The 72,089-nt window shown below is 50.9% G+C and overlaps 1 protein-coding gene across 1 annotated transcript; it reads right to left on the reverse strand.

Annotated features, from left to right (window-relative positions):
• Window positions 1-7,770: 7,770 nt before the first annotated feature.
• Window positions 7,771-57,453, reverse strand: NRN1 (neuritin 1). The gene is made up of 3 exons (XM_085607214.1): window positions 57,243-57,453; window positions 13,039-13,183; window positions 7,771-8,940 (listed from the first exon to the last, which is right to left on the reverse strand). Exons 1-3 carry the CDS (start codon window positions 57,295-57,297, stop codon window positions 8,700-8,702), a joined length of 441 nt encoding a protein of 146 aa, XP_085463340.1. The 5' UTR covers window positions 57,298-57,453; the 3' UTR covers window positions 7,771-8,699.
• Window positions 57,454-72,089: the final 14,636 nt, after the last annotated feature.

A 72,089-nucleotide genomic window follows, 5' to 3' on the forward strand; every position in this document is an offset into this window, starting at 1 on the left:
TCCATATTCTTATGATGTACAACAGGGTGCATTTCATCTCAGATATACAGGCCCAGTGGAATAATGCGCTTTTGCAACCACTGTGTTTTCCGCATAAGTAAGGATTTGCTGCATTTGCTATATATTCTATCATCTGCTGCATAATCTGTAGATTTAAACAAATATATTGTTTTAGGTTCAAATGGAACAAAAGCTAACAAAAACAAAGCCAGTGGTGCTGCCGAACAACAGCAAATGGCCCTGTGCAAAGTTTGACTGGGCACCATTTTGTTGTGTATTCCTATATGTAGGCATTAAACTGTTACCTATGAGGCCCATATAGTGTTAACATGTGTAAGAAAATGACAAAATAATTAAGAAATACCATTACAAAATGTGCTGCATATGCAGTATAAATTACCTTTAGATGCCACATAAACATAATTTAGTGAACCTGACACACAATTTGGTCCTTCCCTACCACACAATTCCAGAGGCCCTGCATATTCAGCATTACAGCAGTTATGCACTAGAAAAAATGACATCACAATGCTCTTGCAATATGATGACATTATAACTATTCTACTATGAGAATATAAATAATAATATTATACTGGATAAGGTACCTCCTGCTATACATTATATGGCTATTGAGAGTCACCGAAGAGTTCCATGTCCATATAGAGGAACAAGGCTGAAGGCTGAGTTCCTTTGTAAGGTTATGGATCTCCAAAGTGGCCTGCAATATCCTTATCATGGATGGCAGGGGATACATTATCCTACAGTATACATTGTCACCTTTCCCACAAACCACTTAAAGCCTTGGTGTGTAGCTTTTTCATATTAAAGAGACAGCATGTTTGCAATCATGAAGATTCAAAATAGAACCTCTAGTGCAAAATTAAACACATCAAAAAAGCTGTTAGCTAGTTGTTGAAAAAAGATATTAGAAAGAGTTGAATAGAAGTCAGTTTAGTTTTTTTTAAAGTGCAGAGACATGCAGAAAGATTCTCACTTTTCTATAATTTCCCAAGGAGTGCAAAAAATAATCATGTTACTATAAATATAAACTTTCTGCTTGGCACTGTAGAGTTATCAAAAAAACAGAGCGGAAGAAAGAAAAGCAATGTTTCTTTTTTGCTGCTCTAAACAGCTGTGCTCCATGACTTGACCTGCATTTCACCTCAGCTGCTGGCTCTGGCAACAGGCAATGTGACCTCAGAACTCCATTCTAATAAGTTATTGCAGTTGAATACTGACATCTGTTTTTATAATTGGCGACTGAGTGTGTCAGAAGTCTTAGATTATAAAGAAATCAGAGACAGCGGTTATAGAGGCATGTATTATAAAGCAATAACATAACCAATCAACTATAATATCTTACTACGGTTGAGTTCTGACTTCACAGAGCCAGTTGCTGAGGGGAAAGGAAGGTCACAGAGCACAATTAAAACTGCGGTTTCAAAATTGAAAATGAAATGTGGCTTTTCCTTCTTCTATCCCTCATTTTTTGTAGATGAGCAGTTATAAGCAGAAAGGAGATATTTATGGCAACTGGTTTATTTATCCATGACGTAGGTAATTATAAAAGACAGAATCTGTCTGCATGTGGCTACACATTCGGAGCTACAGTGTTTTGTTAAATCTCACTTTATTAAACGGACTCTAATATATTTTTGTGACACATACCTCACTGCTTTTTGGTGCATTCAATTTTGCACTAGAGATTCTAATTGTAGTCTCCATGTTTACAAACATACTTTCACTTTCACATGAAAGACCAACACGCTAATGATCTAAGTGTTTTGTGGGAGGGAAGATGGGTGGTCATATAGTATAAGGAATAAAGTACCCCTGTCTTACATTATAAAGATATTGCAAGTCACCAGGGAGTTCCATGGCCTTATAAAGGGCCTCCACCTTCAGCCTTGTTCCTCAAAATGGTCATGGAATTCCTCTCTGGCTTATCTATCCTTATAAAATATGGCATGGGGTACTTTATCCCAAATGTATCATTGCAGCTTTTGAGCACTAGAAAGAAGACATCACCACTCTCTTGCAGTACGATAGCATTAAAACTGTTCTACTCTAAAAATAATAATATTATGCCACTATCAAAATCCTGCAGTAGAAAGAAGATAAGAGAACTCTCCTGGGATAGGCTGGCATCACAGAAGTCCTGTAATATGAAGATGGTATTGCCACTTTCATGCAAATATTTAGCATCACAATTGCCCTACAGCAAAAGATGATATTACCACTCTCCCTCCCTCATTTAGGGCCTTATTATGAGTTTGGCGGGGCGGGGGTGGTATAACCCTGCCCCCACAACGCCAAACCCATGTACAAACCGCCGCCAGATTAGGAGTTTTTTCATGGTCTGGTGGACGGTTCGTTGGTGTTCCCAGGAAAATGCCTATGAAATAGTCACGGCAATGGGAACGTCAAAGTCAGTACCTGCACGGCATGGACAGCTGCAGTCCATGTCGTGTAGGTACTGGTGTGCATGCACACATGGGGGTACATGTTGTGCCCCTCTGTGTGCATCCACATGCGGAATGCACCAGGGGGCCCTGTAGGGCCCCCTTTGTTTCCTCACTGCCATGAAAAGTATGGCAGTGAGGAAACTCGTAATATGCTGCCCCACCAAGCATATTGTGGCCTCAATACTGCTGCACTCGGTTGCAGTGGTCCCAGGGCAGCGCGACCGCCCTGGTCGTGATGGGGCAGTTGGAAGGTCGCCACCACTGCACCCCCGCGAGTCTGGCTGTCCATGGACCGCCAGACTCGTAAGAAAGCCTTAAGGGGCACATGCATCAAGCCTTTTTCCATTCGCAAGCAAAATGTTTCGCACAATCGGTCTGTTTGCGAATGGAAAAAGGCCTTTTCAGATGCATGTACCTTTTGTCATTTGTGATTTAGGGAATCGCAATTTTTTGCGATTACCTAAATTGCAAATACATTTAGGGAATCGCAATTTGCGAATCCATTTTTGCTGATGCATGTAGCCTTTTCTAAATGCGAACTGTCCATTTAGGAAATGCTGATTACCATCAACTTAAAGTTGATGGTAATTTGTGCATGCTTTGAAAAATGCACAAAAATGCATTTTTCAAAGTGCCATGTAAAACACACATGCCCTTAGGGCATGTGTGTGCTTCACATGTGCACACTTACCTTTTTTGAGAGGTGCATTGGGGCCTTGGGCCCCCAGGCACCCTTTGATTTGCATTTGCAATTTACGATTACCAATTTGGTAACTGCAATTTGCGAATGCACTACAATTCATTCCTACGGACCTGTAGGCCCATAGGAATGAATGGAGTCACATTAGCTGATAGCGATTCGCACTTTCCGAATCGCTATTAGCTAATGTTAAGAAATCGCAAATGTTACTGCGATTCCTACTTGCATGGGCATTTGTGATTACCAAATAGCGATTCCTTAAAAATCGATATTTGGTAATCGCAAATGAGGAGTTTGATGCATGTAGCCCTAAGACTATACCCTATTCGCCCTTCAATAAAACGATGTCAACACCACTTTCTGCTGATTGCCCTGCAATGGGAAAATGACAACATTACATTTTCACAATGAGATGGTATCACAACTGCCAGGGCCGGACTGGGAACAGAAACCAGCCCTGGCAAACTGCTCAGCCGGCCCCCCATGAGGCGAGTGCAGCCGAGCAGATTGCGAGGGCCGGTTTCTGCCGATTTTGTTACAGGGGGGCGATATTGGCGACCCCCGATAACAAAAACGGTGCCCCAGGGGGCCCAAAACCAGCCCAACCCTAGCGGCCCACCGGGGATACGCCCGGTGGCCGCTATGGCCAGTCCGGCCTTGACAACTACCCAGCATTGTTTAGAAGACGTCACGACTCTCCTGCAGTTGGAAGGTGACCTCATCACTGTCTTAATTCAAGATGGCATCACAACTTCTCTGCAATAAAATGATTACGTCTTCCAGTGATATCACAAATGTCGTAAAAGAGAACTCTTCAACAATCCCTTGCCAGTACGTAACATGCCCACAGCCCTGCAATAATACGATGGCGGCAATACTCTTGCAGTAAGATGACAACACAACTGTCTTGTAATAGCACCACACATCACCTCTCTTGCAATACGATGACATCACAGAAGCACCTGTTTTTATAAAGGGCTTATCTAGCAATGGTATAGCAGGTGCGGTGACACCGGGTCCCAGTGGCCTCAGGAGTCCATTGAACCTAGATTATTACTGTAATTGTAATTGCATTTGTTTAGCGTTTACTACCCCTGATGAGGCGTTATAGCGCTTTTCGGCGAGTAGTACACTATTCCGGAACCCAAAAAGGATTAAAACGAAAACAGTCCTGGGGACAGGGCTTTAAGTGGGATGAAAAAAACTGGGGGGTCTCTCAAAGGGGCGTGACCAATGTAATTAAGGGCGTGGCTTAAAAACACCGAGGCTACAAATGTGTGCTTAGCATAGTGTGCCGCCCCACTTATAGTGTGCTGTTTCTGTCATTGCATCCAGATATATGATACAAGTAACATTATACCTACAACAAGTCAGGACAATTCGCTTTGTCAATGATTGTTAGTTGCATAAGATAAATAAACAGCAACTATGGCTTGTTATATATAATATTTAAAAAACTTCCGCTTAAAGCCCTGGTGACACCACAACAATGTTGCTGCTCCTGAGTTTTAAAAAGAGAATGGCAATTCGGAGAAAAAATGACTCTCTTTAAAGGATTTCCCTTCCCCTGCAACGCTCACCTGGCGTGACGTCATACCGTAACTTCTCCACAAGTGAAAAGTGAGCAGTGTGAGCAAAAAAACACAGACCGCCTGTGCCAGGACACAAAACAGAGCCCGATAGAGACCCGTTTCGAGGCCTCCCTACAGGACTGCCGGTGCTCAGCATCGGTGAGACCCGGCCCACTTAAAGCCCTGCCTGGGGCCATTTCCTTCCTTTCTTGTAGGTACACGACTCCCTTGGTAGGCCACTGGTTTTTAGGAGCTTGCATCGCCTAAGCACATACGTGTAACTCCGAATTTTTCCACAGGTGCTCAGCTCTGCCTCGGGTCAGAGCAACCGTTCATGGCACGGCTCTTGGTTCGAAAGGATGACCTGGAAAAATCCCAAATGACCAGTTAACAACATATGTTTGCACTGTCTGCGGTGCATGAAGTTGTCTTCGTTCGTCTGCTTATGAAGGGAACATGAGACAGGCAGTGGAAAAGAGGCGTAAAAGTCTAACTGTTTATTAAAATATCAACTATCAAAAATAAAAGCATTAACGATATTAGAAACCCATCAAATCGAACTTCTACCACGAAAGCGGTGTTTTTTGGTTGGGCGGAGCACATGCATTAAAAGAATGAAAGGGCACGTGCAGGGTGCGTAATAAGCTGGACACAAACTTACTTTCGGGGTCGTGCATTCATTGGAGTGAGTAATTGCGGAAGTAGCTTGAAATGTAGAAATTCACATTTTTTGGAAAGATGACAAACTGGACTAATTCGTTTCTTTGATAGGGTGTTTGAAATAGCATGGTGCATATGAATTCTATTTAACCATACCGACTGACAAATTGAAATCTGGCGGCACGTTGTGTTAGTGCTCAATCCCAGCCACGTGCCCGTATAGAAGCACCCATTCTGTGCGTCCAGTGAGCTTCGACGTGCGTCTGACGTCATACTCCTACTAACAAGGATTGGCTATGAGCTCACTGGTAAAGAACGGAAATTTTTTAAACAAACTTACTTACAAAGTTTCCGAATTCCACGCAGCATTAGCATTACTGTTCTCAATGCGTGAACTTGTGCGTGGATGTCTCTGTGCATGTCAGTGTTGGTGTGCGTGTGTTTGTGTGGTAGCTTACCTTTGTGTCTTTGCCGGTGTATCTTCGTGAGTTGGGGGTACCTTTGTATGTATGATTTCGTTTTTGTTTGTCAGAGCAAGAGTGTGTGCGCTTGTGAGCACGTGCTAACGTGGATGCATACCCCTATCACTGCCTATGTATTCTCCTTGCTAAATAGTTCATTATTTCATTGACCCATTTCAGCCGGGTACGTGTTTCCTCAATATTTAAAAGGAACGGGGCTACCTGAAACATACAAAGGAGTATGTCTTAAGTATGCAAGTCGTCGGCCACTACCAGTTCTAATCCAGCCTCCCCTTTACTGCCTTTTTCTGGGTCTCTGTGAGCAGCTAAGTACAGACCGTGCAGTAGATGTTGTGCCCAAAGATAGAACGCACACTGCTTGCCTGATTGGTTTACGCAGCGTAGCTCTGGTATAGAGGGGCAACTGTGCTACTATGGGGGCATTTACGTGAGCATGCAGCGCGGGTGCTTCGTGAACAAACGAGGCACTACATTGCGAACTGCAAGCACGAATACGCCAGCCATTAGAGTAGCCTGTGTGTCATGGCCCCCACTTCAAAGAAGGAAATGTCGCCCCCGCCCCACCCTGCTGTTTGAATGATAATACACAGCAATAACCAGGGTTCAGCGGTCCCCTCAGGCATCTGGTCCCGGTGCCACTGCACCAACGGTAGCTGCGGCGCTGGTGCCGGCACAGCTCAGGCCTGGGTCAAAGCCCCATTTTGCTGTGAACTGGACTCTACCACACGCATGAGACACCCCTCCCACCAGCCACCCGGCAAACGAGCCTCGCCCTGTTTCCCTTTCTCCTGTTTACTTCCCCTCCAAGGCTCCTAGGCCTATAAATAGACTCCGCTCCAGCAACCTCCGCTGCCGGATCAATAAGCCCAGGCGCAGCCGTCCAGGCGGCGGACCGGCCTTATTAATTATGAATGAGCGCATCTGAGCCCGGGCAGCGTTGCAGCCCCTCCCCCTGAGCTCCACCGGGAGTCTGGGATGGAGGGGTCTAGCCCCTGCCCCGTCCCCTGCAAGTAGCTGCACGCCTGCTCTCCGCCAGGCACGGGTCGCCTGACTCTAAGTGCTCTGTCTGCAGCAAGAGCACGTGACCCGTCAGGACACACGTCGGGACGCGCTTAGAGGTTACCTGGCTTTGTAGCAACAGCAGTCGAGGCCCAAGGGCGTGTGGGGGGCAGTGGCAAGCCCAGCCTCTGCCCTGTGTGTGCTTCTCTCTGCCTGCCACATTCTGCAGTCTGTCTGTCTGTCAGCATGGATGCAACGCACACAACTCTCTGTCCACCAGGCACCCTCACTGCCAACCAGCAGGCGATTCTCCACTCACCGTTAACTCGTGGAATCCCTGACCCCTTTTTAGATGGCTTCGCCCAGACGGCGTAGCTAGGGTGCTCTAGGCCCTCGTGCAAGCTGGCAAACGATTCCCCGTTATTGGCTTGAAAGTGGAGAAAACTGCTACAACAGGGGTGCAGATGACCCTCAGACCTCCAGTGGCACTCACTGCACCACTGACAGGAGGAAGGCTAGCTTCACACCAGCATCAGGCCCTGGTAAGCATGTTCCAACCAGCCCACATTGCAAGAGGCCACACTGGGGTCATGGAGGAAGTCATGGTTAAATCATGGCAGACAACTATGTTCAGAAAGCAACCCCTAGCCCGCAGACTACCGATGCAATGGGAGAGTGGCAAACTGACCAGTCTGGCTCTGGGCACAGGCAGGAACTGTGGCACTCACGACTCGCCCCCCCCCCCCCCCCCATTGCTATACTTTCTACTTGGACATACATATTATACCTGTCTGCTTCAGATCAAAGTTCACCTCATGACCAACTAGTTTCCGGCCACACGGCATCCAACAAGCAAAAAGCACAGCGCCTTGCAGAACAAACAACGCAACATCCACTTCAAACAATAATATTTATTTTAATACTTTTTAACTATACTTTGTAGCAAATATCTCTTTTTTGCTTATTTCAGTTAATAAACCTCTGTAAGTACATCTGTTATTCATTTATTTTAAAATCAAGGCTCTGGTTTCATGAAAATCTTGTGTTTTTCTTTTGCCGTAGTTGTTAATACATTTAAAGCCCCCTGTGTGTATGAGTGCGTGAGTGTTTGTTATACGGTTGTAATATTCAGGTTTACTATGTGCAACATCTAAAACAAGAGAATGAAACTAAAAAGGCAGTGAAATCGGAGATATGCCTTGGCAACAGCGGGTAAAGCTACAGTGCAGCCTCCCAAAGCAGCAATGCATCCATTCTGGTGTGCGGCGCTTCCGTTTCCGGGTCAGTTCCTTCTTTCCCCTCTTGAACCTGTTTCCATACTCCATGTACTAGTTGCGGAGGTCCGGCCACACACTACACAAGTCACTGCAGAGGCCTAACGCTGGGAGGCGGGAATTGTGAATTATTCACCGTATGTTTCGCAGGCCAGGAGAACGCGCATCTCGCCGTCTTTCCTCACTTTCTTCTTTTATTGTGGAGAGCCAGCCTTGGTTGTTTTTATTTTTTTTTTATTTTCCTCTCGCTTATTGGTTTTGATAACGATATTCGATGGCTCTCGGCCGTTCCTGAGGGTTTTATTTTCCTTATCTGCGAAAAGGTACCAGGGCTGGGGACTCCTTATACTTGGCTGGACAGAGATCAGTAAAGCTGAGGTCCCGTTTTGGCTGTTGCTGCTTGCTGTTTGGTAACATTTGGCGAATAAAACACAAAATAACGGTGTAAGTCCGTCCCGCCAATCCTGTGGCGCGGGGTGTCGCGGCACCCTCTGCAGGCGCGAGGCCTCGGGATGAGTGATGGGGTCCGCCAGGCAGGACGGCAGGGGCTAGAAGACGAACCAGGTGACCAGGGCAGGGAGGGCGGCCAGCAACAGGGGCAAGAGGGCGGGCATCGGCGCGTGGAGCCCGGAGGGGCCCGAGCCGTTGCTCCCCCCGCAGAGTTCAAAGAGGCTGCCTTGGAAATCGAGGTTTTTGGACTCCCGTTTCAGTTTTTCCCAGATGTCTTTCGCGCCTTCCTGGCAATCCGTAAGGGCCGTGATGGTGCAGGCGTGGAAGTCGTTCCAGTATCTGCAGGGTGAGAGGGGGAAACAAAGAGTAAAGAGGGGTAGGTTGGCATGGCTTGTCAAACTCCTGCGGAGGTACCCATAGGCCACAGCCTAGTTCTCCACCCCACAACCCAACCCAAGACACGCTCCCCTGCATGCAAGTGAGATTCTGGGGCCTTGGTGACGAGCACCAATCACAAAGGACAGCCCAACGCACCACCCTGTAGCCTAGATCAAGGGTGTCCAAAGTAGGCACAGGAGAGCCACGTTCATGCCAGCTTCTCATGACAGCACAGCCTTTATCTAGATATACCCGACAGGTAGGTACCCCGCCCTACTGGCATGTAAGCCCAACCCTGCACGCACTTAGCCATATTAATAGGTAACCTTGTGATCCGAGCCCCTGGCACACACACTAGCATACAGATATAAATGTTCAAAGTCAGACCCACATACAAACAAGCACTCCCCAGCCTGCTGCAGACTACTGTAGAAGGGAAAAACAACACCAACATGCCAGCACAACAGGCCAGCATATTATTGGGCACCCTCAGACATAAACGGCAGGGGAGCCCACTTTGACACAAATCAGATTTTGAAAAGCATTTGAAGGACATCAATCTACACACACTGAGTATGTCCTCACTATTTTACTCGTCACTGATTAGCTTGGAAACTTGCATTCCTTCTGCCCTCCTAGCTCCACGCTGGACACCCTTAATGTAGGAAATATTCAGCCCTGCGCGCCACATGCACAAGCGCACATTTTGCGGAGTAGTCGTCAGGGAGGGGCTGCCGGTGCACCGTGAAAGTAAGGGATCTGACGTGTCTACCAAATAAATGAAGTTTTAAAGAACATTCGCTCTGAATCTATGCAGGTCCGCCAATGACCTTCTCGGGTCGGGGATTTTGTTTTATTGTTTTTGGGGTGCGGGAGGGGAGTATCTATTTTCACATTAATAGGAACCCATCTGTGCATTGAGGGCTCGTGCAAGAAAAAGCCAGCGCCGAACGTGGCAACACAAGAGGGAGCGTGAGGGGGCGGTCGCATTTCATGAGATAAGCGTGGAAAAAAAGAAACACCTGTGATTAAAAGAGAAGAGGGCGATTATCGAGGGAGCCTGGAGCCATGATGCAGCCTAATAACTGCTAGAGAGGGTGAGGGTGCGCGTGCGCGCCCCCGCATCCTTCCGGTTACAAACAGTCTGTTTTTAGCAGGACGTGAAGAGCTTCTTGTTGAAACTCGCTTTGTTTTGTCCCAGTTTCCTATGACAAGACGGGGGCGCGGGTGGGGGTTATCAAAGCGAGGCTCTTGCTGAAAGTATGTTTGGTGAAGTGTTTTTAAAAGAGGGCGGAGCCGCGTGGCAGCCATGAAGCGCCTGTGCTAGACAGGTAGAGGTCGCGTTGACGTATTACCCGCACCCCCCACTCATAGCCGCCCCCACCTCCCGCTATAATTGGCGAGGTCTCTAAGCCGGGCTGCAGGCCCCAGCTTTTGGCAAGTTTGCAATATATAATGAGAGTTTGAGGGGCAGGGGCGGCAGAGAGGGCGTCTCGCCTGCAATATCTCCCTTGTAATGGTGTCTCCCAGAGGGGGGCTAAATCTGCTCTCGTCTGCTGTCCGTAAACCGGCACAGCCGAGTGACAGCTCCGTTAAGGGAGGGGCGCTTGAACTGCCGCGCCGGTGGTCTCACCAGAAGCTCTCTACCGGCTTTGTACAGGGCCCTTTCGGGTGCGAATCCGTGGCACAGATTCGAAAACGAGCCACAAATAACTGCGCCATTAACGCGTCTCAAATGACCCGGGTGCATTTTCAGTTGTGAGTTATGATTGCGATCGACGTGTGCGTGGTGGTGCGGGTTTAAAGGGTCCATTTCTAAAATAATGACTTTGAGGATGTTAATGAGGGTAGGGACACGTGTATGAAATTAGTAGAAAACACATAAAATGATGATTTAATATTTTTTTTCGAAGTAATGTATTAATAATGTGTGTGTAAGGTATTTTAGGGCGTTTAAGGGACAGTAAAGGGTCGGTGAAATAGGGTGAAAACTGTGCATCAGGCATTAATCTGCGGGTATGTCCCCTAGCATGTTTGAATGCATATATTCACCATGCAAGTGACATGGTATGTGAATCAATAAACACATGATTTGGAGTTGGCGAACTAATGAAAATACATTTCCCATGTGAGTTGCTGCAGTTCAAAAGGCAGAGGGGATGTCGCCACGGTAGTACTCAACAAATGTTTTAACATTTTAACTATTATTCGCATTCTACATTTTTTTCCCTTACTTTTGTGGCGTTTATAGATTAACTGAAATGTTCAGGGCAGGGTTGAATTTTATATACTTATATATTCTCTTTTTTATATTGTGTGACATATGTCGAATCAGTAAAATATGTCTGACAATGCCTGCCCTGAGAAATTGCAGGTTTTACTGCTTGACGTGTAGTCTCAAAGCATTTTAAAGTCATAATATGTTTTTTGCCGTGCTGTCGTTTCCTGTGCGGGTTTTGTGAAGCAGCAACACACAAGGGTTACATTCCTGCCGTGGGATACAATATCACCACGTATATCTGTGTGAGGGCGGAAAGAAGCGTCATCATGATACACACGAGGCGCCGCCTCCTGTGGGTCATCGCCCCTCCCACTCACAACAATAGTAATACAAGCATATCACACTCAGTGTATCAGAAAGAATACAGGGTTTATTGTATGTTATTTTTCTTCTTAACTCTTATTCGTAGCAATCATACGTATTTAACCCAACCCGAAAAAAGAGAAAAATTAACGTGGCTCAACCCAGCGTGCACTGTGGTTATAACGTAGACATTACCCTCGTAAATAAGCACACTGGCTTCACGTTTATTTTCCATGGGGTGTGACATGTATTTGTACACCTCGGCATGTGCTGTACTGTTCAGACGGTGGATTATTTTTTATTGCTGACGGAACTCTGGCCTCTAGCTCCGTTTTCTGCAAGTTCACGGTTCCCATTTTTGTGTTATCGTCACTAGAAAGGTAGGAAACGCACGTTTTCTCTCACAGTCTACACACGGAGAAACCGGAGGGACTCTCTGAACCCGGGGTGAGCGCAGAGGCAGGGGTGGACACATTTTATTACCCTCTGAAGGTTGCGCGCGATTAATCAAATGTGTATTTAAATGACGTAGTCTGCGTCTAGTGGAAAGAGACGTCCACAGGGACGGGGCCTTCAGACGTGCCGCCCCAGGCGTGGCTTGTTAAGCTCCCTTACCCCCACCCCTCCGTGCCTGTGCATTAATACGAAGACGCACGAATGCGAGCAGGGGAGCTGTGGCCCGGGGCAGCACACTCCCCTCTCCAGCCCTCATACCGAGGCAGCCGGCAGCACCATCTGGGCTCCGGTGGGGAGGGGCCACGCGGGGGTTGGCCTTTAGAGCTGGTGGAGGGCTGCGCCGACCCTGGCAGGGTGAGTGCTCGCCAGAGAGGCGCCACGCCAGTTGTGTGAGGGCACAAATGCTGGTGCGAGAGAGAGCGAGAAATTGGAAGAAGCGCAGAATTGTCTGTATTGCCAAGGGCAGACGCCAAGAAAGCGCATTTTAGGAAAGAAAGATCATGTGAGTGGTCTGAGCGGGATTTTTGTGTGTGTGCACCAGCGTATGTGTAAGCAGGAAGCGCCGAGGAATGCAAATCGTATGTGAGAGAGTAGTGGGAAAGAAGGGAAGTGGCGTGGCGACTCAGTGGGGATGTTAGTAAAGAAGGAAACAAGGAAGGGAAACATGTAGAAGGAGAAGAATGAAAAGAGGATGGATTAAAAGAAAAAAGAACCCGAAGATAACGAAGGAAGAGTCAGCGGCAAGGGAAGAAAAATGGTATGTTTGTGTAATCTGGAAAACACAAAATGTGATACATCATGCATTTATTGAAATATGACCACTATGTTAATCTTACCCTTGAGCCTGAGCATTACTCTGAAAAAACAACTTAATTCCTGTCAGCATTTAATCGCCACAGCATGCAACAGCACCCCACCTACCGCCCCGCCCACTCTTCCCTTTCAGGCGAGGGTGTACAAGCATGCGCGGGTACAAGAGAGTGGAGGGAGAGCGAGTATAGCTAAATAAGCCTACTTACGAGCAGATGGTCTTGAGGTTCCGGTCATCGTCCAGGTCCTGTGGATAGTTGGCCATTTTGTCGCCCAGTGTGAGCAGGCAGTCCGAGAAGCCCTTGAAGACCGCATCGCATTTGCCCGCTGCCCTCACCGCCTGCACCAGGTACGCTAGGGACAGACAAGCAACACCGTCAGCACCAGCCAAGCTGGACAGCTCCCAGCAGCAGCTCAAGCCAAACACCGCCTGCTCTAGATCACGTGCACCCTAAACCAAACACAGCTGTTCCTGGATCCCCTACAGGCCAATCCAAACACATCCCGCGCTAGTTCACACACAGACCGAACAAAATTCCCCCTACAGTAGATCACACGCAAACCAAACCAGACACATCCTGTGCTAGATCACATGCAGACCAAACCAAACTCATCCTGCACTAGATCACATGCACCCCAAACCAAACTCTTCCTGCGCTAGATCACATGCAGCCCAAACCAAACACACCCTGCACTAGATCACATGCAGACCAAACAAAACACACCGTACGCTGTTTCACATGCAGAGCAAACCAAGCACACCCTGCTCTTTATCACATGCAGACCAAACCAAGTGCATTGTGCATCAGATCACATGCAGACCAAACCAACCACACCCTGCGCTAGATTACATGAAAACCAAACCAAATGCATCCTGCACCAGAGCACATGCAGACCAAACCAAATGTATCATGTGCTAGATCACATGCAGACCAAACTAAACACATCCTGCACTAGTGCACATGCAGACCAAACTGAACACATTGTGCGCTGGATCACATGTAGAGCAAACCAAGCACACCCATCTCTACATCACATGCAGACCAAACCAAGTGCATTGTGCGCTAGATCACATGCAGACCAAACCAACCACATCCTGTGCTAGATCACATGCAGACCAAACTAAACTCCTCCTGCGCTAGATCACATGCAGCCCTAACCAAACACATCCTACACTAGTTCACATGCAGACCAAACTAAACACATTGTGCACTAGATCACATGCAGACCAAACCAACCACATCCTGCGCTAGATCACATGCAAACCAAACGCATCCTGCGCTAGAGCACATGCAGATCAAACCAAATGCATCGTGGGCTAGATCACATGCAAACCAAACCAAATGCATCCTGAGCTAGAGCACATGCAGACCAATCAAACGCATCATGCACTAGAGCACATGCAGACCAAACCAAACGCATCGTGCACTAGATCACATGCAAACCAAACCAAACGCATCCTGCGCTAGAGCACATGCAGACCAAACCAATCGCATCTTGTGCTAGAGCACATGCAGACCAAACCAAATGCATCCAGCACTAGAGCACATGCCGACCAAACCAAATGCATCCTGCGCTAGATCACATGCAAACCAAACCAAACGCGCCCTGCGCTAGATCACATGCAGACCAAACCAAACGCATCCTGTGCTAGATCACATGCAGACCAAACCAAACACATTGCGGGATAGCTCACACGCAGACCGAACCAAACACATCCTGCGCTAGATGACACACAGAGAAAACCGAACACATTGTGTGCTAGATGACATGTAGACCAAAGCAAACACATCCTGCGTTAGATCACATGCTTACCAAACCAAAATCACCCTGCTCTAGATCACACCTAGACCAAACCAAACACACCTTGTGCTAGATCACATGCAAACCAAACACACCCTGCAATTGATCATATAGCAGACTAAACTACACATATTACGTGCTAGATCACATGCTGACCAAACTAAACACACCCTGCTCTAGATCGCATGTGTACCAAATCAATCACATCGTGGGTTAGTCACATACAGGTCAGACCATACGCATCCTTCGCTATACAACACTTAGACCAAACCAAACACATTGTGTGCTAGATCACATGCAGACCAGATCAACCACACCCTGCCCTAGATGACACACAGAGCAAACCAAACACATTGTGTGCTAGATCACTTGCAGACCAAACCAAACACATCCCGTGCTAAATCAAAGCGGACCAAACCAGACACATCCTGCGCCAGATCTCATACTTTGCCAAACCAAATACACCCTGCTCTAGATCACCCACAGACCAAACCAAACACTTTCCATGCTAGATCACATACAGACTAAACCAAACACATTCTGCACTAGATCACATGCAGACCAAACTAAACACACCCTGCTCTAGATCACACGCAGACCAAACCAAACACACCCTGTGCTAGATCGCTTGCAAACCAAACACACCCTGCAATAGATCGCATAGACTAAACTACACATATTCCGTGGTAGATCACATGCAGACCAAACTAAACACACTGTGCGTCGGATCACACACAGACTAAACCAAACGCAGCCTCTTCTGGATCTTGTCCAGGCCAAATCAAAAACATCCTGCCCTACATGACATGCAAACTAAACCAAACACATCCTGTGCTGGATTACATGCATAGCAAACTAAACACAGCCCATGCTAGATCACATGCAAACCAAGCCAAACAGATCCTTCCCTAGACCACATGCAGACCAAACCAAACACATCCTGCACTAGATCACATGCAGACCAAACGAAACACATTGTGTGTCAGATAACATGCAGACCAAACCAAACAGACTCTCCTATTATTTTATGTAGATTTGTAGAGCGCTATATCACCCAAGAGGGTATTTTGGAACTGATCAGGTGTGAGTCTACCCAATCCGAGGGCCTAGGGGGACTACTTGAAAAGTTGGTCCTCAGCTACTCGCTCTTCTGGATCCAGTATAGGACAAACCAAATACATCCTGTTATAGATCACATGCAGAACAAACCAAACAGAGCCTGCTATGCAGCCCAATGAACCTTACTAAACACCACAAACCAAAACATCTTGCCTTTGGCTACATTATTTTCTACCAATAGCCAAAGTCTTACAATATTTCACACATACTACAACACAGCCTGTCTTACAATGTAATACACAGGACTAGGACACAGCATGCCTAATGCCATAGAAGACATTATTACAATACGGCTAGACTTTTTGACCAATGCACCTCAGTACAATACAACTTGCCTTAAAACCCAATACAGATTGACTTAAACTCCATAATCATCCACCAAAACGAAGAATATCATACAGATCTGACATAATACTTCCTGCCTCACTCCAGTTCACACCTACCGCAACATAGCCTGCAATGCAGTACAAATCACAACTTTTAGATCACAGCCTGCTTTACACCCTTAAACGGGCACATGCAATATAGGCAATTCAAATTACTACAACACCTCATTTCTTATAACCAATGCACATAACCACAATATATTCTAATTTATCCCCCATGACCACACCCAAAAAATACAACCTGCCTCGGGCACACTGATTTGTCTTGTAAGCCAATACATATTACTCAAACACAATCTGCTTAAATCCAAACTCATATTACTAACCCTGGGCGTAGTTCGCGTAGTAGTGTTACGCATAGCTACGCGAAGTGCATAGTGCACTGTTCGCACTGATTGCACAGTGCCGGATGCTTGTCCGCACTGTGCAATCATTGCAAACGGCATCTTGTACAGTGCAAGTGGTCGTTTTCTGCCGCTCGAGTAGATCTGTACTCGCGCGGCAGCTTTCTCAACGCGGACTGGTAGTTTCTCATTGCGAGCGGTCGTGAGCATACGCGACCACTCGCAATGAGAAACCTGACCTCACCACGTTGAGAATCTCGCCGGGAGTTTTTTTTTCCACGCTCGCGATCGGCAACTTGATGTTGCTGATCGCGAAAGAGGAAAAAGTCTCGCCGGAATGTTATTTTGCTCTCTCCCGGTCGCCAACTTGATGTTGAGGGCCACGAGCAAGCAAAAAATGCCCGCTACGCATTTTTGCCCTGTGTTACGTGCAATTTGCGTAGTGCGTAGTGGCGCAAACTACGCGCGCATAGCGTAGTCCTACGCCCAGGGTTAATTTCTAGAACACATCCTACCTAATACCATGCCTCACACCCGTAAATATATTACTAGAACACATCCTGCCTAACATTCCAAATCACATTACTGGAACACACGCTGACTTACATCCTAGCACACACTACAAGAGCACATTCTGCCTTACATCTATAAACATATTACTAGAACACATCCTGCCTTACACACCTATACTCAGTACTACAACACACCCTGCCTTAAATCCTAGCACACACTAAAATACATCATGCCTTACATCATGCCTTACATCCCAACTCACATTACAAGAGCACATCCTGCCTTACATCCATAAACACATTACTAGAACACATCCTGCCTTCCACCCCTATACACAGCACTACAACACATCCCGCCTTACATCCTAGCACATACTACTAGAACACAGCTTACCTAACTTTCCCAACTCACATTACTGTAATGCATTGTTGGACAGGCCACATAAAGGGCTTGCTCCCTCCCCGCATGACAGGGCCCGAGCCCCGGCCCTCCAGGTGTTACCCACAGAAGCAACCCGCACCCCGTCTCATACGGGACTCCTGCCCCCGGACATCTCTGTATCATGGGGCCGAACCACTACCGGCTCCCTCGCCCGGCCCGGCCGCCATCTTGGACACTGCACCACGAGGCCGCGTGGCCTCAGCTCGACCCTAACCCTGGGCCTGGCCAGGCCCCGACATCCCGGCACCACCATCCACCCAGGAGGTGAACGGACCACTTGGCAGGTCAATGGGAGAAAGAAGTGTCGATGGCTCTCCCCCGCCAGGTGCCGATCGCCCCCCAGCTCCCCCGGGCGCTGGCTCCACCCCCCTGTTGGGTGTCTGGACTCCCTCATCCCGGACCTCCCGACCTCCAAGTGCGAGGGTCCGGACATCAAAGGGCGCCAGACCTATAACTGGGGCAGCTCCAGAGCAGGAAGGCAGTTGTATCCTGGAGTCGAGAGACACCGTGAAGAACTCATCCTTGATGGACTACTGGCGCTGCCGTAGCCCTGCCTTGCGAACTATCGTCCTGCCTGCTGCCGCTGCCGCAACCTTCTGCATCCTTCATCCTCGTCGGGACCTGCTGGCGCTGCCGCGGACCGTTGTAACTACCACCTTCACCGGGACCTGCTGGCGCCGCCGCGGACCGTCACTACCTACGATCATCTCGGGACCTGCCGGCACTGCCGCGGCCCGTCCATCTAGAACGCCGAGCTCGAGGATTGTGAGCTATCCATCATATCATCGCATCTACCAGATTGCTAACAAGACTGTCCCGCTACCCCCTTTCCCAACCAAGAGACTAGAATCGAGGGGACCCCTGAGTCCTGACCTCCTTGTACCATTCTATCGTACCTAAAGATTGCTTATAAAGAACGTTAAACCTTATCTTCGTGTGGTGTACATCTGTGGGGGGGAAGTTACTCGTCTGTACGATCGCTGGAGACGGCTCTCCCCGGAGACCTCTCCCCTTGTCCTCGGCCGACCCTCCCGGTCCGTCTAACATTGGTGGCCAGCGGCGCGATCCGAATCAACGCGTAATCGTACAGAGAGTAGCTCACCCCACGACGAAACCACAATGACAACCAAAGAGAGCGGATCCACCGAGAAATTCCAGATGGAGAAATTGGAAGAGTACGGCCATCGTGAGTTGAAACAATTCTGCATTGAACTAGGCATTGCTACCACCGGTCTGAGTACCAAAGACGATTTCAAGCACGCCATTGAGTCGTGGGCAGAAACCGGGGCCGCCAGACCCCGGACCAAAACATTGCAGCATCAGAGAGGAACACCACGGCTCCCGAGGAGCGAAGAACGGGTCTCTCGCAGGAAGAGATCCGAGAGAGAGAAAAAAGCAGACTACATGAGTTAGAAATGGCACGGCTCAAAATGGACGGTGAACTAAAATTATCCGAACAAAAACTGAACCTAGAGCATCTGCGGCTCCGAGAAGAACGGGAAGAAAAACAGAGGCAGAGAGAGCTCGAAGAAAAGAGATTAGCGTACGAACACGAGCGCAAACTGGCAGAAATAGACCTACGGAAGCAGAACAAAGAACTGGGGGTGCCCGAGCAACCGCGCACCCCAGGAGCGACAGAAAAGAAAGTCCACATCCCCAAGGATGTCGTTCGAGAGTATTTCCGAGATGACGACATACAACAGTGGTTCAAGGCCTACGAGATCGCTATGACCTCCCACCGGATCGATCGAAGTGACTGGGGAGCCGGTCTATGGGGGAGGTTCGTCAATGAAGGCCGCGATGCCCTGTTACAGCTCCCAGACCATCTGATGACATCCTACGACCACATGAAGGCTGCCCTCCTCACCCGATATGGGTTCACACCCGAAATGTACCGCCAGAGGTTCCGAGACTGCACCCGGATCCCGGGTACAACTTGGGTGGAATATGTAAACTATTTCAGCCGAGCCTTCGAGGGTTGGATCAAGGGAAGCCACGTACGACCTACGAGCAACTTTTTAATCTCATGGTGTGGGAGCACCTCTCTAACAACTGCTTCGTCGAGCTCCGGCAGCACCTCCTCGACAGTAAATTGACTGACCCACGGCAGCTCGCCGCCGAAGCTGACCGGTGGGAAAGCACCCGAGTAGGCCGGAGGGGGCCGCACGAACAGAACCGGAACAACCAAGGTCAGCACCGTCCCCGAGGAAGAGGAGGAGGCCAGGGACGAGGAAGAGACACCGTCCCGGCCGCCCCCGCTGCCAGCACCCCGCCCCCGGCCAGCCGGGGCAACCCCCCGATGCGCCCGGGGTTCCGAGCCAATGTCACGTGTCACCGATGCCAGCGAGTCGGCCACTACGCCAATGACCCGAACTGTCCACAGAACCAAACTCCGAGACCCCGCCAGGTAGCTGCCGCCGCCCTGGGGGGAGAACAAATCTCCGAAGAACAGGAAGAATGCGAACAAGAACAACAAGAGTGGGAACCGGCCGCCATGATTCTAGCGTGCCTAGGGGGAAGAGACATGGTCCCGCGGGCTCCCCTACCCGCCAACACCAGAAAATATAGTCAGTGGGTGAACATTAATGGACACAGGGCCGAAGCACTACGTGACACGGGGGCCAGTGTGACGGCCGTCCGCTGTCACCTGGTGACCCCAGAACAGATCCTGCCGAACATTCTCTGCCCCGTCCGTTCAGCCGACAATTCGGAGAGTCTATGTCGGATGGCCTGCGTCCCCTTCGAATGGGGAGGAGTCTCCGGCATGTTGAAGGTGACGGTCCGAGATGATGCCCCCGTGGACTGTCTCATGGGGAATGATCTTGAGAGTTCCCCGTGGACAGACGTAGAAAGAAGAGAGCACCTGGGGATGTTGGGCCTCCCGGACTGGGCGTGCGTAACCACCCGGTCCATGGCCGCCCATGCCATCCCCCGACCAGAAGAACCAGAATGGCCAGCACCTCCTCCCCCGATCGCTCCAGTAGAGGACACCGACCATACGGACCCCCCAGAGCAAACCCCCGAAGGGCTCGCTCAGCCCCAGGACCTTCCCGACCTGGCTCAGTGGCGTCAAGAAGGGGGGCCCACCCAGGAACAGTTCCGTCAAGAGCAGAAGACCTGTCCCTCCCTCGAGGGACTCCGCCAGCAAGCCCTCGCCCAGAGCGCAGGGGACACCACCGGAGCCCATTGGATCTATTGGGACAACGACCTGTTGTACAGTGAACAGAGAATCGCGGAGTTAGGGGCCAGTCGAGTGCTGGTGGTGCCCCTCCGTTTTAGAGACTTCTTGTTAAATTTGGCCCACGATGTCCCTCTGGCTGGACACCTGGGCCAGGACAAAACCTACAGTCGCCTGGTGACCCACTTTTTCTGGCCAAAGATGAGAAACTACGTCCTCAACCACTGCCGGTCCTGCCCCACGTGCCAGGCCAGCGGGAAGAGCGGCCGCAAACTTAAAGCCCCTCTGCAACCCTTCCCAGTTGTCACCACCCCGTTCGAGAGGGTGGGAATAGACATTGTGGGGCCCCTGGACCCCCGTACAGCACAAGGACATCGGTTCATCCTGGTACTGGTGGACCACGCCACCCGCTACCCCGAGGCTGTTCCCCTGCGAACTGTAACAGCCCCGGTGGTCAGCCGGGCCTTAATGGGGATCTTCTCCCGGGTGGGCTTCCCCCGAGAAGTCGTCAGCGACAGAGGCACAAACTTTATTTCAAAATATATGAAGTCCCTCTGGCAACAGTGCGGGGTCACCTACCGATTCATGACCCCCTATCACCCTCAAGGAAACGGACTAGTCGAGCGGTTCAACCGCACACTCAAGGGAATGATTGGGGGGTTGGAAGAGCCCCTCCGTCGCCAGTGGGGTGTGCTACTTCCGTGCCTCCTCTTCGCATATCGAGAAGTCCCCCAGAAGTCCCTCGGCTTCAGCCCTTTCGAACTCTTGTACGGACACCCTGTGCGAGGGCCCCTCAGCCTAGTCAAAGAAGGTTGGGAGATGGCCCACCTAAAGACCCCTCCAGACGTCTTCAAGTACCTCCTGACCCTACGCAATCAGACCAGGCGATTCAGAGAAATGGCGAAAGCGAACCATGAGGCCAGTCAGGAGGACATGAGAAAATGGTACGATCAAAATGCCTCCTCCATCGAATTCGAACCTGGCCAGCAAGTGTGGGTGATGTCCCCCACCGAACCATGTGCCTTGCAGGACAAGTGGACGGGGCCCTTCAAAGTGGTCGAGCGCAAGAGCCCCGTCACCTATCTCATCGATATGGAATCTCCACGGAACCCCCTCCGGGTCCTCCACGCCAACAGACTCAAACCCCACTTTGTGCGCTCGGAGCTCAGCCTCCTGATGGCTACAGACAGTGGAGCGGAAGAAGACTCCGAGCCTCTCCCTGATCTCCTAAAGACTCGTGAGAAAGATGGTTCCGTGGACGGGGTCCGACTCTCAGATGCCCTCACCCCGGAACAGCGCCAAGGCTGCCGGGACCTCCTGCTGCAGTTTGCGACCCTGTTTTCCCTCACCCCAGGGGTCACCCCCTGGTGCTTGCACGACGTGGACACTGGGGACAGTCCCCCTATCGGACATCGGCCGTACCGCGTACCAGATCGGGTACGGGCCTGCATCCAAGAGGAGGTGTCAAAGATGCTCACGCTCGGGGTCATCGAGCCCTCGGACAGCCCCTGGGCCAGCCCGGTCGTGCTGGTCCCCAAAGCTGTTGCCCCCGGCACCACTCCTGAGCTCCGATTCTGCGTCGACTATCGGGGCTTGAATGCTGTCACCAGAACCGACGCTCATCCCATCCCCCGAGCGGATGAACTGATCGACCGCATGGGGGCTGCCCGCTACCTCAGCATCTTCGACCTGACAGCGGGCTACTGGCAGATCGGTCTCACACCCCGGGCTCAAGAACGATCCGCCTTTTCCACCCCCGATGGCCACTACCACTTCAAAGTCATGCCATTCGGCATGAAGAATGCCCCAGCTACTTTTCAGCGACTGGTGAACCAGGTCTTGGCGGGACTCGAGGAGTTCAGCGCCGCCTACCTGGACGATATCGCTGTGTACAGACGCCACTGGTCCGACCACCTCCACCACCTCCGAGAGGTCCTGCAGGCCCTCCAACAGGCCGGCCTCACAATCAAGGCCAGCAAGTGCCAAATTGGTCAGGGGTCCGTGACCTATCTCGGACACCAGGTGGGAAGCGGTCTGGTGGCCCCTCTACAACTCAAGATCGCTGCCATCCAGTCCTGGCAGCCTCCAGTCACGCAGACCGAGGTCCGAGCCTTCTTGGGGCTCACCGGCTACTACCGGCGGTTCGTGAGGGACTATGGCAGCATTGTGGGGCCCCTCACGGAACTCACATCCAAAAACCACCCGAAGAAGGTCAACTGGACCCCAGACTGTCAAGCGGCCTTCGAGAAGCTGAAGGCCGCCATGTGCACTGCCCCTGTGCTCCAGGCCCCTGACTACAGTCGGGAATTCATCGTACAAACAGATGCCTCCGACCATGGCATCGGGCGGTCCTCTCCCAGTTGAACTCTGAGGGACTTGACCAACCAGTGGCCTTCATCAGCAGACGCCTCCCGGCCCGAGAACAGCGCTGGAGCACCATCGAGAGGGAGGCCTTCGCAGTGGTGTGGGCCCTCAAAAAGCTCCGGCCCTATCTCTTCGGTACCCACTTCCGGGTGCAAACAGATCATCGGCCCCTGCAGTGGCTAATGCAGATGCGGGGGGAAAAACCCAAACTATTGCGTTGGTCCATCTCCCTGCAGGGGATGGACTTCACTGTGGAACATCGACCTGGCCAAGACCACGCCAACGCGGATGGCCTGTCATGCTTTTTCCGCCTCGACGAGGAGAGTCCCCAAGAGGATGGGTGACTCTCCCCGCCTTCAGCTGGGGGGGACGCATGTTGGACAGGCCACATAAAGGGCTTGCTCCCTCCCCGCATGACAGGGCCCGAGCCCCGGCCCTCCAGGTGTTACCCACAGAAGCAACCCGCACCCCGTCTCATACGGGACTCCTGCCCCCGGACATCTCTGTATCATGGGGCCGAATCACTACCGGCTCCCTCGCCCGGCCCGGCCGCCATCTTGGACACTGCACCACGAGGCCGCGTGGCCTCAGCTCGACCCTAACCCTGGGCCTGGCCAGGCCCCGACATCCCGGCACCACCATCCACCCAGGAGGTGAACGGACCACTTGGCAGGTCAATGGGAGAAAGAAGTGTCGATGGCTCTCCCCCGCCAGGTGCCGATCGCCCCCCAGCTCCCCCGGGCGCTGGCTCCACCCCCCTGCTGGGTGTCTGGACTCCCTCATCCCGGACCTCCCGACCTCCAAGTGCGAGGGTCCGGACATCAAAGGGCGCCAGACCTATAACTGGGGCAGCTCCAGAGCAGGAAGGCAGTTGTATCCTGGAGTCGAGAGACACCGTGAAGAACTCATCCTTGACGGACTACTGGCGCTGCCGTAGCCCTGCCTTGCGAACTATCGTCCTGCCTGCTGGCGCTGCCGCAACCTTCTGCATCCTTCATCCTCGTCGGGACCTGCTGGCGCTGCCGCGGACCGTTGTAACTACCACCTTCACCGGGACCTGCTGGCGCCGCCGCGGACCGTCACTACCTACGATCATCTCGGGACCTGCCGGCGCTGCCGCGGCCCGTCCATCTAGAACGCCGAGCTCGAGGATTGTGAGCTATCCATCATATCATCGCATCTACCAGATTGGTAACAAGACTGTCCCGCTACCCCCTTTCCCAACCAAGAGACTAGAATCGAGGGGACCCCTGAGTCCTGACCTCCTTGTACCATTCTATCGTACCTAAAGATTGCTTATAAAGAACGTTAAACCTTATCTTCGTGTGGTGTACATCTGTGGGGGGGAAGTTACTCGTCTGTACGATCGCTGGAGACGGCTCTCCCCGGAGACCTCTCCCCTTGTCCTCGGCCGACCCTCCCGGTCCGTCTAACATACATCCTGCCTTACATCCATATACACATCCTGCCTTACACCTCTATATACATTACTAGAACACATACTGTCTTTCACACTTATATACATTAATACAACACATTCTGCCTTATCTCCTAACATTTATTATTGTAGAACACATTTTCCCTAACATCACTATAAACTAGACCCCCCAGGATTATGCGGCCTGGGATGGCAAATTTTGAGGCAAGAAATATGACATTTTGCGATCCCACACTGCAAAATTTGTGGTATTTTTGTGGCAGGCAAAACATGTGCTTATCACAAAAATACAGCCTGGTCATTGCTGGAGACTCTGACCAGTCACTTTTTGTGGCCTGGCAGAGTGCCCAACAGCAACATACTTCAGACAAAATGGTGGCTGCTGCCAAAAAGTGCATATCAAAATTTGAAAACTTTATGGCCAGGTATTGCAGAGTCCCCCTCCCCCAGGCCGATGTCTCTTCCCCAGCTTGTGCACAGGGCTGCAGGGAGCAAATGGAGTGTCAGGTATATTGGTTACTCAAGAATGGGAGCGCAATGGAGGTGAGGAGAGGGGGGCCATGAGTGTCCTGAGATTGTTGGGGTGCTTATCACAGGGTGGGATAGGAGGCATGGAGGGTGGGACCTGAGGGTGGGGGCATTTTAGAGCAGAGGAAGTGGCATTAGAGACAAAGTTACTAACTTTGCAACTGAGGGGAGTGGCCAAGCCGCCGACCGTAATGGCTACGCAGGCTTAAAGCTCCGCCGCGGACCCTTGTGAACATGTCCTCCCTGGTGGCTTTGATAGATCAGCTCCGTGCTACAGGAAGGGACAGAGGTGCAGCCGGCATGGAAATCGATCCTGAATGCGGGTGCTGTGCGGATCAGCACCGTCGAGACTGAAGCAGGCGTGGCGCGGCCTACCCTCTAGCTGGAAGCCGGGGACTCGAGTGAGCGGGACCGGTCTGTGACGCATCACGGTCGACGGAGACTGTGCTGCGCCCTGGCTGGGGGACGCTGACGGGGTGAGTGACTGTGGCGGGGGCGCACAGTAGACCCATCCACCTGCTTAAGCGGTCCCGCCGACGTTCCCCGGAGGTCCCATGGCGATAGGGTCCTCGGGTGAGCCTGGGGATCAGTCATCGGGCCGCGAGCTGCGGGATTCGTGAGGTGGCCCCCTTGCATCCATACCCTCTGCTGATCCGGCACAGTGCCCCCCCTAACCCCGGTGTGGCTTATGGCGGCAGATCCACGGAAAGACATGGGACTTGGATGCTCCCAAAACGAGGTATGATCCTCTGTGGTGACTGAGGGCTGGCACCTTGGTGTACCGGGTGTGCGGAGAGCTGGCCTTTAGCTGCCGAGACAGCGGGACACACGCGCTGGGAGCAAATTGAGGTATACTACAGTGGCACAAAGTGGGAGCCACCAGTTCCAAGGAACCCACAAGAATTACGTGTCTGCATAACAACTGCGGCGCCACAACAGAACTCGTGGACGGCTACTGCACGTGGGATTATCCTGTGACCTAAGGCTACCTGAGCTGGGTGCGTTGTCGCTGCAGAGTGCCCCTGAGACAAATTAGCATCAGGAGACTGATCACTAGGAAGTATTGGATGGTGGCATGGGTCGTAAGGTCCCTAAGCAAACTACCCTGTCCTTTAAAACTCCTGGAACTAGCACGACCGCGCAGCGGGTCGACATGACGAAAAGCGGGGTGTCACACACAACGGAGGTGGCCAGCCCGGATGCCATGTTGCTGGAACTTCGGGCAGGCTTTAGGGCGCTAGACACTGGCTTTGACGCCCTAGATAAGAGATTGCAGTCCATGGGGGCTAGACTTGATCAGCATGGTGGGTGCTTAAACATGGCTGAGGGCAGGATTTCTGACCTAGAAGATGGTGCCGCCCAGACAACCAAAAAGTTGGACAGAATAGAGAAGCTTCTTAAAGCAGTTGCCATGAAAACGAAGATTGGCAGGCTAGAGGGCGGCGTAACAACAGCCGTATAGCGGGGGTGCCCGAATCCACCAACACGGGGCTGCAAGACCGGTTCGTGGAAACGCTCCTCACTGATCTTTTTTGTAGCGAATCCTTCACCACCACATTCGTGGTGGAATGAGCACATTCTACCTTGGGGCAGCGTCCGAATCCGGGCAGCCCACCAAGACCAATCATAGCCCGTCTGCTCAACTTCAGGGACAGGGACACTGCTCTACGTATGGCACGAGAAAAGGGGCAACAGGACTGGCAGGGTTCATCGATCTCCTTGCATCTGGACTTCACTGCGATGGTGCAGGAAGCGTGCCGCAAGTACGCAGGGGGGAAAGTACAACTCTGGAAATTGGGACTTCGGTATGGGATGCTATACCCCGCAAGGTTAAAAGTTGATGTGGATGGCCGATCGCAGATTTTTTACTCCCCCCATTATGGCCAGGAGTTTTTCCAAAAATACTCTAAGTCCGACAGACAGTGCGGATCACCTTCTCCACAGGAGTCGCAGAATATACTAAATTCTATTAATATGTTAGTGAATGTGGGAGTGTTCATGGGGCAGACCACGTCCCCCCTCTTGTTTTTGCTTAGTTGCATTGGACTGCCACCTGGGACAAATCATATATACATAGTCAGGCACTAGTGTGCCAAGAATTTGGGGAAGCGACATAGCGTTGTCACACCCGAGTGCTTATGCATCTGTTTGATTTGATGCAATCTCATAATGGTTCTATCTCACCACTTTGCTTGAATTTGTTTTCAACTATTGTTGCATGGGGATGGGTTTTCCCCCTGAAGTTGGGTAACGGGGTGGGAGGGGGTACATGGGAGGTTTGGGCAGAAGTACATAACATGGTTTATTCACAATTGCAATTGTAGTATAGACATAGGCAATTGGGTCTTGTCAGGCAGGGTATGGTTTATGGCTAACAGGGTGCAGACAGAAGGCAATGTTGCAATAATGTTTTGGACTGTTAGGGGTCTAAATAATGCTCGTAAACGTAAATAGGTGATAAACTATTTGCAATGCCACCAGGTGGACATTGCTTTCATACTAGAAACACATTTAGAATCAGCTGTTAAGACGTCTATGGTGTCAAACTGGGGGGCGCACAGGTATTTCGCTGGATATAGCTCGTGGAGTTGCAATATTGATCCATAAGAGGGTACCATTTCGGGAGGTTGAAGTATGCCGGGATCCTGGTGGAAGTTTCCTGTTGGTTGAGGGATGTATGCTTGAGCACTCTGTATTGTTTGCTAATATATATGCACCAAATGTTGATAACCCCGGCTTCTTTGACACTGTTCATACAACCATAGAACGTATGGGAGCAGACCATATATATTTGGGGGGGACTTTAATCTATTGCTAGACCCGGTGCGAGATAGCACAGCACATACGATAGACACCAAGCCCAAGGCAAGGCGCTCATTATTAGACACCATGGGCAGGTTTGGATTGGTGGATGCCTGGGAATTTCACTGTATGGACCAAGATGGTTACACTCACTATTCTGCACCCCACCATACAAGGACACGCTTATATTATTTGTTTCTTTCAGAAGGGGTGGCACTGTGGATAGACATTGTTAGCCATCTCTTGTGGAAGCTGTCTGACCATGCTCTAGTTATGGTCAAGCTGAAAGTCCCCAAGGCTTGGGGGGGGGGGGGTAGAGCGTCCATGGAGGTTCCCTGATATGGCACTATGAGAGACCGTCTTTGCGGTTGAGCTAGAAGAAGGCTGTCACAGAATACTTTTCCCTGAATGAGGGATTAGTGGAGTCCAAGGCCACATTATGGGAGGCCTTTAAGGTGTACATAAGAGGTGTATGCATATCCAAAAGCTCTGGGGTACTTAGAGATCTGCGACAAACTCTAGCAAAGATAGAAGGGCAGCTCATGGAATTAGATCGTATCGAGGCGACTAAGGTTGGTCCTCCCGACTTGCAGCGACGTGCAACTCTTTTGTCTGACTTCCGGGAGGCAGCGGAGCGTGAAGCTCACTACCTCGGAAAATATGCAGTTGCCAGACTGTAAGGGGAGGGCGGGAGGCCGAGCAGAACATTAGCTAGAATAATGCAACAGTCTTGCAGACCAACTTACAAAGCGGAATTAGTAGATCGGGGGTACTCGTATAACTGGTAATTTGGGTATCCTTCAGGAGGTGCTTACATACTATACAACATTGTATAAGTCTCGGGTCTCTGGGTGCTATGCGGACTATAGTGAATATCTGGATGAGATAGCGCTGGTGTGGATGGAGAAGGCGCATCAGGAGTTCCTGACTGAGCCTTTCTCAGAGGATGAAGTGAGTGAGGCTATTGATGCGTTGGATGCTCAAAGGCGTCCGGGCGTGATGGATTCACGGTGTACTTCTATAAGAAATATATTCTATAATTGTTCCCCATCTCATTGACATGTATCAAGATGCAGTGGAGGCGGAGGTGCTCCCGCCAACTCTGTGGGAGGCGGTAATAACATTGCTGCCAAAGCCTGAAAAGATATTAGCCAAACTACTGTTATTATTGGTGAGAGATTGTTTTCACCGGCACAATCAGGCTTCATTCCTCCTAAGTCTACAACGCTCAATTTGTGTACATTGTTTGCCACACTGGATAGAATAGCAGCACCGGCCCCTGCAGTCGCCGTGCTGCTTGATGTGGAAAAGGCCTTCGATTCGTTGGAATGGCCATTTTTGTATACTACTTTGGGATGACTTGAGGTGCCAGAGCAATTCCTGGCAGTGGTTACATTATTGTACACACTACCCACAGCTCGCATCCGCCTCAACGGGACACTGACCGAGGAGTTTAGGCTCACGCGGTGTGCGCGACAGGGGTGGCCACTTTCCCCATTGTTGTTCGTGATTGCACTCGACCCGTTGGTACGGCATTTGCAGGACAAGGGTAGCCATTGTGGGCTGCAATTTAATACAGGACCCCTACTCCATACACTCTATGCTGACGATATTATCTTATATGTGAGGCACCCGGATGATAACTTGACACCGCTTCTTCGTGAAGTGATTAGGCTTGGCGCCTTGTCAGGATTGCATTTCAACTGGAAAAAATCGGAGGTCTTTCCCCTAACAGTAGTGCCTTGCGACAGATCAGTGGAGTATCCACTGACCTTGTGTGATGAGTCAGTGAAATACCATGGGGTTCATCTTCACAGGGAGAAGGATCGCATTTTGCAGTTGAATTATGGTCCGGTTATGGAAAAATGAGGGCTCTCTTTGCTCTTCTCGATGGCTGATAGAATAGCCATAATAAAGATGGTAGTCCTTCCGCAATTCTTGTACCTTTTCCAAAACATTCCTATTCCACTGTATAATCGTTTTTTTTAGAACTTCGTACATTTTTGATAAGGGTGGTGTGGGGGAGAAGGCAACCCCACATCGGCTGGGACACGCTAATGCCCCCATATGAGAAGGGTGAGTTTAGGGTCCCGAACTTCCGGGTTTATTATTGTGCAGCACAGGCTAGTTTTGCCTGTCACTGGTACCATATTGAATTGATGTCAGGATCCCATACCACTGACCGGAAGCAGACTTGGCGCTGCCAGCGCCTCTTAATACCCTATTGCCGGTTGGGTTTCCACGAGACCCGCACAAATTTCAAACATTATCCACGACTAGTGGGCATGGCATAAGCTGAAAACATTGATGGGACTCCGTGTGCTATACTCACAAGCATTGCCATTAGCAGGGAATAGCTGGATCCCTATATTTCAGGAAGGTTTAGTGAAGCGTACACTGGCCAAGTTTCACTGAGTGACGTTTGGCGAGCTTTTCCCCAAGGGCCAAGTTTTTTCACGCATGGAAGATCCCTGTTTCCGTGATGCTACAGTAATGGACCATTTTGTGTTGCTCAGAATACAGAGGGCACTACGAGCTAATATGCTCTTTTATGCCCTAGAACCACCAGAGTTCTCAATATTGACAGGGGTTATTAAAGATGGGAGTAGCAGCCATCTCATGGCAAAAATGTATAAGGCAGTAATAAAGCAGTGAAATCTATACTTCCTGGTCGGGATGCAGGTGTGAGGGCGGCATGGGAGCGTGACCTTGGACACCCAATCACGGATGAGCAGTGGGGCCGGTGCTGCACTCAAATACATCGTGTTTCCCCCAACCATCGCCACAAGTTGTTACATTTTAAATTTTTGTGGAGGGCGTATATGACACCCAGTAAAATGCATTGTATAGATCCCTCTTGTCTCAACGTATGTTTGAGATGTGGTTCCCCAGATGCCGATTTCGTGCATATTACATAGACGTGCACCAAGATAAAGAACAATTGGCAGACAGCCTTTGTAAAATATCCTGTATGGTCAAGATTGAGGTCACACCTTTTATGGCCTTACCTGGGTATGTATATAGCCTCCCTAAATGACGTTTTGTCGCTATTGCACTCCTTATTGCTAAGCGAGAATTTGCCATTAACTGGGGTAGTAAGCGTGTTGCCACATTACAAGACTTGTTACCGAGCATGACATACTGTAACACCACTAGTGATACATACGCTCAACTGCAACCACCGGCTGCCAGACCACTAGATAATCGATAATTGGCAATCGTTCCAAAACTACCTATTGATGATGACAGAGGTGGCTGATACGGCAACACAACCCCAACACAACAGCCCAGGGGCATATTAGATGGGGAAACACCACGTATTGTTATGTACCCGCGATATTAGTAGATGTCTGCCTTTATATATCATGTCAGGGCATATATTGAATAGTAACTATGCACCCTGTTAAGCCTGGCTGTCGTAAAAGTATACCTGGAATATGCTCCATTGTTATTCATTTCTACTGCAATCGTGATATGCTTTTGTACTGTATTGCCATGTACGAGACATTACTAGATCTTTGTTATCCTAGTTTGTATTATCAATAAAAATCCACACACAAAAAAAAAAACTTTGCAACTGGGGATCCAGACTTGAGTCCTCTCATTGGCTCAACATCCTATGATTCTGGGCAAATTAGGAAACCTCACCAACTCCCAAATACTACTTATTTAATGTAACTGGAGTTCATGTAAAGCTCTATATAGTAATATAGAGCAAAAAAACACAACAGGCAATGGTTACGGGGCAGCAGGTCCGAGGAAACAAAGGGCGGGGGCCTGTCAGCACAGGAGGAGCGCCCTGTACATTTTAAAGGCAAGCAGCAGAGATACTTAACACCTCTGCCGCCTGCTAACTTGTTGTTCACTCTCATTTTATTGGCTCAGCCAGAGCATAGCCAATAAAAGGAGGATCAGCCTCAATTTATTTAGAGTGCCAATTTTTGTGGGGCAATTTTGTAAAAATCGCAGGATTTTTATAAAAGTGCTGATTTTGCCATTTTTTTGCTACTCGCTAAATTGCAATATTCTGGGGGGTCTGATAAACATTACTAGAACATATCATGACGTAAATCCCAGCACAAATCACTAGAATACATCCAGCCATGTATCGCTCTACACGTTACTAGAACATTACTAGAACACATCCTGCCTTACATCTCTATATGATCTATATCCCTATACACATTACTAGACCACATCCTGCCTTACCTCCACAAAGACATTACTAGAAAACATCCTACCTTACACGCCTACACACATTAGTAGAACATATCCTGCCATACATTCATATACAGATGACTAGAATATATCCTGCCTTACATCCATATACACATTACTAGAACATATCCTACCTTACACCTCTATACACATTACTAGAACACATCCTGCCTTACATCCATATACACATTACTAGAACATCTACCTTACACCTCATACACATTACTAGAACACATCCTACCTTACACCCCTATGCACATTACTGGAACACATCCTACCTTACATCCATGAACACATCCTGCCTTACACGTCTATACACATTACTAGAACACATCCTGCCTTACATCCCTATATATCTTATTTGAACTCTCGTGCCTTATAATCCAGCACACATTACTAGAATACATCTGCTAAAACCCCAGCTCACGTTGCTAGAACACACACAACCATACATCCCAGTTCACATTACTAAAAATCAGAGGTCTTCAAACTGTGGGGCAGGCCTTCCTGGGGGGGCCTTTAGTGGTCCCATGGGGGAGGGGGGTGGGGAGTGCCAGACACTGGTCAAGAGCATAACTATGCTAATAAAAAGACAGAGCTGAGATAAGCCACTCTGTAATGTGCAATCACTAACATATTATGTCACTCATAGCCAAGTGTCAGAGGGGGAGGGCCTCCAAATAATCCTTAACCACCATCTCATTTCAGATAAAGAACCACATTAGAATAGTTTTACACTTTAGAAAGACCAGACTGCCCATAGCATGTTGGCAGCCATGTACTTGACTACATTTTTTAAAAGGATAACGGAGCAGAACTGCAGTGTTCAAATACAGTTAAGAGGGTTTAAACATTGCCAATTTTCTAGAATTATTGTAAAAATAGATTTTCACACCAGGAGGCCCGATTACGTTTTTTACATGAGGGGAGAGGCATTGAAAGGTTTGAAGACTACTGCTATAAACCATCATGCCTTGCATCCCGGCACACATTACTAGAACACGTCCTGCTGTATATCCTGGCACAAATGACTCGGACACACCCTGCCTTACATTCCATCTCACACTACTAGAACACACCCTGCCTTACATTCCAACTCACACTACTAGAACACACCCTGCCTTACATTCCAACTCACACTACTAGAACACACCCTGCCTTAAATTCCAACGCACATTACTAGAACACACCCTGCCTGACATTCCAACTCACACTACTAGAACACACCCTGCCTTAAATTCCAACGCACATTACTAGAGCACACCCTGCATTACATTCCAACTCACACTTCTAGAACACATCCTGCCTTACATCCTAGCACACATTACTAGAACACATCCTACCCTACATCTCTATCCACATTACAAGAACTCATCTTGCCTTACATCCCTATACACACCCTGCCTTACATTCCAAATCACACTACTAGAACACACCCTGCCTTAAATTCCAACTCACACTACTAGAACACACCCTGCCTGACAGTCCAACACACACTACTAGAACACACCCTGCCTGACAGTCCAACGCACATTACTAGAACACACCCTGCCTGACATTCCAACTCACATTACTAGAACACACCCTGCCTTACATTCCAACTCACATTACTAGAACACACCCTGCCTTAAATTCCAACGCACATTACTAGAACACACCTTGCCTTACATTCCAACTCACACTACTAGAAAGCACCCTGCCTTACAGTCCAACTCACATTACTAGAACACACCCTGCCTTACATTCCAACTCACATTACTAGAACACACCCTGCCTTAAATTCCAACGCACATTACTAGAACACACCCTGCCTGACATTCCAACTCACACTTCTAGAACACATCCTGCCTTACATCCTAGCACACATTACTAGAACACATCCAACCCTACATCTCTATCCACATTACAAGAACTCATCTTGCCTTACATCTCTATGCACACCCTGCCTTACATCCCCATGCACATTACTAGAACACTTCCTGTCTTCATCACAGAACGTATTACTAGATCACAAAAAAGGACCAAGTAAATGAATTTAAAGTATAACAACAATTGAAAGACTGAGTTTATTTAATGCATCTTTAATCTACATATACTACCTTCCTTATGCATATATATATCTTCCATGTACTTATGTATCTATATATTTATTACTTTTCTTCTAATTCAGCTTATTCAATGCACTACACTATTTCTCACCCTATACCGCTCTCAATATATCCTCTACCTCAACTCTCTGACTCATCTCAAACCTCATTCTACTACTCTTTCCAATGCACTACCCTATTTCTCACCCTATACCTCCATCAATATATCCTCTACGTCCAATCTCATTCATCCCATGCCACCACTATGATCCCCAAACTAACCCTTTCTAGACTCTTCCCTCCTCTAGCCCTCCTTGCATCATCTCAAACCTCTTTTACTATTAAGATCTCCCAAACAAGCCTTTCTAGACCCTTCCCTCTAAGTCTTCCCCCTCCATCTCCCTCTTACTCATACCAAGACTTCTCCTACTCCTATGAGCTCCAAAATCCAAATAACAAGCTAACATATTCACCACTCAATTTAATTTCATATTTCACTATACTAATTCACCACTTACCCTTTATGGATTCCGGATTAGCATGCTACTTGCCGAAAGAGTGCTTCAACACCTCATCAGGGGTAGCAAGCGCTATATAAATGCAAACCTTTTCCGTTTTCTATCCCTCCACTATCCTTCTCAATCCAAATAACTGACTAACATATCCACCACTCATATTACTTTCATATTTCACTGTACTATTTCACCACTAATCCTTTATGGGTTCAGAAGTAGTGTGCTACTCACCAAAAAAGTGCTTTGATGCCTTGTCAGGGGAAGTAAGTGCTATATAAAGGCAATTACAATACAATACAGTACATCCTGCATTAGACTCACTCGCCCACAGCATGTCTGATAGACATGCTGATCCCACACAAGTGCCTCATACCAATTCACTTCTACAACACGGCAACCCAGCCTGCACATTTAAACTCACCTTTTACAACACAGCCTGCATTCAAATCAATGATCAAGCACTGAACTACAGCATGCCTCCTGCACATAGAGTTCCCAAAGCCTTCCTTGTACACCAAAGCAAGCACACTGAACCGCAACATGCCATGTACCCACAGAAACCCCACACAACAGTTTGCGCATTCCTGTTGCAATCCTACTGGAGGACAGCTTGACACAATTCCCATCCATTACAATTCAGATTGGCATTGTACTACACAAAGATCCCAGAACAAACATGATGCTTGGTACACATACAGATGCCCCCATAGCACAACGCACCTCACTCAATTCACCTCTGCTATAGCACAGCTTGCTTTACAGCCCGATAACATATACCACAATGCAGCCTGTTTCAAACACATATGCCCCTAGAACATCTGCAGTATATACACATAGACATGACATAATACATTCCGTCTAACCTCAATTCAGGTAGAATTGTGACACAGGTTGTCGAAGCACATTTACTTCAGTACAGCCTGCACAATACCTCAAATCACATCTGTCACAACCCAGCTGGTCTTGTAAACCCGGATTGAAGCACATCCTACTTTACACGCCATGCAGATACAACATAAAAACGATACTTATGCATTTGTATTAGCACTATTACATTACCACTCTTTTAAAATGCATTACATTTTTATGGCATTTTTGTTTTCATCGTTATCAATAAATATTGTTATTATTAGCGATGATGATAATAATAATAATAGCAGTAATAATGGAGCAATAATAATTAAAATAAACAGGTTAGACAATAATTACTTTATAAAATCCACTATATGGCGTTCTTGTGTGATCTGTGCCCACTGTTTATCTTCCCCATATTCACCTAATTAATCAAGCTTGATAATGTATATGTATTTCGTTTGCACTATTCGTTTTCCATGATAGTATATTTGAAGCTGGGCGGTGACGTGTTCCCCGGGGAGTCACAGTGGGCTGCTCGGAGCCTGCTTTCTCTCCCAAGTGCACGCGGGTTCAATGAAGACCGCACGTGCATGCTGCAGCCTTAAAGTGGGTTTTGGAGAAAGCCGTCATGGAATAAACTGAGTCCGCACCAGCTCGCTAATTGCCACGTATATTTTTTTTTTTAAAGGTCGACGTAGTCTTATTTTTGCACAGATGGTACGTCTGGTGGGCGCACGAGAGCTGGCCGGCGTACCGTTTGGAGGGGGGGGCGGGGGGTAGGGGTTTACAATTGTCTCCTTTGGCTGCGTTAAGATTCACCACCCAGTGCGTCTTCCTCCGTACAGGAGGACACCATGTTGTAGCGGAAATACTCTGACGTCAGCCACAAACACGGACTCCTGGGGCAAGAAGCAGGGGAGGGGCTTGGAGCGTTTCATTCGCAATCACCGACGCCGTGCCTGTCAGTGAAGACGCGGAGACTTGAGCCCTAACCTGACCGGGAACCAACCGAACCCTGCCTTTCAGGCCAAAGTCTCCTATGCGGGAGACAACAAACCGCAGCGGCTGCCGAATCACAGGTGTCCTGTCATCTTATGCAGGAGCCGCCACGCTGCAAGAAATACCAAAACAAATACCTAAGCAACTCAGGGCAAGAAGAGGTGTCAGATTACAGCCGAGATCAAGCAGCCGATAACAGACTATTCCATACAAGAGGCAGTAAAACCATCCGAGGCGAAACACACCAGTCTTTCCTGTTCAAAAGGTCGGACTGCAGCACAGATCAAACCACAGATCCCAACCCTTCCCGTGCAAGAGGCAGCAAACAGCAGTAGAGGCCAAGCACAAATATCAGCCATCCCATGCAACAAACAGCAGAGATCAAAATACACATACCAGGCTATCCTGTGAAAGAGACAGCAAACAGCAGCAGAGTTCAAAATACACATACCAAAGCCAACCTGTGCAATGGACAGAAAACAGCAGCAGAGTTCAACACACAGAGACCAAGCTATCCTGTGCAATGGACTGCAAACAGCAGCAGGGTTCAAAACACAAAGACCAAGCCATCCTGTGCAATGGACAGTAAACAGCAGCATAGTTAAAGAAAGAAAAAACAGATCTTATACCATCCTTTGCAAAAGGTAGCAAAAACACCAGAAGCTTAAACTCAGATCCCAAGTTATTCTGTACAAGAGGTGTCAGGCTACAGCAGAGATAAAAACACAAAGCACATGTGCAGGCGGTAGAAAACAACAGCAGAGATGCCAGGCTATCCTATGCAAGAGACAAAAAAACAGCAGAAGCCCACACACACATACAATACTATACTCTACAAGAGACACATCAGACTACAGCAGAGATCAAAGCACATATAACAGGTTATCCTATGCAAAATGTATCAGACTTGTGCAGAGATCAAAACACAGATATCAGTCGATTTTACGCAGGAAGCAGCAAACTAAACTAGAGGCCAAAACACCTGACACCAGGCTACACTGTTCAAGATGTGTGAAACTATTGCAGATTCCAGACCCCAGACGATAAGCTAGACTGTCAAAACACTGACACCAAGAGAGCTCACCAGAGATCAAAACACAGAAAACAAGACATGTTAAAATATAGGAAAAGAACAAAAACAGGCACCAGATTGTCTTATGCAGTAGGCGCCAAACCACAGCAAAAGTAAAAACACAGGCACCAGAGTGTCATATGTAGGAAGCAGCAAGTCGCATACTAAATCTACACAGATACGGGGATAACGTATTTAGCAGGCGCTAGCTACAGCATGGAGACAAGCACCGCCTTCGAAGAAGGCAGCAACCTACAGCAGATGATAAAAAAACACAGACAATAGAATGCCCATTCGTGGCATCAAACTACAACATATTCTGAAACACAGGTGCCTGGCTACAGCCGGAAAGAGCAGCAAAATCAATGATAAATGCCACAACATAGACAAAAGTCTACCCCACGTACAAGGAAGTAAAACAAACGCCCAAAACAATCTCCTGCATCTCCCATTCAAGAGTTCCCAAACTGCAGCGCGAGCCCCACCACAGACAACGGACAACCCCTCACAGGAGTCAACATAATACACTAGGAAGCCCGTGTCTCACCACAGACAACGGACAACCCCTCACAGGAGTCAACATAATACACTAGGAAGCCCGTGTCTCACCACAGACAACGGACAACCCCTCACAGGAGTCAGCATAATACACTAGGAAGCCCGTGTCTCACCACAGACAACGGACAACCCCTCACAGGAGTCAGCATAATACACTAGGAAGCCCGTGTCTCACCACAGACAACGGACAACCCCTCACAGGAGTCAGCATAATACACTAGGAAGCCCGTGTCTCACCACAGACAACGGACAACCCCTCACAGGAGTCAACATAATACACTAGGAAGCCCGTGTCTCACCACAGACAACGGACAACCCCTCACAGGAGTCAGCATAATACACTAGGAAGCCCGTGTCTCACCACAGACAACGGACAACCCCTCACAGGAGTCAACATAATACACTAGGAAGCAAAACGCAGGCACCTCCAAATGAAATAAGCAGAACGTTGTCAGTTTCAATGCTAATTGTAACTGAAACACAGATCCAAAATCCAAAATAAAAACAGCATCTGTGTGCACGCACTAATTCCGCATCATAAAACAAATAGCCTGTTCACAATTCCCTTTGACTGATTGTTCTTCCATGAGCCATTACGAAAATATTTAATAATCCAAAATGATAGGGAAAAAACACATTTCTGACTGAAATCGTGCAGCAATTTTAAAGCAGTGGATTTTGCAAATAAATGAACGGCAAGCGGCCCTCCTAACTGTTGTTCAAAAAGTAGGAAAAAAAAGATAAACCCGGCCTTCTACCACAGGTCTCTTTACTAGCACAGGCCGCGTGCTACAGCCCGATACCGAGCCACGGAGGTCTGTTACAGCGGTCGGTGCCGGCCACCAATGACGCCGCAGCAATTGTGCACACTTGGGGGACACCAGGAGGCCATTCAAATTTAGACTATTTGTATAGTCTTTGATGAGTTTTATTCCACTATTTCTGTAACGGTTATTATTATGTTACGGTGGTGCGCTCGCTTATAGCCTGGTCGCGTTTCAACCAAAAATAAGGCATTGAGTTTGCCAATAAAGGCGGCAGGACTCTCCATACAGAACAATGTCTTGATCCTTTTGCGGAAAATGCGATTTTACGTTGGAATCCCCACAAATCCTTGCAGTGGCTGCCGGCTGGTTTGTAAAAACAACTGGTCCGGTGTCCGTGCTCGGGTCTGGGCGGAAATGTGTTGTTTTGCCCCCAGAGTACCATGCTGCTTCCCACTGTGCCGGTCAAGCACCGAATCCGCACTGCAATGAACGGAACCCGTCCTCCGGTTCACTATCAAAGGCAACAAAAATCCGCATTGTGTTGGTTTTATGTTTCTGGATTGTTGCTTTGGTTATTGATTGGAATTTATTTGCGGCGTGATCTGTCGTCGTGTGATTGTGTTTGCAAACGCCCTTGAACTGTAGGCGCTACGGCGTGTTAAAATAAATAAACGCAGGCAACTGGGGTGGGATTTTGGCATTTAGAAAAAAACACCGTGGGAGAGTGTGTATTTTTTTTTTTTTATTGAATAATAATGAAACGGTCCATTTCTGGAATGTAATGCGCGTTCTTGGAAGTAATTCTTTGTCAGGCTTGGTAATGACTTGGTTAAACAACTGAACAGAACATGGACCTCGACATTTCAGAGAGGAAGTTACCGGACAGGCTGGAGCTATTCCGCAAACCGGGAACGAACGGCGACGAAGAGCCCTGCCGCCGAGGTGCGCGTTTGTGCTGGGAATGAACGTTTCAAGTTGCGTTTTCCGCAGACTGCGCGCAGTGCAAGCGCTGTGCTCGGTGAGGCTTCCACGTTCCGCCCCTTCACGCCGAGCCCCGCCCCCTGCCAGCCCTCCGAGGGGCTAGTGGGGCCCTGGTGGTGACTGGCGTGTGTCTTCATCAGTTCTGGGGGAGTCACCGTACAAGCAGTGACTGACAGCTCGTGATGGGCGGGAGAGAGGCGTATTCAGGGCACGCGCAGCGCTGCTCCCTGGTGCGTGTGGGTGTGTGTGGGAGGGGGCAGTGCACGGCCCTTGATTTCCCCTCCCCAGTCCGCACTGAGATACTACCTTGTATGGCGGGAACTACTGTAGCGCCCCTTTCTGTAGAACCCCCACTCTATGGCATAAGGCAAAATGATGCCCCCCAGCTGCAGAATGTGACGGAGGTGGGAGGGGCTCTGAGTCTGTCATAGCTCACAGATATTTATGGCCATGGAAAGCTAGGGCCCCAATGAAGGGTTAAGTTCCCCTGAAGAAGGGGGAGGGCTTGTGCCGCAGACGCTGCAGGGGCCACTTCACGATCCTGGCCCGGGGCCCCAACTCTCCAAGTTTCACTAGGGATGGGCGGAGAGCTGGGGCGAGGAGGCACTGTGGGAAGGAAAAGAGGTGGGGGCAGGCGCTTTGCTTCCTGGTGAGCAGGAATACATCCAGTCCAGACTGCAATCATCAATCCATTCACCCATCGCAAAGTGCTAGGGCTGAATGTCGCCCCCACCACCAAACCACAGGGGAAAGCACACGTCGGAGAGGGCCATTCCACAGGGTAAATTCGTGTGATGCATTTCAGGGCTCCGTCTGCCGAATAAAGGGGGTCTGTCTCGACTCGTCTAAAACACGAACAAGTAAGGCAGGGCTCAGCTGAGACTCTCGAATATCGTGCATGCTGGTGGTCCCGAAACACATGGACTATGGAGGAAGGAAACGCAATCCCTCTAAAATATGCTTTTCCTTTGTAGTCAAGGGCACATGACGTCTTGTGTGAGCTGTGGTAGAAATTAATACATTTTGGAGTGTGCAGCAGACAATGAGTAGCCGGAAAATATCCCCACTTAAATCTCCCAGTGTCGGACTGGCCTATAGGCAGGGCCACTGGAATTATGCGGCAGTAGAAGGCCAAAGTATGTGGCAGGGCTGAGTAGATTATACAGCAACAAAGGGCAATTTATGCGGAATAATGCAGCACATTTAGTGATAGTACAACTTCAATATTTTTTCACTTTTACACTTGGTAACACTGTATGGGCAGTGGTTGCACCTCAGTAGCACCAGTATAAAACCCAAATGTAGCAATCAGCAACAGACATTTTACTAGTCAACCTTTGTAAAGGGCCTCCACATGTCGCTGGGTGTTAGTACATTTGATTCACGTAGAAACCTTTTTTTTTGCTTTTGTATAATCAGCAGATTATGCAGGAGATGATGGATTATGTGGTAAATTCGGTGAAAAAATACAGCAACCTCATAATCACATAATCCCAGTGGCCTTGTCTACAGGACAATCAGATAGTGTCTGATGGGCTGGCATGCCAGGTCAGTGTGAGGGCCGTGTTTCCTGCTGTCTGTGAGACTGTTTTAGGGTCTTCTGGGACAGTTTGTACTGTTGATTTAGCAGATAATAGAACAAACATTGGCTGAATCAAGCTCATATATATACACAGTCTTCCATACCTTGCCAAACACCTACACAGTCTGTCCTTACAAGTTCAAACTGCCTCGAATTGCAAACATGGTTCACTTTTTTTGCTTTCTAATTCACTAATGGGGCAACTTCTATTTTGGTCCCCGGGGCCTACTTCGACTTCCCATTTCGACCCTGTTACCTCTCATCACATGGAACAAGCACCCTCTTTAAAACAGTATCATTCAGGGTGAATGAGCAGACATTTACTATTTCATCCATTCACCCTGTCATCAATTCATTCATCCTGCTGAACATTCCTCTAACTTTCCATCCATCCTTGAAAAAGTTCCTGTGTCCTTCCATTCCTCCTTTCATCCATCCTTCTCCAACTGTTCAGTCTTTCACCCGTCTTTCATTCGCCCTTTCACCTGTAGACCCTCAAACTCTTCCATACATCTTATCACTCGTTCATCAATCAATCCTTCCATTATTTCACCCGTCCATCCTACCTTTCACCCTTCTTGCCTTTCATTTTCTTTCCACTTTCCCTCCACCTGTTCTTTCACCTTTCTATCTACCAATAGTTTCTCTGCCTTATTCCCTGGGGTTTTCCCTTATTATTTCTCTTTCACTGTGCATGAAGCCAAGGCCATCAGCCCTCTTCCATTCCTTCACTGCCTTCCCCGACATTCTATTTGTTAGCATTATCTCCGAAGACATGCAGGCAGAAGAGGCCTATCACCAGGGCCATATTAACAGCATTATAGGCCACCGGGCAAAACAGTGCACTGGGCCCTGCCTACACAACCACTCACAGGAACAAAAATGTTTAACGGAGAATTCGTGTAAAACTCTGGTCTGCATGGGGCCCCTATGCTCATGGGGTCGCTGGGCAACTGCCCAGCACGCCTCTGTGTTAAAGACAGCACTGCCCATAAAAAACTAATAAGGTTTAAGTAGGACACAGTTCACCAGCCCATCAGGCCCAGCGGCAATCCTCGCTTAAGCTGCTAGAGTAGAGGCCTCCCTATGCCACTGGCCGCAGCAGACGGTGCTGGGTGATTGTGGCAGAGAAGCGCGTGTGTGAGGGAAAAAAGTTGCAGGGTGTGAAGGAGAAAATGGTGCAGGGTGAATGTGAGGAAGCAGAGGGTGCAGGGTGAGTGTCAAGGGTAGATGGGCAGAAGCAGATGGTGCACGGTGAGTCAAACTGGTAGGTGGGAGTCCTGGTGCTGAAAGAGAAGGGCCAGCCTGGAAGCAGATGGTGCATGGTGAGTGTGCAGAAGCAGGCGGTGAGTGTGCAGAAGCAGGCGGTGAGTGTGCAGAAGCAGGTGGTACATGGTGAGTGTGTGAAGCAGATGGAGCAGGCCGAGTGTGTGGAAGCAGATGGTGCTTGGTGAGTGTGCATGAGCAGATGGAGCAGGGTGAGTGTGCGGAAGCAGATGGAGCAGGCTGAGTGTGCTGAAGCAGATGGTGCTTGGTGAGTGTGCAGAAGCAGATGGTGCATGGTGAGTGTGCATGAGCAGATGGAGCAGGGTGAGTGTGCAGAAGAAGGTGGAGCATGCTGAGTGTGCGGAAGCATGTGGAGCAGGCTGAGTTTGCAGAAGAAGGTGGAGCATGCTGAGTGTGCAGAAGCAGATGGTGCTTGGTGAGTGTGCACAAGCAGCTGGAGCAGGCTGAGTGTGCAGAAGCAGGTGGAGCATGCTGAGTGTGCGGAAGCATGTGGAGCAGGCTGAGTGTGTGGAAGCAGGTGGAGCAGGCTGAGTGTGCGGAAGCAGGTGGAGCAGGCTGAGTGTGCGGAAGCAGGTGGAGCAGGCTGAGTGTGAGGAAGCAGGTGGAGCAGGCTGAGTGTGCGGAAGCAGGTGGAGCAGGCTGAGTGTGAGGAAGCAGGTGGAGCAGGCTGAGTGTGAGGAAGCAGATGGAGTAGGCTGAGTGTGCGGAAGCAGATGGTGCTTGGTGAGTGTGCAGAAGCAGATGGTGCATGGTGAGTGTGCATGAGCAGATGGAGCAGGGTGAGTGTGCGGAAGCAGATGGTGCTTGGTGAGTGTGCAGAAGCAGATGGTGCATGGTGAGTGTGCATGAGCAGATGGAGCAGGGTGAGTGTGCAGAAGAAGGTGGAGCATGCTGAGTGTGCGGAAGCATGTGGAGCAGGCTGAGTTTGCAGAAGAAGGTGGAGCATGCTGAGTGTGCAGAAGCAGATGGTGCTTGGTGAGTGTGCACAAGCAGCTGGAGCAGGCTGAGTGTGCAGAAGCAGGTGGAGCATGCTGAGTGTGCGGAAGCATGTGGAGCAGGCTGAGTGTGTGGAAGCAGGTGGAGCAGGCTGAGTGTGCGGAAGCAGGTGGAGCAGGCTGAGTGTGCGGAAGCAGGTGGAGCAGGCTGAGTGTGAGGAAGCAGGTGGAGCAGGCTGAGTGTGCGGAAGCAGGTGGAGCAGGCTGAGTGTGAGGAAGCAGGTGGAGCAGGCTGAGTGTGAGGAAGCAGGTGGAGCATGCTGAGTGTGCAGAAGCAGGTGGAGCAGGCTGAGTTTGCGGAAGCAGGTGGAGCAGGCTGAGTGTGCGGAAGCAGGTGGAGCAGGCTGAGTGTGCAGAAGCAGGTGGAGCAGGCTGAGTGTGCAGAAGCAGGTGGCGCAGGCTGAGTGTGCAGAAGCAGATGGTGCTTGGTGAGTGTGCAGAAGCAGGTGGAGCAGGCTGAGTATGAGGAAGCAGGTGGAGCATGCCGAGTGTGCAGAAGCAGATGATGCTTGGTGAGTGTGCACAAGCAGGTGGAGCAGGCTGAGTGTGAGGAAGCAGGTGGAGCATGCCGAGTGCAGAAGCAGTTGGTGCTTCGTGAGTGTGTGAAGCAGATGGTGCTTGGTGAGCGTGTGAAGCAGATGGTGCTTGGTGAGTGTGTGAAGCAGACAGTGCAAGGTGAGTGTGTGAAGCAGATGGTGCATGGTGAGTGTGCATGAGCAGATGGAGCAGGGTGAGTGTGCGGAAGCAGATGGTGCTTGGTGAGTGTGCAGAAGCAGATGGTGCTTGGTGAGTGTGCAGAAGCAGGTGGGGCAGGCTGAGTGTGCAGAAGCAGGTGGAGCAGGCTGAGTGTGCGGAAGCAGGTGGAGTAGGCTGAGTGTGAGGAAGCAGGTGGAGCATGCTGAGTGTGTAGAAGCAGTTGGTGCTTGGTGAGTGTGTGAAGCAGATGGTGCTTGGTGAGCGTGTGAAGCAGATGGTGCTTGGCGAGTGTGGGAAGCAGGTGGAGCATGCTGAGTGTGTTAAGCAAATGGTGCATGGTGAGTGTGCATGAGCAGATGGAGCATGCTGAGTGTGTTAAGCAAATGGTGCATGGTGAGTGTGCATGAGCAGATGGAGCAGGGTGAGTGTGCGGAAGCAGTTGGTGCTTGGTGAGTGTGTGAAGCAGATGGTGCATGGCGAGTGTGTGAAGCAGATGGTGCATGGTGAGTGTGCATGAGCAGATGGTGCCTGGTGAGGGTGCGGAAGCAGATGGTGCTTGGTGAGTGTGCATGAGCAGATGGTGCATGTTGAGTGTGCAAGAGCAGATGGTGCAGGCTGAATGTGCGGAAGCAGATGGTGTATGGTGAGTGTGCAGAAGCAGATGGTGCATGGTGAGTGTGCAGAAGCAGACAGAGCAGAGTGAGTGTGAGGAAGCAGATGGTGCATGGTGAGTTTGTAGAAGCCAATGGTGCATGGTGAGTGTGTGGAAGCAGATGGTGCATAGTGAGAGTGCGGAAGCAGATGGTGCATGGTGAGTGTGTGAAGCAGATGGAGCAGGGTGATTGAGTGAAGCAGATGGTGCATGGTGAGTGTGCAGAAGCAGAGGGTGCATGGTGAGTGTGCAGAAGCAGATGGTGCATAGTGAGAGTGCGGAAGCAGATGGTGCATAGTGAGAGTGCGGAAGCAGATGGTGCATGGAGAGTGTGTGAAGCGGATGGAGCAGGGTGATTGTGTGAAGCAGATGGTGCATGGTGAGTGTACGGAAGCAGATGGTGCATGGTGAGTGTACGGAAGCAGATGGTGCATGGTGAGTGTACGGAAGCAGATGGTGCATGCTGAGCGTGTGAAGCGGATGGTGCATGGTGAGTGTGTGAAGCAGATGGTGCATGGTGAGTGTGCAGAAGCAGAGTGCGCATGGTAAGTGTGCAGAAGCAGATGGCGCATGGTGTGTGTGCATGAGCAGACGAGCAGGGTGAGTGTCAGGGGACAGAAGGTGCAGGCAATTGTAGGGAACAGACAGTGGTGGCTGCAGTAGCAGACTGTGCAGGGTGAGAGCGGGGAGCAAACATTGCAGGGTAACTGCAGTGCTAAATTTGTTCTCGTCAGGAGACTGCTGCAGCTTGCACAGCCCATTGGCCCTGACATTGCTGTAAATGACAGTACGAACACAACTACACACAATCACACTCCGTAAGTGTGACAGTTCAGAATATTCAAGGCCCCCAAAGCTATACCCATAGCTTGGACGGTGGTATTGGTAATTTCTAATGTACATTGTAATAATAAACAACTGTAGTTCTGCTCATCTGTAAATTAGACAAACAGTGCCACAATGTGGCAGATTGTCATAAGCATCGCCTCAAATTAAGCACTGAGGGTGAGTATAAGGAGCAGATGTGCTGGGTGAGTGTCAGAAGCAAACGGTGCAGGGTGAGTGCGTGGGAGATGAAGGTGCATGTGAGTGCGTGGGCGAAGAAGGTGCAGTGTGAGTGCGTAGGTGCACACGGTGGCGGGTGAGTGCAGGGTAGGTGCATGGGAGCAAATGGTGCTGGGTCAGTGCATGGGAGCAGACGGTACAGGATGAGTTTGTGGGAGCATACATTGCAGGATGAGCAGCGGCGACACCTCCACAATGGCGGAGGAGCAGCGCCCCACTGGCTCAGAGCCTGCAGCTGAAAAATAAAACAATATTTTATTATTGTTTTCTTTTTCAGCTGCTGGCTGAGCCAGTGTCTGCATAGTGGAGCTTGGCCATAGGAGGGGGGAGGAAGAGTGGTAGGTGCACTTTTAAGTGTGCATGTCAGTTTTGCCAGCCGTCTTAGGCCAGCCAAACTGACATGCGCACTTAGTTTTCTTCCACCCAGGTATATTGCACATCCGGTGTGGAGTAACAGCACAGACTCCAGGTGCCTGAGCGAGCGTTAAAGCAGCCCGCTCAGGCCAATCCCTACGCTGCTCTCATTCTTGAGAGCAGCGCTTTGATCGGATGGGAAGTCCATGATGTTGCCCACGGGTCTGCTGAGACCATGAACTGGAGGCATAGGAGCACGAAGTGGCCGGCAGCACGTGGTAAGTCGTTTTTTATTAAAACCCCTGCCGTGCACGCCCCCTCCACCACTCTTTATTTGTGTCGGCCGCCACTGAGGGTGAGTGCGGGGGAGTATTCAGTGCACGGTGAGAACATAGGAGCAGATGGTGCACGGTAAGTGCGCAGAAGCAGACAGTGCATGATGAGTGCAGGGGAGCAGAGGATGAAGGGTGAGTGTGCGGCAGCAGAGGGTGTAGGGTGACTGTCAGAAGCAGATGTCGTGGGGTGAGTGCACATGAGCAGATGATGCAGGGTGACTCTCAGAAGCAGATGTTTCAGAGTGAGTGTCAGAAACAGACGATTCAGGGCAAGTGCATGGGCATACATTGCAGGGCAAGTGCATGGGAGCAGACACTTCAGGGTGAGTGCATGGGAGCAGACAATTTAGGGCGAGTGCATGGGAGCAGACAATTCAGGGCGAGTGCACGGGAGTTGACAATTCAGGGCGAGTGCATGGGAGCAGACAATTTAGGGCGAGTGCACAGGATCCGATGGTGAAGGGTGAGTTTCAGGAGCAGACTATGCAGGGTGAGTGTGTGGGATCTGATGATGAAGGGTGAGTGTCAGGAGCAGACTATGCAGGGTGAGTGTGTGGATCCAACGATGAAGGGTGAGTGTCAGGAGCAGACTATGCAGGGTGAGTGAGTGGGATTCGAAGATGAAGGGTAAGTGTCAGGAGCAGACGATGCAGGGTGAGTGAGCAGGAGCAGACGGTACAGGGTGAATAAGATCTGACGATGAAAGGTGCGTGCCAGGAGCAGATGATGCAGAGTGAGTGGGCGCATATAGTACAGGGTGAGCACACAAGAACAGACAGCGCCAGGTCAGTGCACGGGAGCAGATGGTGCAGGGTGAGTGCGTGAAAGCATTTGGTGCAGGGTAATTGCAGGGAGCATACACTGCAGAATGAGTATGTGAGAGCAGACGGTGCAGGGTGAGTGTGCGGGAGCAGACAGTGAGGGTCAGTGGGCTGGAGCATTCGGTGCATGGTGAATATATGGGAGCATACGTTGCAGGGTGAGTGTGTGGGAGCAGAAGGAGCCAGGTGAGAGCATGGGAGCTGATGGTGCAAGGTGAGTGTCAGGATCAGACAGTGCATGGTGAGTACCCAGGAGCATACGGTGCAGGGTAGGGGCATGGGACCAGATGTTGCAGGGTGAGGGTAAGGAGCAGACAGTGCATGGTGAGTGCACAGGGGCAGTGGGTGAGCACACGGATAGTTGGTGCAGGGTGAGTGCATGGGAGCATACGTTGCAGGATGAGTGTGGGGGGGCATTCGGTTCAGAGTGAGAATGTGGGAGCAGACGGTGAAGTGTGAGTGCCAGGAGCAGACGTTGCAGGGTGAGTGCATGGAACGAGACGGTGCATGGCGAGAGCCAGGACCAGACAATGCAGGGGTGAGTGAGCAGCAGCAGACGGTACAGGGTGAGTGTGCAAGAGGAGAAGGTGCGTGTGAGTGCATGGGAGCTGACGGTGCAGGGTGAGAGCCAGGACTAGATGGTGCAGGGTGAGAGCCAGGACTAGACGGTGCAGAGGTGAGAGAGCAGGAGCAGGCGGTGCAGGGTGACTGGATGAGAGGTGACTTTGCAGTGTGAGTGGGCGGGAGCATATGGTGTCTGGCGAGTCCCTGGGACTAGACAGTGCAGGGTGAGCGCACAGGGGCAGATGGTGTAGGATGAGTTCTCAGGAGCAGATGGTGTATGGTGAGTGTGTGGGAGCAGACGATGCATGGTGAGTGCGTGGGAGCAGACGATGCATGGTGAGTGCGTGGGAGCAGACGATGCATGGTGAGTTTGTGGGAGCAGACGGTGAATGGTGAGTGCGTGGGAGCAGACGGTGCAGAGTGAGTGCGCAGGAGCAGACGGTGCAGGGTGTGTCGGGTGCCGACTGTGCTGCAGGGGAACATGGTGGAGAGTGAGTGCATAGAGCAGGTGGCACAGGATAAGTTCTCAGGAGCAGACCGTGCAGGGTGAGTGCATGGGAGCATATGGTACAGATTAACTGTGTGGAAGCAGTCGTGCAGGTTTTCAGGACCACACAGTGCAGGGTGTCAGGAGCAGACTTGCAGGGTGTCAGGAGCAGACGGTGCCTGGTGTCAAGAGCAGACGGTGCATGGTGTCAGGAGCAGATGGTGCATGGTGTCAGGAACACGTGGTGCAGGGTGTCAGGAGCAGGCGGTGCAGGGTGTCAGGAGCAGGCGTGCAGGGTGTCAGGAGCAGTCGGTGCAGGGTGTCAGGAGCAGACCTTCAGGGTATCAGGAGAAGATGTGCAGGTTGAGTGTCAGGAGCAGTCGATACAGGATGTCAGAAACAGGCGGTGCAGGGTGTCAGGAGCACGAGGTGCAGGGTGTTATGAGCAGTCAGTCCAGGGTGTCCGGAGCAGATAGATCAGTGTTTCAGGTGAGTAGGATGCATGGTGTCAGGAGCAGACGGTGCAGGGTGTCAGGAGCAGGAGGTGCAGGGTGTCAGGAGCAGGCGGTGCAGGGTGTCAGGAGCAGTCGGTGCAGGGTATCAGGAGCAGACGGTGCAGGGTATCAGGAGCAGACGGTGCAGGGTATCAGGAGCAGACGGTGCAGGGTGTCAGGAGCAGACGGTGCAGGATGTCAGGAACAGGCGGTGCAGGGTGTCAGGAGCAGGCGGTGCAGGGTATCAGGAGCAGACGGTGCAGGGTATCAGGAGCAGACGGTGCAGGGTATCAGGAGCAGACGGTCCAGGGTGTCAGGAGCAGACGGTGCAGGATGTCAGGAACAGGCGGTGCAGGGTGTCAGGAGCAGGCGGTGCAGGGTGTCAGGAGCAGTCCTTGCAGGATGTCCGGAGCAGACGGTGCAGTGTTTCAGATGATTAGGATCCAGGGTGTCAGGAGCAGATGGTGCAGGGTGTCAGGAGCAGTCATTCAGGGCGTCAGGAGCAGACGGTGCAGGGTGTCAGTAGCAGTCATTGCAGGCTGTCAGGAGCAGACGGTGCAGGGTGTCAGGAGCAGTCATTCAGGGCGTCAGGAGCAGACGGTGCAGGGTGTCAGTAGCAGTCATTGCAGGCTGTCAGGAGCAGACGGTGCAGGGTGTCAGGAGCAGATGGTGCAGGGTGTCAGGAGCAGACGGTGCAGGGTGTGAGGAGCAGACGGTGCAGGGTGTCAGCAGTTGCTGCAGGGTGTCAGGAGCAGAACGGTGCAGGGTGTCAGGAGCAGACGTTGCAGGGTGTCAGGAGCAGACGGTGCATGGTGTCAGGAGCAGACGGTGCAGGGTGTCAGAAGCAGACAGTGCAGGGTGTCAGCAGTCCTTGCAGGGTGTCAGGAGCAGACGGTGCAGGGTGTCAGGAGCAGACGGTGCAGGGTGTCAGGAGCAGACGGTGCAGGGTGTCAGGCGGTGCAGGGTGTCAGGAGCAGACGGTGCAGGGTGTCAGGAGCAGACGGTGCAGGGTGTCAGCAGTCGGTGCAGGGTGTCAGGAGCAGACAGTGCAGGGTGTCAGGAGCAGTCGTTGCAGGGTGTCAGGGGCAGACAGTGCAGGGTGTCAGGGGCAGACAGTGCAGGGTGTCAGGAGCAGTCGTTGCAGGATGTCAGGAGCAGTTGTTGCAGGGTGTCAGGAGCAGACGGTGCAGGATGTCAGGAGCAGACGGTGCAGGGTGTCAGGAGCAGACGGTGCAGGGTGTCAGGGGCAGACAGTGCAGGGTGTCAGGAGCAGTCGTTGCAGGGTGTCAGGAGCAGCTATTGCAGGGTGTCAGGAGCAGACGGTGCAGGGTGTCAGGAGCAGACTGTGCAGGGTGTCAGGAGCATACAGTACAGGGTGTCAGGAGCAGACTGTGCAGGGTGTCAGGAGCAGACGGTGCAGGGTTTGTCAGGAGTAGACGATGCAGGGTGAGTGTTAGGTGTAGGTGGTGCAGGGTGTCAGGAGCAGACGGTGCAGGATGGCAGGAGCAGACATGCAGGGTGTCAGGAGCGGACGGTGCAGGGTGGCAGGAGCAGACGATGTAGGGTGTCAGGAGCAGACGGTGCAGGGTGTCAGGAGCAGACGATGCAGGGTGTCAGGAGCAGATTGTGCAGGGTGTCAGGAGCAGACGATGCAGGGTGTCAAGAGCAGATGGTGCAGGGTGTCAGGAGCAGACAGTGCAGGGTATGAGGAACAGACGGTGAGGGTGACTGTCAGGTGTAGGTGGTGCAGGGTGTCAGGAGCAGACGGTGCAGGGTGTCAGGCGCAGACGGTGCAGGGTGTGAGGAGCAGACGGTGCAGGGTGTCAGCAGTTGCTGCAGGGTGTCAGGAGCAGAACGGTGCAGGGTGTCAGGAGCAGACGTTGCAGGGTGTCAGGAGCAGACGGTGCAGGGTGTCAGGAGCAGATGGTGCAGGGTGTCAGAAGCAGACAGTGCAGGGTGTCAGCAGTCCTTGCAGGGTGTCAGGAGCAGTCGGTGCAGGGTGTCAGGAGCAGTCAGTGCAGGGTGTCAGGAGCAGACGGTGCAGGGTGTCAGGAGCAGGCGGTGCAGGGTGTCAGGAGCAGATGGTGCAGGGTGTCAGGAGCAGATGGTGCAGGGTGTCAGCAGTCCTTGCAGGGTGTCAGGAGCAGTCGGTGCAGGGTGTCAGGAGCAGTCAGTGCAGGGTGTCAGGAGCAGACGGTGCAGGGTGTCAGGAGCAGGCGGTGCAGGGTGTCAGGAGCAGATGGTGCAGGGTGTCAGGAGCAGATGGTGCAGGGTGTCAGCAGTCGGTGCAGGGTGTCAGGAGCAGACAGTGCAGGGTGTCAGGAGCAGTCGTTGCAGGGTGTCAGGGGCAGACAGTGCAGGGTGTCAGGGGCAGACAGTGCAGGGTGTCAGGAGCAGTCGTTGCAGGATGTCAGGAGCAGTTGTTGCAGGGTGTCAGGAGCAGACGGTGCAGGATGTCAGGAGCAGACGGTGCAGGGTGTCAGGAGCAGACGGTGCAGGGTGTCAGGGGCAGACAGTGCAGGGTGTCAGGAGCAGTCGTTGCAGGGTGTCAGGAGCAGCTATTGCAGGGTGTCAGGAGCAGACGGTGCAGGGTGTCAGGAGCAGACTGTTCAGGGTGTCAGGAGCATACAGTACAGGGTGTCAGGAGCAGACTGTGCAGGGTGTCAGGAGCAGACGGTGCAGGGTTTGTCAGGAGTAGACGATGCAGGGTGAGTGTTAGGTGTAGGTGGTGCAGGGTGTCAGGAGCAGACGGTGCAGGGTGGCAGGAGCAGACATGCAGGGTGTCAGGAGCGGACGGTGCAGGGTGGCAGGAGCAGACGATGCAGGGTGTCAGGAGCAGACGGTGCAGGGTGTCAGGAGCAGACGATGCAGGGTGTCAGGAGCAGATTGTGCAGGGTGTCAGGAGCAGACGATGCAGGGTGTCAAGAGCAGATGGTGCAGGGTGTCAGGAGCAGACAGTGCAGGGTATGAGGAACAGACGGTGAGGGTGACTGTCAGGTGTAGGTGGTGCAGGGTGTCAGGAGCAGACGGTGCAGGGTGGCAGGAGCAGACATGCAGGGTGTCAGGAGCAGACGGTGCAGGGTGGCAGGAGCAGACGATGCAGGGTGTCAGGAGCAGACGTTGCAGGGTGTCAGGAGCAGACGATGCAGGGTGTCAGGAGCAGATTGTGCAGGGTGTCAGGAGCAGACGATGCAGGGTGTCAAGAGCAGATGGTGCAGGGTGTCAGGAGCAGACAGTGCAGGGTATGAGGAACAGACAGTGAGGGTGACTGTCAGGTGTAGGTGGTGCAGGGTGTCAGGAGCAGACGGTGCAGGGTGTCAGGAGCAGATGTGCAGGGTATGAGGAACAGGCGGTGCAGGGTGTCAGCAGTCTGTGCAGGGTGTCAGCAGTCGGTGCAGGGTGTGAGGAGCAGACGGTGCAGGGTGAGTGTCAAGAGTAGGTGGTGCAGGGTGTGAGGAGCTGTCTGTGCACGTTGAGTGAGCGCAGCCGGGGGTGAGTGAGCGCACCCCTGCTGCTGGAAGAGCCGGGTCGGCCTGGTTTGTTCCTGTCTCCCGGTTGGCTGGGTTCAGACTCGGTCAATCGATTCGGATGTAACAAAAAAGGAAAACATTCCCGTTCCCGCCAGGCCTCTGGCGTTACTGGAGCAGAACCGAGCCCGGCCGTTTATCTCATCGACGGCGCTGCGGATGACGGGAATTAGGGGGAATTAACGACGACGGAGCTGTCAGCGGGGCTTGTCTCCGCCACGGTCAGATGCGGCGAGATGGGACCCGCGGGGCTGCGCGATCCGGCGGTCGGAGGAGTGGGGTGCGGCTAGGCATCAACACAGGGGAAGGCACTGGCCCGACTGCCTTATAATCTACCCAAGTATAAGATGCAGGTGGTAGTCACACATCAATTCACCCACGAGGCCACCTATCCGGCCGCGTTCAATAACCCATTCATTCAAGGGCTGCGGGGGAGGGTTTCCAAGCAGTACCCCAAAACTAAACTCCGGGCTCAGTGGACTAAAGATATGTGCTCGATGGTTGACTCGATGGGTTCGAATACGGGCAGGGCTACCCGCCTTTCATCTTCTTGGCGTCGAAAGCGCGAGTCTTCCGGACCTAACAATAACCATCAGTTAACAAGTGCCTTGAAACCCTAGGGCTGAAATGTGTTAGTAGTACAAATATACACGTCATGTTATGTTATAGTGTAACCCAGGTGTAGGCGCTGCGTGGGGGCGCCTGTGCACCCCCAACCCTGTAGTGTGCGCGGTGGGCACAAGATCACACAAGAGGGTCCCTTTAATCCGTCCAGCTGGAAGAGAAGACCCCGAATGTGGATTCATGACATAATGCAGAAAGGAATAGAGAAGCGAGTGCGGTGGGGGTGAGAGGAGTGGGCGGAGACAGCGACGAGAGAAGGGTGGGAGGGGCTTTGGGAGGGACGCACTTGGCGCGTAGTGGAGGGAAGGGGAAAGGCTGGGGGAGCGAGGGACCGAGAGGGGAGGAAGGAAGATTTCAGAGAGGCTTGTGGGGCGAGAGGTAGGGGCAAATAGAGGTGGACTATAGAGAAAAGGAGCCAAACAGGGGAAGACTGGAGACATGAGAAGGAGAGAGGGGCGAGAAAAGCAAGATGTCTCGGCGGAGAGAGATATGGATGGAGAAAGCGAGTGTGCGAGGTAGAAAGGGAAGGAGAATTAGAACACAGATAGATATGTAGATGGACAATTATACAGACAGACAAATAGATAGATAGATAGATAGATAGATAGATAGATAGATAGATAGATAGATAGATAGATAGATAGATAGATTAACAAAAGGACAACAGAATGAAGCGTATTCCAGTTACTCTGAGGTAATCTGCGCACCCCTATTGCTGCCTTGCCCCCTTCCATAACCCTTAGGGGCCACGGTCTGTGCGTGCATTAGGGTGGCTTTTCCACATAAACCATTGCAGAAACAATTTAGAAAGGCCACGAAAAGCAGCACAAACGCGCAGAACCTCTCTTCAGACACTGAGTGTACACAACCGAAGACAAGAGGCCGCGTTAGAACGGAAACTAAACCCCCGGATAGAAAAAGGGAGCAGGGGCGAAATGTGGCATCGACAGCGAGCCCACTGTAGATAGGCGCAGGCAGTCACTGTTCATCTATCCTCCCGCGTTTTCCTAACCTCGCGGCTTCCTCGACAGCATGGCTGTCCTTGAGTGTGTTTATACCGTCTGTTTATTCCAAACTGCCCCTCAAACCAACGCGAAAACATATTAAAAGAAAGTCCAGAACCAAACATCCCCACCAGCACCGCTGCCAGGAACAGATGCAGCCTGACGGCTCCAAACATGCACAGCAGGGTCGGGAAATAACCAGACGACGAATCCATGTCGAGCTTCGAAGCAGAAATTAATACAATTTAAAAAACGGAATTGTCCGTGTTGTGCGCCTTGGTACCACTGGCGAAGGCGCTAGTTAACCACTTCCTCGGCACTGGTTGCAGGGTGACCCGTCTGCTGGGTCCAACTGAAGAACGGTGTCAGAAAAGATGGGGGACTCCCTGCCCGGCCGCGACCACTCCATCAAAGACACAGCTCTGCAGACGGCCGCTGATAACGCTTCCCTGGTCGCCTCAGCGCACAACTATCCGTGCTTCGCGACGCTTTTTATCACCAGAAGTCAATCTCCGTCCTTTAATATTTGCGGGTGATTTCAAAATACAATTCTGAAGAATGATTGGGATGTATATATATCTATATATATCAGGAAAAACTTCCAGCCTCCGATTGTGCCGTCTTCCTGTGTTGCTAGTCTTTGACTGTAAGGGCAGGGCAGTATCCGGGACAAAGTATTATATCTATCTATCTATCTATCTATCTATCTATCTATCTATCTATCTATCTATCTCTCTCTATATATATAATATATATATATATATATATATATATATAATTAAGTCACAAAAAAAACCAGAACGAATACGGAATACTACTACTAGGAATAATTTATTTTGTGATAGAAATATGGTAGGCTGTATACCTAATTTCCCACAAATTAAGTGAGTTTCTTCAATTAAAGTGGATTTAAACCCCACCACCCATCCTCCTGAATAGAGTTTAAAGCGAAGGAGGCAGAAGAAAAAATGAACTAAAACAAATAAACCTAGAAGCAAAGAGAGAAAATGGCCATGTCTTGGTAGACGTAAATATGTATTTTTAGAAACGTTTTCTGTGTAGATGGAGCGCTCTATTTTCTGCAGGGGAGAGACCACCGTCCTCTGATACACTTGTTCACCTGATTTTTTTTAAATTAAATACGGGCTCTTCATATTCTGTGTCGGTGGGGGGGGGGGGACTCTGAGTGACCTTGACACCGGTCATACTCCAAGGATACACGCCCCCTCCCCGGGGTTTCTTCCTAATCGTATCCAAGAAACTGGAGGGTGTGAACTTGTCATTAAAAAACGATTTTTCACGATATTAGGCAGAGAGGTGCCAACAGGCAGTGGCGGACGGCAGGAGCCGGAGGAGACGATGCCGCAGTCAGCGGGCCTGTGGGTACCCAAGCCCACCTCCCCTCAGGGATACCACGGCTCTCGCCCCCCCCCCCCCCCGAGTCAGAAGCAAAAAAATACTGGGGGAATGTGGGGTGAACTGCAGCACGGGGCTCTGGCGTGAACAGTGAACGGGGAAAACAACGGGGGCTCCCTTCAGACAGCAGTGGGTGCTGTAAAATATGCCTCTTAACTAAACACGAGAGGGGTCTCCCTGTTGGACGGACCCTGCGGAGGGAACGGGTGGGAGGAGGGGGGCGGGCTGGTGGCACCCCCTTTACACACAACCGTAGCTCAGAAATGAGGTCAGAGCGAGCTCTGCAGTCCTTCCTTGGCGCCTCCTGGCACAAACTAAAACGGAGGTAGAGATGTTTTGCCAGAGAGGCACGCGAAGCAGTCAGCACGAAACAGGGAGCCGAGAGTCACCCGCAAAATATATCCCATGTAGATTCACAGTCGAAGAAACGGACGAGACGCACGCGATTCGCAAAAACAAGATCCTCAAAAACGAAGCATCGGATATCGGCCTTTGTAAAAAAAAAAATATAACAAAGTAATTTGATTAAAAAAGATGGTGCAATCTTCACAATGGGTGCGAGTCTCAAAAATGACGCTCCTGCTATCCTTCTCAAACAACCATTATGATCTATATGTATATGTATATATACATATATATATATATATATATTTATTTTTTTTGTTTGTTTTTTTCCCTCAAGGAGAGAAATGTCCTTTCATTTTTTGCTTTGTCGAACTGTCTTTTTAAAAGGGTTTGTTGCACTGCCTTCTTAACAGTTACGCCGTTGACTCCTGCTTTTAAACCAAAATGAATAAGTGACAAAATATCTTTGAATATATATATCTCACGCTCTTTAAACTCCGTTAAATTCATATAGTGCCTACGTCCCCACCCAAAAACTCGCAATACATTATTCGCTAACCAGCCCTTCCATTCACTTTGCAACGGAACGTTACTGTTCTGTATTACAACATTTCGGTTCGAAATGTCCAAAGGCTTTTACATTTAATAAATAATCAAATGGTTGCACATGCTCAGGGGTTCGATAATCCTGAGACGGCACTCGGAAACAGGAAGGAAAATACACTGTGTCCAGTGCTCAGACCCAGGATGGAATTTCGCACGACTCTCTCTTCTGTGCCACAAGCCACGGTACTACGTGCCTCGAGCATCCTGTAGCGCCCTCCATCCACTTCGAGCGCTTCCCTGCATCCCAATCGCACCGCCAGGCACGCAGATTGCATATTCATCACTTATGCATTAAATATGACCCAGACTGGACAAATATGAATGGGAGAAAAAAAAATCACACGGCAATACTGTACTACTATTATCCCCCTCCCCCACACGCAAAACTACACACTCAAACAACTATTTAAACAAATAGTATTTCATATAATAAACACCTTATTAGCAAGCTGCAATTAAACCAGGGCGACCTCTGAAAGACGCTCTTTTTCCTTCCTTCTTTGAAAGGTACCTTGTAATAGTGTTTTTCGAGTCATCGGCCCCGCAGTGTGGCCGGCGCCGCGCGCACCTGACGCCCCGCGGGACACTTACCTAGCTGCACCGCGAGGATCAGTGAGACGTATCTGCCGTTGCACTTAAGTCCCATCCTACAGTGCGTACAACCATTGGAGAGTGCCGAGCTTAAAGAGTTGGCTGAAAGAGCGTGGGGGGACGGGAGAGAGTCGGCATCGCCGAGCAGTGGCGGCGGCCGCGGGGTTGGTGCAGCCGGGGAGCCCGAGCGCTAAAGGAAGGAATAGGAGAGCGGGGGAGAGGGGTAGAGGACAGAGAGCGCCCGGGCGGTGCTGCGCGTGGCCGTGGGAGTGGCCTGGGGAGCCCCGCCCACCAGCAGCACTGGCTGACCCGAGGGGTGGGCGGAGGGAGGAGAGGGGGTGTGTTGGTGTGTGTAATGGGGGTGGCGAGTGTGGAGTGGAGGAAGGTGCTACTGTGAGGTGGGGAGAGGGGATCTTACTATCACATATGGGACAGCCGAGGAAGGATCGGGGTGGGGGGATGACTGGGAGGCAGGAGGAGAGAGTAAATTCCCCTTGCAAGGGAGGTACCTATTGTTAAGTAGGAGAAGGGAACTATACTATCATGGGAGGAGTCTACCATGGAGAGCGACAGGAGGACCCCTTTTCTGGGGGGTGGGGGGCCCTGGGAGCCCCGATACCGGGAGAGCATAAGGGAGGTCCTACCTGCTGAAGGAGGGCAGGGCACCAGTGCCGCAGGAAGGGAGCCCCCTTGAGCTCAAGGGCTCCAGGGGAGGACCCCAATTCAGAGGAGGAGAAGGGAGCCCCCACCCCAGAGGATGCAAGGGGAGGACCCACTGGTGGGAAGGAAAGGAGGACCTCACTGGAGAGGAGGGGGGCAGGGGAGGTCCCCACTGAAGGGGAAGGAGAGGGGAGGGCCCCTCTGCTGCAAGAGACATCCGCTGATGTGCGGCCTGTAATGGAGTGTGGCCATTTAGAGTCATCACAAGACACGATCATTCAGATCTGGTTGGAGCGGGGCCTCCTCCTCACAGGAGCACCCCAGGGGGCGGGGAGCTCAGTGCTCCTCCGCATCACACCCCGAGAAAGCCCTTCTCCACTTCAAACTGCGGCAGAGGCGACAAGAGGGAACCTGGCATCCGAAACTTCACTCATTCCCCTTCCCCACACTGCACCGTCCACTCTCGATTGCACACCCCTCCCCAAACCAGCCCCTACTGGGCCCAGAATAAGACAGTTCTGTTAACCCGTGCATATTTCTTACCGATTCGAAAATTTTACACTCCTTACCCTCCCTTTTTTCATTTATGTAGAGAAAATATGGCAATTAAAAAAAAATTGTGCAAATCGAATTCTGCCTTTTACCTGTGCCAGTACTTCAACGGCGCTATCTTCGGATATTTATGATATAAGTTACTAGTAATAATCGATAGTGTCTGAGGACATTTTTGTACTCAAGTGTGCGATCCATGTCTCCAGTTACCTGCTTGGAAGCAAACGTACGGTATTGAGTGGCATTGTTTTTGTCCCTGCTCCCTTTCTCTAGCTCTTTTGTCGTACACACTGTCCCTCTCTCAAAGTCGCACCACACAGACTCACACAGAAACACCCACACTCTCTCTCTCTCTCTCACAAACACACTCCTTCACACAAACATTCACTCTACCTCGCTCTCTCAGACACACAATAACACACTCGCACACACGCTCCATCTATCCGTCGCACCTCAGAGACACACACACAAACATCCACACTTCCTTTCTCATACACACACACAACCTCCTTCACACACGTTCACTTTGCCTTGCTCTCTCTCACAGGCAAACAAACACCTATAGCCAGGCGGTTGACGATGGTCCTTGGGAAAGCCCCCCCCCCCCCCCCCCAAAGCCTCCCCCCGCCTTGGCACCCAAGTTAGTAACCATGATCAGAAAATTCGAGTTCTTTGGGCCAGAGGTCGAAATAACCCCGGCCGTAATTATTAATACAATAACAGAAAAAACGCAATTCTTCATTTTTATATGACCGGGAACCCTTTTAATTTTGCTGACCGAACTCTGCTGTCCTTAACAGAGTCACTAATACACAGGAGTTACCCAACCATAGCTGAGAGTGCTCCTGTGCATCCATCACAAAACATCTTCCCCCCAATGAGATCATGACTGGTTCTGAGACCCTTCCACTTAGAACCCCTTGTCCAATATCCAATGAACATGGATGGGTCCCTGCTTTGGGAGGGCCCCACCCGACCACCTCCCATACCATGAAGGCCTGTGCAGGGGGGCCATCTGCACACTAGGATACCAACCTTGGGCACACCCTCAACTCACCTTCCTGAGTTAGGCGAACCTCTGCAATCACACACCTCACACACGTGTTCCCTCTCTCTTACTCACACCTCAACGAGACACAAACAGCTACACTGCCTCACCCTCACACACACACACAATTTCACACACATACATACTCTGCATCGCTATCTCACATGCACAAAAACACAAAAACACTGTCACACTCACACACACATGCCCCTTCTCACAGAACCTCCCAGAGAGACACACACAAAACACCCACACTGCCTCTCCCTCACACACACACACACAGTTTCACCCTCGTCTACAGACTTCCGGACCCTGAGCCCAGTTCAGCGACTCCATCGCCGACTTCATCAGCACGCACGCCCTGACCTCCACCGACTACATCCTCTTCAGAGACCTGAACTTTCATCTTGAGAACAACAACAACAGCAACTCCACCACCCTGATCGATAACCTCACCAACCTCGGACTGAAGCAACTCGTCACAACGCCTACCCACTCTGCCGGCCACACGCTCGACCCTGTCTTCTCCTCAAGCTCCCACGTCTCCTTCAGCCACACCACCAAATTCCCCTGGACCGACCACCGCTGCATCCACTTCACCTTCCAGAAACCCACCACACACCACCGCACCCAGCAGATCCCTCGCTGCTGCTGGAGCAAAATCACCGAAGACCAACTACATGCAAACCTCGCTCTCAGCTCACCCACCGAACCCTCCAACACGACAACGCTGCCCACAGCCTCAGACGCTGGATCGACGACTGCACCAACACCCTCGCCCACTGAAGAAACCCTCCTACAGAGACACCGGCAAAAGGGCCAGCTGGTTCACCCCAGAACTCCTAGCCTCCAAGCGAGCCTGCCGGAAACTAAAGAAGAAATGGCACAGTGAGCAGACTCCGGACAGCCACGCAGCCCACAAGGACACCATCCGCAACCACCATCACCTCATTAGGACTGCCAAGAGGACCTTCTTCAAAGACCGCCTCGACAATAACGCACACAATAGCATGGAGCTCTTCAACATCGTGAAGGAACTTTCCAACCCAAGCTCCAACACGAACGACATCCCGTCGTCGCAAGCCCTGTGCGACTCCCTCGCCACTTTTTTCCACTGCAGGATAGCAGACATCCACGACAGCTTCAACACCCAGACAGCCCCAACATACATCAACACAACAGGCTCTCCTCACACCATCGACCACGACCCCCTGCTAGCCTGGGCCAACGTGAGCCTCGATGACACCATCAAGACCATGAGCACAATCCACTCCGGCTCCCCGTCTGACCCACTCCCGCACCACATCTTCAACAAAGCCAGCAGCTCCATCGCACCCCATCTGCGCAATGTCATCAATCTCTCCCTCGAGACCGCGACCTTCCCAGAGAGCTGGACACACACCGAGATCAACGCCCTACTAAAAAAAAAACAAGGCGGACCATAGAGACCTCCAGAACTTCCAGCCCATCTCTCTGCTTCCGTTCACGGCCAAGGTCATCGAGAAGATCGTCAACAGATAGCTAACCCAAAACCTTGAAGAAAACAGAATCCTGGACCCTTCCCAGTCAGGGTTCCACAGGAACCACAGCACAGAGACTGCCCTCATGGCCGCCACCGACATCAGGACCCTGCTGGACAATGGTGAGACCGCGGCCCTCATCCTCTTGGACTTCTCCACCACCTTCGACACCGTCTGCCACAGCACACTACAAGCACGCCTCCATGCCGTAGGGATCCAAGACAAGGCTCTGGAATGGACCACCTCCTTCCTCTCCGGCAGAACCTAGAGTGTCCGCCTCCCCCCATTCCGATCCGAAGCCTCTGAGATCATCTGCGGCTTACCCCAGGGATCTTCCCTCAGCCTGATATTGTTCAACATCTACATGGCCCCGCTCGCACACGTCGCCCGACCTCAACATAATCTCCTACGCCGACGACACTCAACTGATCCTCTCCCACACCAAGGACCCCATCACCGCCAAATCCAACGTTCACGAAGAAATGAAGGCCGCCGCCGACTGGATGATCAGCCAACTGAAGCTGAACACGGACAAGACGGAGGTCCTCATCCTCAGCTCCAACCCTTCAGCCTGGGACAACTCCTGGTGGCCGACGGCACTGGGGGCAGCCACGACACCCACACATGCAACCTGGGAATCATCCTCGACTCAACGCTCTCCATGACCAAGCAAATCAACGCTGTCTCCTCCTCCTGCTTCAACACCCTCCGCATGCTCCGCAAGATCTACAGGTGGATCCCGACAGACACAAGAAGAACAGTAACCCAGGCCCTCGTCAGCAGCAGACTTGACTACGGAATCGCCCTCTATGCGGGAGCCCCGACCAAGCTCATCAATCGTCTGCAATGCATCCAAAACGCCTCTGCACGACTGATCCTTGACGTAGCACGCCACAGCCACATCACCCCCACCTGAGAAACCTGCACTGGCTCCCCGTCAACAAGAGGATATCCTTCAAGCTCCCCATCCACGCACACAAGGCACTCCACAAGACCGGCCCAGCCTACCTCAACAGACGACTTTCCTTCTACATCCCCAACCGCCAGCTCCACTCTGCCGACCTCGCACTCGCCACCGTCCCTCGCATCCGTAAAACAACAACCGGCGAAATATCCTTCTCCCACCTCGCCGCCAAGACCTGGAACAGCCTCCCACTGAGTCTACGACAGACCCAAGACCTGCTGACCTTCAGGAGGCTACTCAAGACCTGGCAGTTTGACCAGTATTGGCCCCCCCCTCCCAACGCCTTGAGACCCTCGCGGGTATGTAGTGCGCTCTACAAATGATTGATTGATTGATTGACTCACGCATACTTTGCATCGCTATCTCATATGCACACAAAAACACAAATGCACTCTCACACATGCCCCTTCTCTCATAGTAAAACACAAAACACCGACACTGCCTCTCTCTCATGCACACACTCATTCACTCTTCCTCGTCTTCTCTCGATCACACACACTCATTCACGCTCCACACACACACTCATTTACGCTCCACACACACACTCATTCACGCTCCCTTTTAAAGTCTCGTTTACACACTCACAAAACAAACACACTCGCGCACACCTACTCCTTTTTTCCTAGTAGCATTTCACGGACAAACACCCACAGTGCCTCTCGAACTCCTTCATGCCCACACCTGATCTGTCTTGCTCTCTCTCACACCTGCAAGCACCTTCCCACATATACCCCCTTTCGCTCTGTCTCCCTCTCACCCTCACACACGCTGACATCTGAACTTAACTTCTTGCCCTCACACCCAAACGCCCATACCCACGCACTCTCGTGTACTCTCTCACTTCGTTCACTTCCTATTTGATATTTCAGCAATGCTTTTCACCTTGCAAATTAGGGAAATAAAGCCAACACACTTGCATTCCCTGCCCTGTTAAATGGTAGCGGCACCTTCAGTTGATAACCTTCAAGTATTGCCCGGCGGTAATCGCCTCTTATACCATTCGATAATTAACCAACAAAAGGGGCAGGCGCCGGAGACTGGAAGGCAGGAAACAAAGTTTTATTCCGTCGGAGCAGAACACGTCAGATCGGACAGCAAGGTATCGTCTCGAGGTGCTCTAACCACATCTCTGAGGCCTGGCCTCTTATACACAGGTTTATTGCTTTATTACATGTGATACATTCTTGTTGAGACTTTGATGTACGGAAAGACATCCTTGGAATCCCCACTTCAAGCTTGTTCCCACACATATCTACAGTAGAAGTCCCCACCCCTCCCATAGTAGGAGATGGCTATCACACAGCTGGACATTCCGCCAATTCCTGGGGGTGTGTGCGACTGGTCGGGTCTCAGGGGGTGGGGTGTGGATCTACTGTAATCCCTTTGATGTGGGGTGTCTCCCTTATAGTAGGGGCAATAAACTGCATCCGCAGGGCTAGGTGATGGCCTGGGATCGGTTCGGACAATCGGGCGCAGAGGAAGGGGGTTATCAAAAGGATGTATGACAATGTATGGGATGAAAGGAGGTGTTGGTCAGGCGCGGGATGTGGTTCCATGGCAGGGTCACGCAGAAGGAGAGGGTTTATGGCCCATATATGAGAGAGCGGGGGTGGCCGGCGCGCACGGGGGGGGGGTGTTCGCACGCAGCGCCAGAGGGACACGCTGGCGATCGGCAATGAGCGGGGAGAGGGGCCATGGTGTCTAAAATGGCCGCCGCGTGTTTCTGCGTGTGGCGCTGGAGAGAGACAAGATGGCGCAGATAATGTTCAGTAACAAACTAAATTTCCACAGTCCTCCCTTTTAACATATCTCGCCAGCTTGTTTAGTTCGGATCTATCCCCATAATACCACGTACTTCTACCTCGTAAAGAGCTTTCATATGTTCTGCTTCAAAGTTCAGAGTCTTAGGGCAGATGCAGTTCGTGAAAAGTGAACATAAAGGTGGCAAGCACTGAATCCCCAGGCAACATCCACATAGAATCACAATCGGCATTAGGATAAACGTAAACAACCTCCACCCCCAACTTTTAATAGTGTCCCAAAACCAACTCCCAAGCGACCATCCTTCTTGCTCCTGATGAACCTCAGCGGAAAGTCTGTGGAGGTGTTCAATCGCCTTGTAGACTGAGGGTGAGTTATCCGGTACGTAGGTGCAACAGCTGGACCCAATGATGCGGCATGCTCCTCCACGATCAGCCAGAACCACATCTAGAACGAGGCGGTTCTGGAGAGCCACCAGGCGGACGGCCTGAAGCTCGGCGGTGTTGTTGGTGAGGATGCCAGCCGTAATGTTCATTGTTGTTTCAACTGCCTGGGTTAAGTGCCGGATGGCACGGCTGTTCGCCATTGGACCCCAAAGTGGGACAAGTCCTTTTACTGCATCTATGAACTGGGCTCCGGTGGAGTCGGCTTGCACAATGTCCTTGGCACGTTTCTGCCGGTGGTGGTTTGCTGGAGCCACATATGTTGGAGGAAGGATAAAAGCGATGTAACAGGTGCCTCCCCAGCCTTTCGGAAGCCAGGTGTAGGCCTTAGTACCACAGACGAAGTACATATTTGGGGAGGTAACAAAGGAGGGTGGGTCGACTGAGTCCAATGTTCGGGTGATGAGACAGGAACTGCGGCCCACCGGCTGTGTTCCCAGACCTTCGAGACACACAAGACCTGTGATGTTGATGACGGACAGAGCCACTGTTAGGGTGGCGGCCGTTCGTTTCCGGAGGTAAGAGAAGGTGGGTCTGGCTGGGTTGTTGAACACCTGCATTTCAACTCGTTCTTTGGCAGGGATGTCCATATGAAAGGAAGTGTTTGATCTTAGAGGACAGAAGGGAGCAGAAGTTTTTCCAGTTTTGTTCAGCCAGAACCCATGGTAGAAGTGCGACACAGTTTTGCTGGAAGTGGCATTGTCCTTGTAGCTTTCTTGCAGGAGGATTAGCCAAGCGAGGCAGGAGCCATGGACAGAGAAAGGTGAGGGGATGAAAGGGATAGAGTGTCCAGTGGCATGCGGTAGCAATCCACAGATCCAGCAATTAGTGGCATTGGCGGCAAGATTGTGTTGGTGGAGCAACTGCACGAAAGAGTTATTCCAGAACTCCTTACGCCTTTCTCGCAGCTGGGGAGAAAGCGAGATCAAATGGTGTTCTTTCATGGTGGTAGGTTGAACAGTGGTCAGCAATGTCTTATGAGCGGGTAAGCTCTCTTCCATGATCCAGAAGGTGGCCATGAGGAGAAGGCAAAAGAGAAGGGTAATAAAAAGCGCGATAGTCTTTGAGCTGTGCATCTTGTCAGTCTTTGGGTTTAGATAGTGGATCTTCGGACGTCCGGTTGCTTCCATCACCTTCACGTCGGGCGCTTCCATCATCTTCAAGGGACTCGGTAGCGGGCATAACCACTGGCTTTGTTTAGTTTCTCTCCTGGAAGCCTTTTGAGGTGATTAGGCTACCGATCTGGGATCTCAACTTAGTTCGTGGTCTGCTTAGCCGAAGTTCCCTCCTTTCGTCGCAGGTTGTACCCTTCTTTGGATGGCACAGTGGGGTCGGGATATTTCGTTAACTCAAGTGTCTCTGTATTCTGGTAGCAGCTCAGGGATGGTCGGTCTTTGTCCGGGGGTCCTCCTTGGCCGGTGATGTTGTCGGTTGTCGTCAGGGTCGGTGATACCTTCTTACAGTGATGTGCGTGCAGCCAGTTGCGCTTCCCCTCCACTCGAAGAGCTGTTCGGGTGGTGATCAAGACTTGCAGGGGGCCCGTCCACCGGGGCTCCAGACTCCTTGCACGCTGGAAATTACGCACTAGGACGTAATCTCCGGGTCGGATATCGTGTCCGGGACCCCTGGAAGCGTCGGGAATGGCTTGCAGCACCTGCTGATGGATAACAGACAATGTTTTAGTTAGGTTGTACAAATAGTCAGACATGAGGACGTTCGGGACGTCGCGAATGGATGTCGGTTTCGGTGCAGTCCAGAGGTTCATGGGCCGCCCGAAGACGACCTCGTAGGGGGTTAAGTGGTGTTTGGTGGGAGTGGAACGCATTGATAGCAATGCTAGCGGGAGGGCGTCTGGCCACTTCAATCCTGTGGTGGCAACTATTTTGGCTATTTTGAGCTTTAATGTGGCGTTATGTCGCTCAACCAAGCCTGCAGATTGGGGGTGGAAAACCGCATGGAACTTTTGATTTACACCCAACCCTTTTAAGATGAGTTGGATAACTTCGGCTACGAAGTGGGGGCCGTTGTCGCTCCATAAAATTCGACAAAGACCGTAACGGGGGAAGAATTCCTTCAGTAGTACCTTTGCGGTAGTCATAGCAGTGTTATCGCGGGTTGGGTAGGCTTCCACCCATTTGCTGAAGGCGCACACAAGGACAAGTACGTACTTCAGGCTCTGGCATCTTTCTAACTGGATGTAGTCCATCTGTAGGACCTCAAAGGGATGGTTAGGAACCCCAAACCCTCCCCGGGGTACAGCAGTTCCTTTACCAGGGTTGTGTTGGAGGCATACCAGGCATTGTTGGACCAGACGTTTGGCTGAGTCTGGGATCTTATCGTTGTGCCAGACTTTGGAGATGAGCTCGATCATGGGGGCAGACCCTATGTGCGCGGGGGAGTGTGTCATGATCAGCATGGGAATCAGGAATGAGTCAGGTAGCAACCATTTGTTCGTGTCTTTAGTCTGCCAGCAGCCTTCATCGTCTTTCAATCCTACCCGTGCCCATTCAGTCAATTCGTGTGGTGTGCTGGCTAATTGGATGTCCCTAATCGTTTCCCTGGCATCCTTCCATCTCTCAGTTTGTGACCTGGTCACGTACATACGTGTCATGGACCTATTCTCGGCTGTGGTTCGGGCAGTAATGTCAGCCAGAGCATTTCCCTGTCCTATAACGTCTGTCACCTTCTTGTGTGCCTAGCATTTGATCACAGCCAGCCGTGCGGGGAGGAGGACTGCTTCGGTCAGGGCAGAGACTAGATCTCCATGTAGGATGGGTGTGCCATGGGAAGTCAGGAATCCCCTCTCCTTCCATAGGAGTCCAAAGTGGTGAACCACCCCGAAGGCGTACTGACTGTCGGTGTAAATGTTTGCGGTTGTCCCTGCTGCTAGGATGCACGCTCGTGTGAGAGCAATCAGCTCAGCCGCCTGTGCGGATCGCTGGGTGATGCGGGCTGTTTCAACAACTGTTCGGGCCGTGGTGACTGCATAGGCAGCTGAGGTGGTGCCGTCGGGGAGCTTGATGCATGAGCCATCCACCCACAGTTCTCCGTCAGGGTCCGGGAAGGCAGTGTCTCGGAGGTCAACCCTGCTCTTGGTCTGTTCATCGGTGAGGGTCACGCAGTCATGTATAGGGGACGCATTGGGGTCAGTGTCAGGGAGAGGCAGCAGAGTGGCAGGATTCAGGGTGGTGCATCGCTTCAGCGTGATATGGGGTGCAAGCAGAGTCAGCTCGTAACCAGTCAGTCGTGCGCTAGTCAGGTGTTGAGTCTTGGTCTGGTTCAGGAGGGTGTCAACTGCATGGGGTACTAGCACGGTGAGGGGGTTTGAAAGCACGATCCCCTCACTTTGTCGGATAGAGACAGCAGTGGCGGCTACTGCTCGAAGGCAGGCGGGCAAGGCTCTGGCTACAGGGTCGAGAGTGGCAGAGAAGTAGGCGCAAGGGCGTTGCTTGGGGCCTATGGACTGTGTTAGGACAGACAATGCGCACCCCTCCCTTTCGTGGGTGAAGAGGGAGAAAGGTTTAGTGTAGTCTGGGGTCCCTAGGACTGGTGCTGAACAAAGGGCATCTCGTAATTCCTTGAAGGAGGATTGGCATTCGGGCGTCCAGGGGAGGGGGAAGGGGACGTCTTTGGCCAGCAGGGAGAGCAGAGGTTTTATGATAAGACTGAAGTTTGGCAACCACTGTCGGCAGAAGGAGGTGAGGCCTACCAGGGACCGCACTTGCTTCTGAGTTTTGGGAACGGGGGTTTCTAGGATGGTCTGAATTCGATCAGGAGTAAGCTTCCTCCCATCTTTGGATAGGAGGTGGCCTAGGTATGTCACTTGGGGTTGGCAGAATTGCAACTTCTTCCTGGAGACCTTGTGACCGTTCTCAAGGAGGAAGCGGAGGAGGTGGATGGTGGCTGTGACTGCGAGTGGAGTGGTGTCGGCCGCCAAAAGAATATCATCGACGTATTGTATTAACACCACTCCATCTGGTAGTTGGACTGCATCTAGTTGTCTTTTGAGGGCTTGGCTATAAATGCTGGGACTCTCAGTGTAGCCTTGGGGTGCCCTACAGAATCTGTACGAACGGGCTTTTAAGGTGAAGCCAAAAAGGTAGCGGCTGTCTGGGTGGATGGGGATGGAAAAGAATGCGTTCTTGAGATCAATAACAGTGAAGGTAGTGGCAGTGGATGGAATCAGGGTGAGGATGGTGGTGATGTCTGAGACTACGGGGTACTGAGGTATGACTACTTTGTTAACCTCTCGTAAGTCGACAATGAAGCGGTATGCTTTCTCATCTCCCTCGCCTTGCTTCTTAACAATGGGTAGGATAGGGCTGTTGCAAACATTACTAACTACTTCTTCTACCACTCCTGCATCGACTAGGGACTGGATGATTTCCACCAACGCCTTCTCGCCTTCGGGCGATATCCGATACTGTGGAAGCTTTGGGAGCACTGCGTCCGGTCGGACAGTTATGTGTACAGGGTCGATCACCATGCGTCCTACGTCTGAGTCGGTTTTAGCCCATAGATGTGTGGGTAACGTGTCAAGTAGGGACATGTCAGCATCGGTTATGGAGAACATACGTCGTGCGAGACAAGGCCTGAACAGATCTGGGTTATCGTGCAGTATGACTCGAACTCCGTCTGAGGAACATCTGATGGTAGCTCGGAAATGTTTTAGTAAATCAAGACCCATAATAGCGTCGGGGGTGTTGGAGGAGAGCAGAAACGTCGTGTCAGTGGTGTTATTTTCCAAGTCAAAGGAGATTGGTGCGGACAAGGGATTAGTGGAGGGCGTTCCATCGAAGCCTATCAAGGTTACGTGTGAGCCAGACAAGGGTGCCCTCGGAATCAGTCGTTTAGATAATGCGCTACGTGTCGCCCCGGTATCTACCAAAAATGGAGACTTTGTGCCCAGGACCTTAGCAGTGACGTAAGGACCTTGCTGGTCAACACGGAGTTCGACTGGATCCCTCCCTTGCCCCTGGCGGTCCTATGCGAAGTTATGGGCGTTTTCATAGTCGGACTGTTGACACTGGTTCTGTCGGGGGCGGTCAAAGGTGTTTGGTCTGCCTGGCCTGTCGCTGGTGGTGTCGTTCGTGTACCCTCATCCCTGTCCTCTATTTCTGGGGCTATTTGCTATGTCTCTTGTGTCCCTATTCTTGTTCATATCCAGAAGGACCGGGCACTGGGATTTCCAGTGTCCAAACCCTTTGCAGAACGCGCACTGATTCTCGTCTAAGTCCCTGCGTCCACCGTAGGGTGTGGGCGCATGGTCTCTAGGGGGTAGTTTTCTAGGAGCAGTCGGTTGGTAATTTCCCTTGGGAGGTTCCCTTCCTATGGTCACCCCTTGCAGCTGTGTGATCATTACCCTTTCCTTCAGTTCCTTATTCTTTCTCTCGGACGCCCTATCGTTCTCGTTCTTTTGGTGTTCGTAGTACTGGGCCATCTGGAGGATAGCCGCGGGTTTGGAGGCTGCCCAACTACTCTCGCTGGTCTGTAACTTCTGGGAGACGTCCTGTGACAGACCCTTCACATAATTCTGGACAAAGAGGTGATGTCCGGTTGCAGTGGCCATGTCCTGGCCACTATAATCGGAAAACACTGTTTCGAATCGAGAGAAGTATTCGGACACATCCTCCTGGGGTTTCTGGCGGCAAGCCGTCACTATCGACCAGTCTACCTTCCTTTCTGGGATTAGGGTCTTCAATTTCTGTACAATCTTGTCTGGGAGTTCCAATATGGCTTTTAGAGGTTTCTGTCCAGGTCCTCGCTGTTTGTCTATGGTATCGAGTTGTACCCAGGTATATCCGAACGGCTCAGCGTGGTCGACTTTCCGGATTTGCTTCCACACATCCGCCGGCAGACACAACCCGAAGAACAAATCGATATCTGCCAAGGTTATTATAGTTGAACCTAAGGCCGTACCTAGTTCTGTGTAAAAGGCAGTCGGGTTCTTTCTTAAGTCGGGTAGGGTTTTTCTAAAGGTCAAGATGTCTTGTCGGTCCCATGGCTGATAGACCCAGTTATATACAACCCTTCCCTTCGCATCTTGTGTGGTTGATGTCGTCGTGTGTTCCCTGACTTCGTGGGGGGACCCAGTAAGGAGCAGCTTCCTTGATGGGCATCATGGTATCAGCTTTTCCTGCCTGGGGTTTAGTCGCTATGGGGGTCTCTGCCTTGGTTGTCTGTCTGTGTTCTTTAAGATGCCGGAAGACTTCGAGTGTACGAGTGAAGAGGTCCGTTACATCTCTCTCTCCCCCCTCCCCAATATCTACCTTCCTATACAAGGTTGCTAAGCCTTCGGGACCTTGATCTTGGTACCTATCCTCATAGGCATTCAGGGTGTGATAACAAAGTCGTACGACAAAGTGTCGTCTGTGGTGGTCGGCATGCGAGTTATACAGGTCTGTTACATACTCCTCACTTTCCTTCCGTTCTACTAGTGTTCTTACTACCTTATCGATTTTGGCTCGTTCATCCTTTGTTAGTCGATTCACTCTGGCGGAATCCCTCTTTCTCATCTCAGGGTCATCTAACGTTATTGCTAACGTTGTGTTCAGTACAAGTGGCTCGGCCGGCGCGGAGGCCGTGAGGACCGAGGTCTTGGTACTGCTTTCGCTTGCGTTCAGAGGTTGCGGGTGCTGCACTATGGGTTGGGAGGGAGCATATGGAGGGGGCATGTAGATGATCGGGGGACCTAATAGTAATTCGTCATTCACTTGTTGCTTGGAAGGTAACTCAGGGTAGAGCGTAGAGGAGGCCCTAACAGGGCACTGGCCTGATGTTTCAAACTCTTGTTTTAGTTTAGCTTCCTTTCTCTCCTTTATCTCTTCCTCTAACTTTCTAGCGGCAAGGTGAGCTGCCTTACGCAATTCCTTTTCTGCTTTTACTTCTTCCCTCTTTTTCCGTTGTGTTGCTTCTTTGCGCCACATGCCGATACTGTCAAGCATAGTAGGCGTCGTTTTATTGCTACGTAGAGCTATTTCTAGCGTTTCTATTTTATGATCATCAAAGGATCCCATCAGTGGCCACTGACTCTCGGGGTCCTTCTTTGTATATTTATGCCATAGTTTGCTAAAAGCTACGGCGACTAGTCCATATTTAGTAAACATGTCCTTATTAGGGGTGCCTTCCAGTGGAGCCGGATGGTTCATCTCTAATAAGCGGTCCGGACATAACCAACTACTAATCAGTGGGGAGAAGATAGGCATGACGGGTTACAACGGGGACAAAAGTCTGCACTACCTATCTTTTCACTGCTTGCAAAGACTAGATAGAATATCTCTATTCTACGTTATTTGCAAGTAGAGAATACCTCCAAAGAACCAATATCGAACAACCAATGTTCGGACAATCAATCAATCAATCAAATGGTGAGAAAGAGATAGGCACGACGGGTTACAACGGGGACAAAAGTCTGCGTTACCTACCCTTCACTATTTGCAAAGACTAGACAGAATATTTCTATTCTTCGTTATTTGCAAACAGAGAATATCTCAAAGAACCAATATTCTTCAAAACAATCAATGTTCGGACAATCAATCAGTGGGGAGAAAAAGATAGGCACGACGGGTTACAATGGGGACAAAAGTCTGCGTTACCTACCCTTCACTATCTGCAAAGGAAGAGAGAGTATTTCTACTCTTCCCCGTTTGTAGACAGCGAATATCTCAAAAGGAACAATCAAGTAAGCAATACTAGTATTTTCAATCAATCAATCAATCATTTCGCAAATCGTCATGTTACACAACCTTACCCGGACCGCATGGACAGTTTCTCGTCTTCCGCCTCCAGCGCCCGATCGTTCTCTACTCTCCGTATTTGCCGCGGCACTCCTGACGGTTCCCAGTCAGGACCGTAGATCACTCGAGAGAGGTCTGTTCGGAACCAGTGAAGTTCGGATGA

The sequence above is a fragment of the Triturus cristatus genome, chromosome 5_2 (genome assembly GCF_964204655.1).
Source record: "Triturus cristatus chromosome 5_2, aTriCri1.1, whole genome shotgun sequence".
NCBI lineage: Eukaryota > Metazoa > Chordata > Amphibia > Caudata > Salamandridae > Triturus > Triturus cristatus.

Excerpts from the sequence above, each read along its gene's own strand:
- NRN1 (XM_085607214.1), bottom strand. The coding sequence starts at position 57,297 with ATGGGACTTAAGTGCAACGGCAGATACGTCTCACTGATCCTCGCGGTG. Across the intron at positions 13,184-57,242 it reads GATCCTCGCGGTGCAGCTAG|CGTACCTGGTGCAGGCGGTG; the intron begins GTAAGTGTCCCG and ends GTCTGTCCCTAG. Across the intron at positions 8,941-13,038 it reads AACCTCAAGACCATCTGCTC|ATACTGGAACGACTTCCACG; the intron begins GTAAGTAGGCTT and ends CTCACCCTGCAG.